Raw genomic sequence first — 72089 nt, 5'->3', positions numbered from 1 at the left:
TCAGTGGTCAAGGACATTCAGCCTCTGATCTTTGGGTAAACATCCTTCAAGGTGGCCCACTGAGCAGAAACTGATAGCCAAGTTTCGTATCTATGAAGATGGCCTCAACTGTGATCTTGAGTTCATGTTGAGCTGCAATGTTCTGTGTTTCTAAAATCTTATGGCCTATTTTGACATTATCACCTTGATAACTTGTTATGATCTTTACACCTTAATTATTTTGTGCAGTTTTGGATTACTGTGAATATTTCAGCTTTACCTTTTGCATTGATTGCTATGCTCCCCATTATTGGGGCTAAAAGTGCTTGTGCAGCCTTTTCCTCCAGTGAATGGTTTAATTGTCTCCCACCAATCACAACTGGATGTGACAGGACTGTAGAAATGAGATCTGATCCATTGATTGTAAAATCATTTTGCACTCTTGTCAACTGCTGCTGTTGCTGTTTGACAGAGAAGTGATCTTGATTTGTAGCTTTATCAAGTTGACACCAGTGCTATTCCTGACATGCCCTCTTGAGATCTTCATTAAACTAGAGTTAACCTTCTGGCTTGGTGATAATCGTGTAGGTCCATGAGGTTGCAGATTGTAACAGATTAAAATTTGGCTGCTGCTGATTGTCTCCAGTGCCCCATAGTCCAGAAGAGGCTCTTCACCCATCAAGTCTGTACCACCAAAAATATATGTTACGCTAGTTCCACTTTTCTACAGTAGACCAATAACCTTGAATGTTATAGCACTTCAAATGTTTATCCAAATACATTTTTAAGTTGCAGTTCTCCCTCTTCAACTAACCTCCCAGACAGTGCATTCTAGATCACCACCCACCTCTGGGAGAAAACAGTTATTTTTCTTTAAATCCCTTCTAAGCCTCCTGCCATTCATTTTAAAATTGTCACCTTGTTATTGGTCCTTCAATGAAGGGGAACAACTACTTTCTATTCACGCTGTCCGTGCCCCTCATAATTTAATGCACCTTCATCAGGACACCCTCAACCTTCCCTGCTCCAATGAAAACAACTCAAATGTATCCAGATTCTTAGCTGAAATGCTCCATCCCATGCATCATCCTGGTGAATCCTCTCTGCACTCTCCAATGCATCACATCCTTCCTATTGTGTGATAGCTAGGACTGCATACAGGGCCCCAGTCATGGCCTAACCAAAGTTCTATACAATTTTAGCATGGTCTCCCTGCTCTTATCATCTATGCCACAATGGTTTGGCGGTGGAGGAGGCCCAGGACCTGCATGGCCTTGACAGAGTGGGAGGGGGAGTTGAAGTGTTCAGTCACGAGGCGGTGGGATTGATGGCCGCGGGTGTCCCTGAGACGATCTCTGAAACGATCCACAAGAAGGCATCCTGTCACCCCGATGCAGAGGAGATCATACTGGGTGGAATGGATGCAGTAGATGACATTGGTAGAGGTACAAATGAATTTTTGATGGATGTGGAAGGATCCCTTGAGGCCTTGGACGGTAGTGTAGGGAGTGGTAAAAATAAGGTGTCCCTAGTCTATAACCTATCCTGCCATCTCCAGGGATCTGTGGATAAGCACCTAGAGATATCTCAACTCCTCTGAACCTCCTAGTGTCTTGGTATTAATTATTCCCTTACCCTTGCTTGTTCTTCCAATGTGGATTACCTCACATTTATCAGAGTTAAATTCCATCTGCCATTGACCTACTTACTTAACCAATCTTTTCATATCTTTCTGTAACATAACACCTTCCTCCTCACTGTCCAATTCCCCACCTGGCCAATTCCTGAGTCACCTATAAATTTACTTGCTAATGAAGACATCAGGAGGCCATGTCAGGAATAACACTAGGCATACCTAAAAATGTGGTATCAACTTGGTGAAGCTACAAATTCTCATTTACATTGTTTATGTGTGTCACAAACAAGAAAGGACCCGGCATTGAACCCAATGGTGCAACACTGCATGGAGGAGAATGTGAGGACTGTACATGCTGCAGATCAGAGTCGAGTGTGTGGTGCTGGAAAAGCACAGCAGGTCAGACAGCATACGAGGAGCAGGAGAATAGAAGTTTTGAGCATAAGCCCTTTATCACTGCATACCACGTTCCAGTCACAATATCAGCCTTCTGCCTTCACTCGCTGTCTCCTATCACTAAGCTGATTTTGAACTCATCTTTTAAATTACCCTCGATCCCATAAGCTTTTACCTTCTTTATCAGTTTCCAGTGTAGGACCATGTCAAAGGCCTTACAGAAATTCATGTAAATTACATCAACTGCCGTCCTCTCATTCTATCCACCAGATTTTCTAGTCATCACCTCCCTCTGTCAAAGCCACATTAACCACCCTAATCGATCTTTGCCACTCTAAATCATAATTCATTTTGTCCTCTATTTTCTCCAATTGCTTCCCTGCCACTGATGTTAGACTCGCTAGTATATACTTCCTTGGCCTTTCTGGGACTCCTTTTGGTGGCATCTGCACCAGTTTTCATCGCTGTCGGTCTGGCTCTCCTTGTGTCAGCTTTTCTTTATTGTACTGTTGTGGGAGGACTGCTATTCTGAACTTTTTAATGTCCTAATTTTTCTAATTTATTATGGGAAAGGTTATTACTTTTGAAGGTCTCTAATACTGGGCATTTTATTTCTTTTAGGGTCATAAAGTCGTTGAGTTGTACAGCCCGGAAACAGACCCTTCAGTCCAACCTGTCCATGCCGACCAGCTATCCCAACCCAATCTAGTCCCACCTGCCAGCACCTGGCCCATATCCCTCCAAAGCATTCCTATTCATATACCCATCCAAAAGCCTCTTAAATGTTGTAATTGTACCAGCCTCCACCACTTCCTCTGGCATTTCATTCCATACACGTACCAGTCTCTGCGTGGAAAATGTTGCCCGTTAGGTCTCCTTTAAATCTTTCCCCTCTCACCCTAAACCTATGCCCTCCAGTTTTGGACTCCGCCTCCCCAGGGAAAAGACTTTATCTATTTATCCTATCCTTGCCCTCATAATTTTGTAAATCTTTATAAGGTCACCCCTCAGGGAATGCTCCAGGGAAAACAGCCCCAGCCTGTTCAGCCTCTCCCTGTAGCTCAAATCCTCCAACCCTGGCAACATCCTTGTAATTCTTTTCTTAACCCTTTCAAATTTCACAACATCTTTCCGATAGGAAGGAGACCAGAATTGCATGCAATCTTCCAACAGTTGCCTAATAAGTGTCTTGTACAACTGCAACATGACCTCCAAACTCCTGTACTCAATACTCTCACCAATAATGGAAAGCATATCAAATGCCTTCTTCACTATCCTATCTACCTGTGACTCCACTTTCAAGGACCTATGAACCTGCACTCCAAGGTCTTTTTGTTCAGCAATACTCCCGAGGACCTTACCATTAAATGTATAAGTCCTGCTAATATTTGCTTTCCCAAAATGCAGCACCTCGCATTTATCAGAATTAAAGTCCATCTGCCACTTCTCAATCCATTGGCCCATCTGATCAAGATCCTGTTGTAATCTGAGGTAACCTTCTTTGCTGTCCATTACACCTCCAATTTTGGTGTCATCTGTAAACTCACTAACTGTACCTCTTATGCTCGCATCCAAATCATTTATATAAATGTTAAAAAATAGTGGACCAGCATCGATCCTTGTGGCACTCCATTGGCCACAGGCCTCCAGTCTGAAAAGCAACCCTCCATCACTACTGCCCTCTGTCTTCTACCTTTGAGCCAGTTCTGTATCCAAATTTTATATTTTTATTTTTCTTCCTAAGAATTTTTATTCAAGAATCTCTACCTAGGTACTTTTGTTGCTCAGATTGGACTATATGTGGCGACTTGTAAGCCTTTTGATGTATTCTTGTGAGTCTATGTAACAACAAAGCTATTCAGTTCATGTAAAATGCAATTACATTAGCTGCCCTCCAGTCCTCTGGCACCTACCCTGTAACCTGATATGATTCTAAAATTTGGGTCCAGGCCCCTGTATTTTGTCATGGCTGCCCAGTCTTGAGTTACTAAACCTGTTCAAAGTATCCCCCATTGAGCATGGTGATGGTGTCACACAACATGAAGAAAGATAATCTCAATGTGAAGATAGGATTTTGGCTCCAAATGTACTCTGCGATAGTCATTCTTACAAGTGCTATAATGGATAGATGTATTTGTGGCCAACAGATTTCTAACTGGAAACAGGTTAATGCTTTTCAATGAACCAAAGATCTGTGAATGTTGAAAATCAGAAATTGCTGGAAAAACTCAGTAGATCTGGCAGCATTTATGGAAAGAAAGCAAAATTAACTTTGTGGGTCCAGTGAACCTTCTTCAGAACTTTTCTGGAGAAGGGTATCTAGACCCAAAATGTTAACTCTGCTTTCTCTCCACAGATACTGTCAGACCTGCTGAGGTTTTCCAGCAATTTCTGGTTTTATACAAATTACTCATCTCCTGACTCCTCAAAACTTGCCCATCATCTACAAGTCACAGATCGGATCTCTATTTGCCCAAGGTGTTGCAGTACCAAAACCATTCAAAATGTTTGACACCATCTGAGACAAAGCAAGTCGCTTGATAACATCATCAATGCACATTTGCAGAAGAATATAAAAGATGCAGTGCAGCAATTTACAAGGCTGTCATGACAGCATCTTCCAAGCCCAAGACCTCCATCACTGAGGAGGACAAGGGCAACAGATTCATGGAAATGCCACCACTTTAAGTTCACCTTACAAGTCACATGTTGTCATGTTTGGAACTAAATCACTGTTCCATCACAGTCACTGGGTTCATGTACTGAAAGACCCTCCCTTACAGTTGGTGTATCCATATTGCATGGACTTCAGTGTTCAAGAAAGCAGCTCAACACCAGTTTCTCAGGGGCAATGGGGCATGAATGAAAAATGCTGGCTACATCTTATTTGCGAATTAACAAAAAATACAAGAAACATCACCCAACAGTCTAACTATGCATTTAAGTAGAGACTGTGTTGCTGGGAAAGCACAGCAGGTCAGACAGCATCCAAGGAGCAGGACATTTGATTTTTCGGGCATAAACTCTTCATCAGGAATGAGGCTTGAGGGCTGGGGACTCAGAGATAAATGGGAGGGGGATAGGTTGGGGGAAGGTAGCTGAGAAAGTGATAGGTGGATCAAGGTGAGGGAGATGGTAATAGGTCAGAGAGGAGAGTGATGGACAGGTCAGGAGGACGGTGCTGAGTTGGAGGCTTGGGACTGGGATACTGTGGAGGTGAGGGGAAATGCAGAAGCTGTTGAAATCCACATTTATCCTGTATGGTTGCAGGATCCCAAGGCAGAATATGAGGCGTTCTTTCTCCGGACATTGGGTGGTAATGGTTTGGAGGGGGAGGAGGCCCAGGACCCACATGGCCTTGACAGAGTGGGAGGGGGAGTTGAAGTGTTCAGCCACGAGGCGGTGGGATTGGCGGCTGCAAGTGTCCCTGAGATGTTCTCTGAAGCGATCCACAAGAAGGCATCCTGTCACCCCATTGTAGAGGAGATCCTACAGGGTGTAACAGATGCAGTAGATGACATTGGTAGAAGTACAGGTGAGTTTTTGATGGATGTGGAAGAATCCCTTGAGGCCTTGGATGGTGGTGAGGGGAGTGGTGTGGGCACAGGTTTTGCACTTCCTGTGGTGGCAGGGAAAGGGACCAAGAATGGGGTGTGGGCTGGTGAGGCTGTGTAGACCTGACGAAGGAGTCGCAGGAGGAATGGCCTTTCTGGAATACTGATGGGGCGGGGAGGGAAATATATCTTTGGGGCCCGTTTGGAAGTGGCGATGTTTACGGAGGTTGGTTGGATGGAAGATGAGGATCGGGGTGGGGAGGGTTCTGTCCTTGTTGTGTTAGGAGTAGTGGGGTTCAAGGACAGTGGTATGTGAATTGGAGGAGATGGACTGGAGAGGGTATCGTCATCCACGTGGGAAGGGAAATTAATAATAAGCACCTGTTAACATCATTCTTTTAAATTTGGTTGAATGCATAGTTAAGAGAAAGAGACCACCCTGTGGTCAGGGTACACTATTCATGTTTGGTATGGGAGTCATCAAGTGGAATTGCGGGAGGACATTTCATCTGAGGCTCAATCAGCTCAAGCACAGAGATGCATCAACCAACGTTTGACAGTTAAGTAGTGAGGGGCAGTTGGATCAGATCTGAACATAGTCACTCTGAGGGCGAGTTCATAGCTGGTTGGGCAGATAGTCAGATGGTTTGAGATAGTAGTTAGATATGGACGGTTGAGGAATTAGCTCTGAGGGTATATAGTTGGATAGTCAGTTTTTAGTTCAGGTAAGGGTTGGTCAAGAGGTGTAATATGGTGTTAACAGTTGAGTTACTCATGTATTTAAGTAGGTTTTAATCTGTCAGATATTTATGGATAAGGATTCAGATAATTACCACAGGAATAGTGAGTGGCACGGTGGCACAGTGGTTAGCACTGCTGCCTCACAGCGCTAGAGACCCGGGTTCAATTCCTGACTCAGGCAACTGACTGTGTGGAGTTTGCACATTCTCCCCGTGTCTGCGTGGGTTTCCTCTGGGTGCTCCGGTTTCCTCCCACAGTCCAAAGATGTGTAGGTCAGGCCATGGTAAATTGTCTGTAGTGTTAGGTAAAGGGGTAAATGTAGGGAAATGGGTGGGTTGCACTTCGGCGGGTTGGTTTGGACTTGTTGGTCCGAAGGACCGTTTCCACACTGTAAGTAATCTTGAATGACCAAAGCTCCAACTCTAGTTCGGCATTACAAACGTTTGTAAAGGTCTGGGATAACAAGGTTATTGCCTGTTGGGAGACCAAATTCCCACATCGGTTTGCACATCTAGAATTCTGCAGGGTTCTGACAAAGGTCTTCAATTTGTCATCCAGTCTTTGAAGACCAGGAGGTCATAAGATTTGGCCCTGTCACCTTGCACAAAATGATATATTTAGGAAATAAATAGCATCAGAGTGCCACCTGTTGGAAGTCTCAAAGAAAATAAATGTTGGATGCGACAAATGATTAATGCAACAATGTGTTTATGTGTACTCAATATACAAAAAAAAACTGATTACTTTCAAATCAAAACTCAATTTGAAATCTTGGATAGTAGATTATTTTACTGATGTGCTGTTGATTTGTCCAGTCTTTTATTGGATGAACAATCATGATCACAATTACTTTCAGATCAAGCAATAATATTAGAGGATGATTATTGATTTGTTTTGACAAAGATGTGCCTACCACACTGCATCATTTAAAGCAATGATAATGAAAGTTCTGCTTTGTTCTAAAGTGAGCAGCAAGATTTGCTGCCCAAGAGTACCCATGAAAGATACAAGAAAAAAAACCTAGCAGGTCATTCAGTCAGATGGAGAATTAGAAATAATGGATATATTGTTCTGAAAAAGGAATCTTGTTCCTCCAGTACTTTTTTTGATACATTAATAGGTACTTCAACTATGAGATATGTTTATTAATTACAGTGGAGATTAAAGTTGGGATGATGTATAATGAATGATTGATACATTGTACCCATTGTACACCACTGGCCCCATTCAAAATTACTCCTTAGCTATGATTAATTCTACCAAGGTATCTTGATGTAGTGTAATCCCATTGTAAGATATTTCAGCATTATTCTACCAGTATGATATTTTGATTAGTTTTCAACATTAAATTAAAACTTCATTAAATCCCCTATACCATTGCATACCTTATATATTGCTTAATCTCTTCGGTATTTTCTGAACTGCCTTATTTGATTTCACTGCACTTCCAGGCTTGGTATCATTTGAAAGTTTAACCAATTTTCACAGCTTTTCCAAATTCAGTTGTTGAAAACAATTCAAAAGAGCAGGTCAAGCATCACAATTTATTCTTTTAATTGAGTACAAAATCTGGGCTGACTCTTCAGTGTATGATTGTTGGAATGCTGAATTTAAGATGAGTTGTTACATAGCTGCATGTGAAAAATCTCACTGCAGTATGCTCAAAAGAGCAAATGAATTCTTTTTAGTGTTGTGGCCAATATTTATTTGGCAATAAATACCACTAAAAGCAGATTTTTTTTGTCATTATCACATTGTAGTTTGGTGATTATTGCATGCAAGTTGATGGTTATGTTTCCTACAGTACAACAATGGATGCATTTTAAAACTAACTAATTCAGTATATCCTTATAAAATCATAGATTAATGCATTACAGGAGACCATTCAACCCATTGAGCTTGTGTTTGCTCTTTCAGAGATCAATTCAATGATCCCCACTCTGTCTCAATTGTTGATTGTCATGGCTCAGATAATACTGTATACTGTTGCCTCCAAAATTCTCAAACGCACAACAAGTTGCAGCAAAAACCTCAAGCTGGAGAACGCAGAGAAAAAAGCAATTTTAAATAATGGAGCCTCCAGGCTTTAGCATATTCCCAAACATTGGGCTTTCCTTTACAAAAGTAGGCAGCGTATTAAATAAGCACTACAGATGCTGGGGATCTGAAATCAAAATAAAAAGTTTTGGAGACACTGAGCAGATTTGGCAGCATCTGTGGAGACAGGGACCCGTTTTGAGTCTGATATGACTTCTTCAGAATACTAGGCAGCTTATACTAAACAATATTAGCAGTTTATTTCTTCCATACAATTAATAATTTTTAAATTTAATTCATAGAAAATGTAATTGTTTTTGACATCTTCTAGTGTTGTTACTTTATTACTATCCTTATTTGCAAAATGCCCCATTCATCCAACAGAGACATCATGGTATTGTGAAAAATGCTATATAATTGCAAGTTCAGTCATTTTCTATTAGTTCTTTTCGTTTTATTCTATTTCAGAAGTAGACCAATTTAGAAATGTGCGTGTGTGTGTATTATTAAGTGTTTGGATGATTATCTGCATGCATCAGTATATGTTTATGTGCACATATGTTTAGCCAAACTGTCACCCAACCTTTCACTTGTTTTATTTTACTTGCTTTTGATGTTTTGGGAGCTATAACAAGAATTTTGAGGGCTAATGGTGTGAGACATTTGAATCAAATGTTTATAAACATTTTAGAGTGAAACGAAAACAAGACTGAAAAGCTGTAGATCTAGCATCCTGTCTAATCCAACAGCACACATAAAATATAAAACAGCTCTAGAAACTATTTGAGAAGCAACAATGAAAGATGATGCAATGAAACAATGGTTGCAAGCACTGTAAATTTGTGAGATGGATGGCATAGAACTTCAGAAGGACATAGACAACAGTGGGTGGATCGGTGGCAGATGAAGATTGATAAAGAGAATGTAATGTAATCTTGGTGGGATGAGCAAGGAAAGTACTACACTGAAGGGAGTGTAGGGGCTGAAGGGTGTGTGTGTGTGTGTGTGTGTGTGTGTGTGTGTGTGTGTGTGTGTGTGTGTGTGTGTGTGTGTGTGTGTGTAAATCATTAAAGTTGGCTGGATCAGTTGCGGGAGCAAGTTTGTTATTCAAAAGGTACTCTTGACTTATTAACAGAGGCATGGAGTACAAAAGAAAGGAAGCCATGTTGAACCTAAACTTCAGCAGCTGAAGTATTGCATGCCTGTTCTGGGGCAGCACAGTGACTTAGTGGTCAGCACTGCTACCTCACAGTGCCAGGAACCTGGATTCAATTTCAGCCTTGGGTGACTGGGTGCTCAGGTTTCCTCCCACAATCCAAAGATATGCAGGTTAGGTGACTTGGCCATGCTAAATTGCCCATAGTATTCAGGAATGTGTAGATTAGATGCATTAGTCAGGGATAAGTATAGGGTAGGGGCAATGGATCTCATTGGGTTACTTTTCAGAGGGTTAGTGTAGATTTGTTGGCCTGAAGGGCCTGTTTCCGCACTGTAGGAATTCAATAATTCACACTTCAGAAATGATGTGGAGGCATTAGACACAATTCAGAAGAGACTCACAAGGTTTATTCTTGGGATAAGAAGTTGGAGTTCTGAAGATAGATTGGAGAAGGTGAGATTGATTTTCTGCGATCTGGTTGAAGTGTTGAAACTTATGAAAGTAATCAGGGTGAAAACATTCCCCCGATGAAAGCATTGAGAATGAGAAGGTACAAATGTAAAATAATGAGTAAAAGAAAGGGCAGAGACATGAAAAAAAAATGTCCTCTGGCATGCTTACATAGATAATAGAACTGTACTGAACAGGAATGTGCCAAACATAACACTAAACTAAACTAATTCCTTTTGCCTGTCCTTGGCCAATATCCCTCATTCCTAGCATATTCATGAGCTTATTTAAAATTCCCTTAAAGACCCCTATCGTATCTGCCTCTACCACCAAATCTGGCAGGGTGTTCCACACTCCTAGCACTCACTGTGTAATAGTCTTGTTCCTCACATCTCTTTTGAACTTGCCCCCTCTCACCTTATATGCTTGCTCCCTATTTTTAGGCATTTCAGCTCTGTGAAAAAGATTCTGGCCATCAATCCTATCTGTGCATCACATAATTTAATAGACTTCAATCAAGTCTCCCTTCAGCCTTTGCTCTTCCAGAGATAACAACCGGAGAATTTCTAGCCTCTCTGTTATAGTTCATACCCTCTAATTCAGGTAGAATCCTGGTAAGCCTCTTCAGGACCCTGTCCAAATCCTTCCTGAAATATGGCAACCAGAAAAGAATGCAGTACTCTAAGTGGAGCTAACCAAAGTTCTATAAAGCTGCAACATGACATCCTGACTCTTGTACACAATTCCGGAACCAACAAAAGTAAGCATACCATACACCTTCTTCACCATCCTATCTATTTGCATGGCCACTTAAGGTCTGGAATGCACTGGGCCTGCGAGTACGTTTGATGCAAATCCAATTGCGCCATTCAAAAGCGATAGTTAATTGAAAAGGAAGCATGTGCAGGGCTGTGCAGAATGGATAATAAAATGAATTTAAGTTAGATGCTCAGTTAGAGAGCTCGCATTGATATGATGGCCCAAATGGCCTCCTTCTGTGTTGTAACAAATCTGAGATTCTGAACAATGAGTCTGTAGAAATCAATGATCAATAACTACCTCCACACAGTGACATCCTAACTATTCAAGGCATTAGAGTCCTCCTGACTTGTGCCTTCCTTGTTTCCATGGCAACCAAACAGTCCTGTGGTGAGTTTCTTGGTATTTATTGTTTTTGTATAAGTTCTCATTCCAGTGAGTGTTAACATAAATGAGGAGATCATTGAAATGAGTTTAACATTCTCATTCAGCAGGTATTCTACTGGAGACTGTATTACAATTCTTAACTGAGAATAAGTATGTTCCTCTTCAAGTGTTTAATTCAATTCAACAATGTTATCTCATCAACTTGCAAAATATATACACAGCCATACTAAAACAAGGTCATTCCACTTTCAGAACTGATAGTAAAAGTGGATGATTTAACAAGTTGATTGTGTACACTCTCACTTACACTGAAGTTTCATAAAACAGTGATAGCAATGGAGAAGTGTCAGAACAATATCAAATTTATTCGAAAATCATCATCTTATAGACATTATGCTGCTGTGCTGCAGGCATGTATATTGCAATTTTAATGAATAATAACTGCTGTCCTTCTGTATCAGGAACGGATGCTAATTTACTACTCTCTTATGAGTTTCGTACATTTAGAATTTCATTGCTGTTTTCTAAGGATCCAGTGACATTTAAAATTCAATAATGTGACCTTTGGCCCTTCTTTATTTGCAGTCAATAAATCCAGCTTATGCATTCAGATTCATCAGACAGCTGAACCTTTGTATCGAGCACATCGGAAAAGGAATAATTTCTTCCAAATAAATTATAAGATGGCCAATGCACCTTATTTTATTTAAAAATAAAAACCCAAGTGAAAGGAATGAATGCATGTTTCCGTTCATTTATAGCTTGCTTTCCTTTTTAATGTTTGATTCATATTGAAACTGAAACGTTAACTCTGCTTCTCTCTCCAAAGATGCTGGCAGACCCATTGAGTTTATCCAGCATATTCTGTGTTTTTTCAGATTCATGTCTGTGGTGGGAAACTATTTGGAGAACTAATCCAGGCCAATTTAAAGAATATTTGGAAAAGTATGCTTGAATGAATGGACATTAGTGCACACATTTTGTTGACTGAATTGGTTGAATGTTCTGATGAAGTGATGGAAAACATTGATAAGGTTATTGCAGTTGCTGTTGCATGACTTCCAAAAGGAATTAAATAACCTATCAACAATTGAAATTTTAGCAAAATTAAAATCAATAATTTTTAAAGAACAGTGAGAGCAAATGGTGAAAAGACAGAAAATGGATGAAAAGGGGAACTGTAGTTTTCCAATTAAGTTGGGAAATTGGAGAAACAGGGTTTACTTTCTTCATGACATAGGACATTAAAAAAGATTCATAGTTTTCAAAATCATGAGTGGTTTTGATGAACTGTTTCCAGTGGCAAAAGAGTTGGCAGCAGTCCTCCCATTCGCCGAGGTGAAGTGGACAGCTTTGTAATGAATGGTAAAGAAACCAAAGGCTGAATGAAAGACTTTCTTCCGAAAAAAAAATATGGAGTAGTTGATATCTGGAAAGCACTACCTGAAAAGCTGTTAAAAACAAATTCAACAATTACATTTTCAAAATTACTTGGCTCAATATTTGAAAGGAAATAATTTGCAGGATTATTGGGCAAGTGCCAGTTTGTGGAAGTCATTGTACACTCTGCCAAGAGATGACAGAGGCACAATGGATTGAAGCATCTCCATCTGTTTTATATCTTTTTATGCCTTTATGCAATCAATTCAATGGATCTATTCTGCACAGTCTCCGGAGCTCAAATGTTTATTCCTGGTTGATTGTAACAAACATAAACTTAACAAGAGTCTGAACTGGACTCTTAGATTTTAGCATATTACCTTTTCACTTTTATTCTCTTGATCTAGAAATGCTTAAACCTTGGTTTTACTGTAAATCCACTAAAACACTTATAGATTCCATTCTAATCGATCTTCAGCAATTCAACACCATTCAATCTTAAGTCAGACTTCATCACAGAACCACCTTCAATGATCTGTGCACATATTACAACCAAGTCCCTCTGCTCCTGCATCCCCTTTGGAATTGTATCCTGGATTTTGTACCTTTTGTTTCCATCAAAATGCATTATCTCAAAATTCTTTGAATTGAAATTCAACCCATTCGACCAACTTGACAATTTCCCTCCAAAGTCACTCACTGTCATTCTCACAGTTCACTATTTTGCATAGCTCAGTATCATCTGCAAATTTAGAGATTTCACCCTCCACACCCATCTCCAAATCGTTTATATAAATTAGTCAAAGAAAAAGTCCCAATTACAATCCCTGGGAAACACTCTTTCAGCGTGTCTCCATATGAGAAATATCCATCTGTGCATGCCCTCTTTTTAAAAAATATTTATTCATTTGTGGGATGTGGGCATCACTGGCTGGACAGTATTTATTGCCCATCCCTAGACTGTTCTTGAGAAGGTAATTGTGTCCTGCCTTCTTGAACCACTAAAGTCCACCTGCTGTGGGTTGACCCATAATGCCATTAGAGAGGGAATTCCAGGACTTTGACCCAGCGACAATGAATGACCGCTGATATATGTCCAAGTCAGGATGGTGAATGGCTTGGAGGGATACATGAAGGTAATGGTATCCCCATATATCTACTGCCCTTGTCCTTCTAGATGGAAGGTCCTGTCTGAGGATCTTTCATAAATTTGTGCAGTGCACCCTGTAGATAGTACACCCTTTTGCTGCTGAGCACTGGTGGTGGAGGGAGTGGGTGCTTGTAGTTGGATTGCCAATCAAGCGGGCTGCTTTGTCCTGGAAGTTGTTGGGTCAGCACTCATCCTGGCAAGTGGGGAATACTCCATCACACTCCTGACGTTTGCCTTGTAGATAGTGGACAGTCCTTGGGGAATCAGGAGATGAGTTATTCACAACAAAATTCCTAGCCTCTGACCTGCTCCTGTAGCCACGTTGTTTGTGATGAGTCCAGTTGAATTTTTGGTCAATGATAACCCCCAGGATGTTGATAGTGGGAGATTCAGTGATGGTAACCACCATTGAATATCTCTCTTAGATTCTCTCTTATTGGTGATAGTCATAGCCTGGCATTTATATGGCATGAATGTTACTTGCCACTTGTCAGCCCATGCCTGGATATTGTCCAGATCTTGTTTTATTTGAACTTGGACTGTACTGTATCTAAGGAACCACAAATGATGCTAAACATTGTGTGATCATTAGCAAACATCCCCACTTCTGACCTTATGATGGAGGGAGGGTCATTGATGAAACAGCTGAAGATGATTGGGCTTAGGACGTTACCCTGAGGAACTCCTGTAGAGATGCCCTGAAGGTGAGATGGCTGACCCTCCAACAACCCCAACCAATTTTCCTATGTAATGACTCCACCATTGGAAAGTTTGCTTCTCCCCCACCCCCGATATCCATTGATTAGTTTTTCTAGCACTTCTGGTTTTCAAGGACTGTCATTCCTACCCCATCTCTGGAATTCAGCTGTTCCATCTATATTTGAACCAAGGTTGTAATGAGGTCAGGAGCTGAGTGGTCCTGGCAGAACCCAAACTTGGTGTCACTGAGCAGCACTGAACAGGTGCTGTTTGATAGCACTGTTGATGACACCTTCCTTCACTATACTGATGATCAAGACTAGACTGATAGGGTAGGAGATTCTGGATTAGTGGCGCTGGAAGAGCACAGCAGTTCAGGCAGCATCCAAGGAGCAGTGAAATCGACGTTTCAGGCAAAAGCCCTTCATCAGGAATAAAGGCAGTGAGCCTGAAGCGTGGAGAGATAAGCTAGGGGAGGGTGGGGGTGGGGAGAGAGTAGCATAGAGTACAATGGGTGAGTGGGAGAGGAGATGAAGGTGATAGGTCAGGGAGGAGAGGGTGGAATGGATAGGTGGAAAAGGAACTAGGCAGGTCAGACAAGTCCGGACAAGTCATGAGGATAGTGCTGAGCTGGAAATTTGAAACTAGGGTGAGGTGGGGGAAGGGGAAATGTGGAAGCTGTTGAAGTCCGCATTGATGCCTTAGCCAGGTTGGATTTGTCCTGCTTTTTATGTACAGGACATACCTGGGTAATTTTCGACATTGTTGAGTAGAAGCCATTGTTGCAACTGTACTGGAATAGCTTGGATAGGGGAGTGGCGAGTTCTGGAGCAGAAGTCTTCAGTACTATCGTTGGAATGTTGTCAGGATGCATAGCCTTTGTAATATCCAGTATCTCCAACCATTTCTTGATATTGCACGGAATGAATCAAATTGGTATCTGTAACGTTGGGGACCATTGGAGGAGGCTCACATGGATTATCCATTCAACACTTCTGTCCTAAAATTACTGTAAAAGCTTCAGCCTTATTTTTGCACTGATTTGCTGGCTCTCCCATCATTGAGGATGAGCCTCCTCTTCCAGTGAATTGGTTACTTATCTAGCATCATTCACCACTGTAAACGGGAGGGCTGCAGAGCTTTGATTTGATCCTTTCATTGTGGTATTACTTAGCTCTGCCTATCACCTGTTGCTTCTGCTGTTCAGTATTCAAGTATTCCTGCTTGGTTGTTTCACCAGATTGACACCACATCTTCTGTACACACCATTGAACCAGGTTTGATCTTCTGGCTTGATGGTAATGGTTAAGTGAGTGATATGCCAGGCCATGAGGTTACAAATTATGACGGAGTACAATTCTGCTACAGTTGATGGCCCACAGCACTTCATGGATACCCAGTCTTGGATTGCTCAATTTGTTCGAAGTCTGTTCCATTTAGCACGGTCATCATGCCACACAACTCAATGGAGGTTATTCTCTATGTGAAGACGGGAAATCGGTAAGGATGAGGTCAAGTATGTTTTTCGTGGTTCTCTCACCAATTGCTGCAGACCCAGCCCAGCAGCTGTGTCCTTTAACATCAGACCAGCTAGATCAGTAGCATTGCTGCCAAGCCACTCTTGGGGGTGGACATTGAAATGTCCAACTCATAGTACATTTCATGCCCTTGCTGTCCTCAGTGCTTCCTTGATCAACATGAACTTGATCAACCAATTCATCAACTGAGGGAGGATGGTAAGTCGTAATCAACTGGAGGTTTCTTTGCCCATGTTTAACTTGAAGCCACGAGATTTATCCAGAGTCAATGTTGAGGTCTCCCAGGGCAACTCCTTCCCAACTGTATGCCACTGTGCCTCCACCTCTACCAGGACTATTTCCTGTCATTTAGCCAATTTCTAATCCATGCTGCCAAGAACCCATCTTTCTAAAATATTTCTAAGTTACTCAGCAATCTGCCATTTGCCACCATAGGAAATGCCTTCTAAAAGTCCAAATATACAACATCTACAAACCTACTCTCAGTCACTGCCTGTACAATCTAGTCAAAGAACTTAATCAAAGTTGTCAGACATGACTAATCCTTGACAAAAGCATGTCAACAACTACTATCAACTTATTTTTCTTGAAGTGCATATTTGTTTTACCCCTTATTATGCCCTTCATCAGTTTTCAGATTATTGTCATCGCGCTGACAGGTCTGTAATTTCCTGAGTTATTCTTTGACCATTTCTTAAACAAATGAGTCACATTTAAAACCCCCCAGGCCAGAGGAGTAATTTTGTATTCAGAAAGGCCTGGAAAATTTCTGTCAAAAGCTCTGCAATTTGCTCCTTTATCTCTTTCAGCAATGTAAGTCATCTGGGCCTAGTGATTTTACTATGTGGAGTACTGACAGCCTTTATAGCATCTAATCTTTATCTATCACTATATTGCTCATTTATGCCATACCCATGTTTTCAAACTAGACCATTGCCACCATTTTCTAGTCTGGTAAAGACAGAGCAAAGAACAAATTTAGTTCCTCTACCATATCAATTGCTTCAGTGAGCAGCTTAATCTTTTTGTTCCTTACAGGCCTTACTCTAATCTTTTAGTATTAATAATGCTATTAATGAAGAACATTTCACTGTTTGTTTTAGCACAGCTTGTTTTTTTTCCCTCATGAGTCCTCTTAGCCTTCCTTATTCTAGCCTTAACCTCTTTCCTGCATTAAAGTTACTTTTTCTGATTTCTATTGCTTTTGTTACTCTGGTATGTATCATGTGCTTTCTTTTTCCAACTTATTTCTTTATTACCAATATCCTTAGTCATCCAGGTAACTCTAGCTTTGAATACCTTGTATTCAATTCTCATTGGAATGTACTTACCTTGCACCCTATTCATCTCCTCTTTGAAATTATCCCATTTCTCATCCTCTGTCTTATCCACCAGAATGCATTTCTAGTCAACCTGCTCCAGTTCAACATTTAAACACTCAAAATCTGCCCTTTTCCAGTATGGAATCTTAATTATTGATTTTTTTATTCTTTGCTAACTTAGCAATCTAAATATAATAATTTTCAATATTATTTGCAAAATTCTTCCACACTCTGTTCTCCACTTGACTTGCTTCATTTCTCAGGTCCAGAGCCAGCATTACTCCCTCCCTAGTAAGACTAGAACTATTCCAGAAAGTTCTCCTGGAAACGTAGCAGAATTTCTCCCCTTCCATGCCCCTCGCTTTATCTATTTCACCATTTACTTCAGGGTAATTAAAATAACCAACTATCACAAACCTATATTTCTATCATCTGCCCACAAATGCTCTCTTCTCCTTCCTCTCAATTATTTGGAGATCTAATATAAATACCCAGCAGGGTCACTACTCCTTTCCTGCTTCTTACCTCCAGCTGTATAGATTCTAATTCAGGAACTGCATCTCATTCAAGGGCAATAATACCATCTCATTTAATGACCTTGATCAAGATGGCACAGTGGCTCAGTAGTTAGGACTGCCAGGGACCCAGTTTTGATTTATCTCCTGAGGCAATTGTGCGCAGTTTGCATGTTCTCTGTATCTGTGTGTGTTTCATCTGGATGCTCCAGTTTCCTCCCACAGTCCAAAGATGTGCAGGTTAGGTGGATTGGCTATGCTAAATTGTACATAGTATTCAGGGATGTGAGGGGATGGTGGATTAGCCCTGGGAAAATGCAGAGATATAGGGATGGGCTTGGCCTGGGTGGGGGTCAGTTGGATCTGATGAGTCAAGTGGCCTGCTTCCACACTGTAGAGATTCAATGGCTGCTCAATCTTCTCCCTTTGTACTCACCCTGTTTCTACTAGAAGATGTTAAGTATTCAATCCTGTTCCGGCTTGAGCCACATTTCTATCAATGTACTCTGTTGTCTCCCCCAGTGTTGTTTCCAGTTCCCCGATTATGTTTATCATACTCCATGCAGTTACATCCATACAATTTAAATCAGCCCTTATTGCTTTCTTGCCTACTGGAAGGTGACTTTTTTTTGGATCTAAATTTTCCCAAATTTTGGCTGCTATTTTTTACAGCAGTATCAGAAAGAATTTCCCTCGATGACCATTTGCTTTGTGCAATCTTCTGCTATTCACCTCATTATTTATGCATCTGTGCTCCCTGGGGCATTTCTTATTCAGTCCTGTTGTAGCACAGGCAGAAGTGCATACTGCTGTCAGGACTAATCGGTATTTACACTGTGGATGCCATATTTAAACTTAGGATGTACTTCAAATTAACACTGCAAGCCATTACATTATTATGCTCAGCAATCATTGTTAGCAATGAATTCCAGAAAGGAAAGCTGGACTCCCCTGCCACCCCCTCCCCCCTCCCTCCACCCCCATTTCTTTGTTAGTGACTGGAATGTCGTATTAGATGAGGCAGTCTTGCTCTGGATGGCCAAAGAATATTGTGCCATTAAATAGAGCCAACATAGACAGAAATAGCCAGCTGGGTGAAAAGAAATGCTAAGCAATGGCAAATGATTCTCCTTCCATGAGGGCATTTTCTCTCTGTTACCTCACACTCACTCCAACTCTGTCACTGCACTCACCTCCCACTAAGGCTTTCAGTCTACCATGGTCACGATTACATGCAGCATCTCCACTCAATCACTTCCCTCCACGTCATCCATCTAAACTACCAGCCCTCTTGTCCTCTGCACTTCTTAGCACCATCACTAAATATCATCCTTCAGCACAACCCACACTGTACCAACTTTAACATCGTCTGCAAATTTATTAACTCATCTTTCTATGTACTCCTCCAGGTTATTAATAAAAATGACAAACAGCAGTGGACCCAAAACAGATCCCTGCAGTACACCACTGTTAAGAAGGCATACTGTGCGCTCATTTTTATTAGTAGAGGGATTGAGTTTTGGAACCATGAGGTTATGCTGCAGCTGGTGCAGCCGCACTTGAGTATTGTGTGCAGTTCTGGTCACCTCATTATAGGAAGGATGTGAAAGCTTTGAAAAGGGTTCAGAGGAGATTTACCAGGATGTTGTCTGGTATGGAGGGAAGGTCTTACGAAAACAGGTTGAGAGACTTGAGGCTGTTTTTGTTGGAGAGAAGAAGGTTGAGAGTGACTTAATTGAGCCATTTAAGATAATCAGAGGGTAAGATTGGGTGTACAGTGAGAGCCTTTTTCCTCAGATGATGATGGCCAGCATGAGGGGGCATAGCTTCATCTTGAGGGGTAATAGATATAGGACAGATGTCAGAAGTAGTTTCTTTACTCAGAGTAGTCGGCGTGTGGAACGCACTGCTCGCAACAGTTACAGACTCGTAAGTTTACGCGCATTTAAATGGTCATTGGACATACATATGGATAAGAATGGAACAGTGTAGGTTAGATGGGCTTCAGGTTGTTTTCACAGGTCTGTGCAACATCGAAGTCTGAAAGGCCTATATTGTGCTGTAATGATCTAAGTTCTCTGTAGAAAGCATTGTCCTTCAATGCATCATGGCTTGGCATGGCAACTGCTCTGCCCAGCACCATAAAAAACTAGAGAGAGTTACAAACACAGTCAAGAATGGGGTGCCGGAAAATGGCTTATTCCTGATGAACAGCTTATGCCCAAAATGCCATTCTTCTGTTCCTTGGATGCTGCCTGACCAGCTGTGTTTTTCCAGCACCACGCTCGTGACTCTCACCTCCAGCATTGGCAGTGCTCTCTTTCTCTGAGAGTTATAAGCACAGCTCAGTCTATCACACAAGCCAACATTCTGTCCTTGACTCAATCTAAACTTCTTGCTGCCTTGGAAAGGCAGTCAACTTAATCAAAAACCCTTCCAACGCAGATTATAATCTCTTCCAATCTCTTCCATCAGGCAGAAGATACAAAAGCTTAAATGCATGAACCAAAGATTCAAGAACAGCTTCTTTCCTGCTTTTAGTAGACTTCTGAATGGACCCTTCAAATTTTAAATTTAATATTGATCTCGCTGTTTGTGCACCTTTTTTTGCAACTGTAGCACTCCGCAGTTCACTCTGTTCTATTACCCCATGCAGTTTGTATGCTATCATTTACTCAAAACAAAACATTTCATTGTACCTCGGTACATGTGACAATAGTAAATCATGCCAAATCAAATATCTAGGCCACTAATTTTACTTCACTGTGCTGTGTACTGCTGTTCTCCCATTACCACCACTGTGAACATGTTATCAAACTGCTCAAGTTTTGACCTCGATTGCACAATTAGTGTCCTTTGTTTTGTTATTCAGGCATCAAATCAGACTTTCACCTTGGTAGGATATCTGTCAAGATTAGACTCAGGAGCACAATCTGGTGAGCACATCCCACACATGTACATGGTTTGTCCGTCCTTCACAGTCATTATTCCCTCTGCATCGTAGCACAATGGCTCCACACTTCAGTTTCCCACTTTGTCCAACACAGCATCACCCTCCCTGATATACAATGCCCAAATTCCTTGACTTGACTGTGGCCCACCAACTGGACTGATTTCAGGACAGTCAAGCTGAGTATGGTCAGATCGTGACTGATGTTTTCATTTCCTCCAACTGACTTACCTGCAATCCCTAGACTGAATGAACTTGAGCTGCAGGACAAACTAGGGCCCAATACCAGACTAAAATAAAATGGATCACTAGTCAAGAATAGCACAATGGCAGTTCATACTTATTTGCCTGTGGTTGGAATTTACTTATTTGACAGAATGTTCTTCCAGAGTACAGAGGCTTTGTCTTCTGTTAACCAGAATCCGCCAGACAGGTAAATAAGGGACTTGAGTACTTTAACTAAAACATTCCTCATATGGTCACCCTGTGGGTAGAGTGGCTCGAAAATTAGCACATGTTCCCAAGTGGATTATAACAAGAAAATCACTCTCAATACATGTGACATTTTCCCTCCATCATTCTCACCCATCGCAGACCTGCAGACTACTAAACCTGTATGCTCTCTGCACTACCTACTCACTTAGTTAGGAACCTCATCACCTTTCCCAACTTACTCCAGCATTGATAGCTGTGCCAAACATATTCATCTCACTCAGTTGTCTCATTCAATTAATATTCTGGATTAGTGATGCTGGAAGAGCACAGCAGTTCAGGCAGCATCCCACGAGCAGAGAAATCGATGTTTCGGGCAAAAGCCTTTCATGAGGAATAAAGGCAGAGAGCCTGAAGCGTGGAGAGATAAGCTAGAGGAGGGTGGGGGGGTGGGGAGAAAGTAGCATAGAGTACAATAGGTGAGTAGGTGAGGGGATGAAGGTGATAGGTCAGGGAGGAGAGGGTGGAGTGGATAGGTGGAAAAGGAGATAGGTAGGTAGGACAAGTCTGGACAAGTCATGGGGACAGTGCTCAGCTGGAAGTTTGAAACTAGGGTGAGGTGGGGGAAGGGGAAATGAGGAAACTGTTGAAGTCCACATTGATGCCCTGGGATTGAAGTGTTCCGAGGCGGAAGATGAGGCATTCTTTCTCCAGGCGTCTGGTGGTGAGGGAGCGGTGGTGAAGGAGGCCCAGGACCTCCATGTCCTCAGCAGACTGGGAGGGGGAGTTGAAATGTTGGGCCACAGGGCAGTATGGTTGATTGGTGCAGGTGTCCCGGAGATGTTCCCTAAAGCGCTCTGCTAGGAGGTATCCAGTCTCCCCAGTGTAGAGGAGACCGCATCGGGAGCAATGGATACAATAAATGATATTAGTGGTTGTGCAGGTAAAACTTTGTTGGATGTGGATGGCTCCTTTAGGGCCTTGGATAGAGTTGAGGGAGGAGGTGTGGGCGCAAGATTTACAGTTCCTGCAGTGGCAGGGTAAGGTGCCAGGATGGGAGGGTGGATTGTAGGGGGGCATGGACCTGACCAGGTAGTCACGGAGGGAACAGTCTTTGCGGAAGGCGGAAAGGGGTGGGGAGGGAAATATATCCCTGGTGGTGGGGTCTTTTTGGACATGGCAGAAATGTCGGCGGATGATTTGATTTATGCGAAGGTTGGTAGGGTGGAAGGTGAGCACCAGGGGCGTTCTGTCCTTGTTACGGTTGGAGGGGTGTGGTCTGAGGGCAGAGGTGTGGGATGTGGACGAGATGCGTTGGAGGGCATCTTTTACCACATGGGAAGGGAAATTGCGGTCTCTAAAGAAGGAGGCCAGCTGGTGTGTTTTGTGGTGGAACTGGTCCTCCTGGGAGCAGATATGGTGGAGGTGAAGGAATTGGGAATACGGGATGGCATTTTTGCAAAAGGTAGGGTGGGAAGAGATGTAATCCAGGTAGCTGTGGGAGTTGGTGGGTTTGTAAAAAATGACAGTGTCAAGTCGGTCGTCATTAATGGAGATGGAGAGGTCCAGGAAGAGCAGGGAGGTGTCGGAGATGGTCCAGGTAAATTTGAGGTCAGGGTGGAATGTGTTGGTGAAGTTGATGAATTGCTCAACCTCCTCGCGGGAGCACGAGGTGGTGCCGATGCAGTCATCAATGTAGCGGAGGAAGAGGTGGGGAGTGGTGCCGGTGCAATTATGGAAGATCAACAGTTCTACGTAGCCAACAAAGAGACAGGCATAGCTAGGGCCCATGCATGTGCCCATGGCTACCCCTTTGGTCTGGAGGAAGTGGGAGGATTCGAAGGAGAAATTGTTAAGGGTGAGGACCAATTCGACCAAACGAATGAGAGTGTTGGTGGAAGGGTACTTTTGGTGACGTCTGGAGAGGAAAAAACGGAGGCCTTGGAGGCCCTGGTCATGGCAGATGGAGGTGTAGAGGGATTGGGTATCCATGGTGAAGATAAGACGTTGGGAGCCGGGGAAACGGAAGTCTTGGAGGAGGTGGAGTGTGTGGGTGGTGGTTCGAACATATGTGGGGAGTTCCTGGACTCGGGGGGATAGGACAGTGTCGAAGTAGGTAGAGATGAGTTCAGTGGTGCAGGAGCATGCTGAGACAATGGGTCAGCCAGGGTGGTCAGACTTGTGGATCTTGGGATGGAGGTAGAACCGGGAAGTGCGGGGTTCCCGGACTATGAGGTTGGAAGCTGTGGGTGGGAGATCTCCTGAGGCGATGAGGTTCTGTATAGTCTGGGAGATGATGGTTTGGTGATGGAGGGTGGGGTCATGGTCGAGGGGGCAGCAGGAAGAGGTGTCCTTGAGTTGGTGTTTGGCTTCAGCAGTGTAGATGTCAGTGCGCCAGACTACCACTGCGCCCCCTTTATCCGCTGGCTTAATGGTGAGGTTGGGATTAAATCATTCAATTAATAACTGGCCCACAATAAGGTTGACAGAACCAAGACTCATGCTGGGGACCCAACATTCATCTCCATCCCCTCCATGGAGAGGATCCTGGCCTTGCTCCAGAGAGGTCCAGGACCAACCTTATGGTAATGACAAAACATCCATTCTGGTAACCAATTAACAAGAGTTGGTCTATTGTTATGCTACTCTTCCACTGCCACCACTGGGAATATATTCATGTGCAAAACTCCTATCCCTTGCTCTCAATGCAATTTCTCTACTGCCTCCTCTTGGCGGCACCTACATGGTCTCAGCAGTCAAGAGGGCATCTCCACAGCACATCTTCTTGTCCACCCCTGAGAATCTGACACAGATCCTTCAGAGAAGGCACCAATAAGGCTGCCTCCTGATCTCTCCACCAGCTTGGGTATGTTACTCATTGGGTATGTTAGTCAGACTTCAGAGCTGGGGTGAACTGTTAAGTCTGAGGAAAACGTATCCACCTCAGTCCATTAGCAGTTGGAGGCCTGCTGGAGACTATTCAGCCACAGGCAAAAAAGGATGCCATCATGTTGCCAATTAATTTCTTCATAGAAATGTACAAGCTTACACAGGAACAGCAGGCAAGTTTGTGCTCTACAACACTCACATGCCACACCTTCCCTCAGTTACTCTCACCCACTGGGCTAACTGTCAAAGAAGTTGCAGAGCTGCACTAACATTGTTTGCATCATGCTGTCTCTGACTATGGTTGTCTCTATGGACAGGTTATTATTTATAATGGAGAGCCAGGTTCAGCACTCAAAGTTTGCCGGATCAACAAGTGAACCTACACTCCATTGCCCCAGCCACAAGTGCTTAATGCCAAGGTGACAGGGTGTCAAGGAAATCTGACATCATGCCAGGTGATCCTTTCTTACAATAGGGCCTTGGAGCTTTGTTCCAGCAACTCCAGGGCATTCATGGCAAGAAGGCTCTGAGACATGTGTACTTTCCTTTGCTTGAACTTCCACTAAGTTGAGGGACATGATGTGGAGGTGACAGTATTAGACTGGTGTCAATATAGTCAGAAGTCATACAACACCAGATTATAGACCAACAGGTTTTTTTGACATCATAAGCTTGTAGATGATGGGGCTACAGTACAAAAGCTTGTTATTTCAAATGTTGGACTATAACCTGGTGTTGTGTGACCTCAGACTACGGTGAGGATGACAGGCAGTTTGAAGGTGGGAGAATGCACCCACATCTGGAATGCTATGAGAGGAGACTTCGTCACAGACCAGGTTAATAGCTATTCACACCAACCCCTTTCCCCGAATACATTGTCTCTGGGAGTTCACGCTGAGGAGAGTACACCGGTCTCTGAGAATTCATGCTGAGGACAGTACACCTGTCTCTGGGAGGTCAAGCTGAGGAGAATACACCTGCCTCTGGGAGTTCACGCCAAGCAGAGTACACCTGTCTCTGGGAATTCATGCTGAGGAGAGTACACCTGCCTCTGGGAGTTTATGCTGAGGAGAGTACACTTGCCTCTGGGAGTTCAAGCTGAGGAGAGTACACCTGTCTCTGGGAGTTCACGCTGAGGAGAATACACCTGCCTCTGGGAGTTCAAGCTGAGGAGAGTACATCTATCTCTGAGAGATCACGCTGAGGAGAGTACACCTGTCTCTGGGAGTTCAAGCTGAGGAGAGTACACTTGTCTCTGGGAATTCATGCTGAGGAGAGTACACCTGTCTCTGGAAATTCAAGCTGAGGAGAGTACATCTATCTCTGAGAGGGCACGCTGAGGAGAGTACACCTGTCTCTGGGAATTCATGCTGAGGAGAGTACATCTATCTCTGAGAGGGCACGCTGAGGAGAATACACCTGTCTCTGGAGTTCAAGCTGAGGAGAGTACACTTGTCTCTGGGAATTCATGCTGAGGAGAGTACACCTGTCTCTGGGAGTTCAAGCTGAGGAGAGTACACTTGCCTCTGGGAGTTCAAGCTGAGGAGAGTACACCTGTCTCTGGGAATTCACGCTGAGGAGAATACACCTGTCTCTGGAAATTCATGCTGAGGAGAGTACACCTGTCTCTGGGAGTTCAAGCTGAGGAGAGTACACTTGCCTCTGGGAGTTCAAGCTGAGGAGAGTTCACCTATCTCTGGGAGTTCAAGCTGAGGAGAGTACACCTGCCTCTGGGAGTTCAAGCTGAGGAGAGTACACCAGTCTCTGGGAGTTCATGCTGAGGAGAGTACATCTATCTCTGAGAGGTCACGCTGAGGAGAGTACACCTGTCTCTGGGAGTTAACACTGAGGAGAGTACACCTGCCTCTGTGGTTGCTGGAGCAAAATTCAAAGGCCAACTGACCCCTTTGTAAGATATGTTCATTCCACCAGAGCTACAGACCTTTGGACTTGTTCGAGATATAGTTTGCGGGAATGGAACATATTGATTTTCTGAAGTCACGAATTGTAAATACATTCTCTCGTTTGTAAATATATGTTCATTTTTCGTCATCAGCTGTAAAGATGAATGTCTGTCTAGGTACAACTGCAAGACTGAAGAATCAGAGTCAAGTCATCCTTTATGCTTCATGATGCAGAATGAGCATCTCCTGCAACTTATGCAGGATATGAAAACTTGGAAAGTGATCGCTACTCAGGCAACCAGTCTGAATATTTCTAGACCCCAGCATCTTACCTGTGCACTTCAGCCATTAACTGTTGTGCATTATAATTGGTGTATGTTATGTTGGAGCAGTGTCGCTTTTGATTAGATTAGATTACTTACAGTGTGGAAACAGGCCCTTCGGCCCAACAAGTCCTCACCGACCCGCCGAAGCGCAACCAACCCAGACCCATTCCCCTACATTTGTCCCTTCACCTAACACTACAGACAATTTAGCATGGCCAATTCACCTAACCTGCACATTTTTGGACAGTGGGAGGAAACTGGAGTACCCGGAGGAAACCCACGCAGACACGGGGAGAATTTGCAAACTCCATACAGTCAGTCGCCTGAGGCAGGAATTGAACCCGGGTCTCTGGCGCTATGAGGCAGCAGTGCCACCGTGCCGCCAGCAGGTTCACAGACTTTTATGGTGTGCACAGTCTACCTGATGGGTTGCAGCAAACAACAAGCTCTGTATTTATCACTGAAGTCTAATAATTGCCTAGAATGGAAAAAAAACATGTAATCAGCCCGATGAATAGGCATCTTGCTGCTCCTTCGTGAGAATCTCGGATTCCAGAAACTGTGTTTGAAAATGCAGTGAGTTCCTTCTGATGTCAAGAAAGGCCTCACTAGAGCCCTCTGCATTTCTTTCCTTAGACCACCTTGTTCAGGATCCAATAAAGTTCCATGTTAGGTATCTTTCTGGTGAATCTATGCTGCACTCTCTCTAAGTCCATTATATCCTGGTAAGAGTGCGATACCTAGACTACACTAGATCCCAATAAAGTTCAAAACAGGACCTCCTGTTGGTAGACAACAATTTCTGTGTTTTTAAGACTTCAACTTGTAATAATATAAGGCTGGGTACCAACAATGCACAGAGTCATCCATCTATTATTCATTTTGCTGTAACCTTTGAAAAATCTAGAACCATTCTGATAAATAAACACAGGTATATTATATGGTTGTGAGTCTTTTTATTAAAGTTACAAATAATTGCAATATTACAATTGCTAAATGGAATTATTTTCACTTGAAATCATTCATACATAATGAGATTTATGACATTATTTCATCTGAGTTAAAATTGTTTTAAAAAATCTGTTTTGAGCTGTGATATGATTTATGAAGCTTGGCTCCATTTTGAATCATACCTGAATGTTTTAAATTTCAAACAAGATTCTGCCGGAAATGTTATTACCAATTAGGAAAGGTTACAGCTCAAGATCAATTAATAAGGTGTCAGCTGAAGATCCATTTTAGTCCAAATGATAAGTAGAAACTCTGCCCAATGTTCCTAATCATAGCCTCAGGATAACTAAGCTGTGCAGAGATGGACAGAAACTCAAAGTCACTTCCTCACTAAAATTAAACACACTATGAAATCAAAATCAGGCCTTTTGATTAAAAGTAATGACAGTCACTTGTTTTTTAAGATTGTAAACTTAACCAAAAATACCTGGACAATCAACAGATATAAGTCAGAGTAGAAATCTAGGTAGAATGCAATTCATTAAATATTCAGTGGTGTCTTTATTTTTAACAGGTGAGGTTGTTACCTTAATAACATATTCAATCAACATGAACTGAAAATTAGGGGAGGCTGAGGGGTGACCTTATAGACGTTTACAAAAATTATGAGGGGCATGGATAGGATAAATAGAGAAAGTATTTTCCCTGGGGTTGGGGAGTCCAGAACTAGAGGGCATAAGTTTAGGATGAGTGGGGAAAGATATAAAAGAGACATAAGGGGCAACTTTTTCACACAGAGGGTGGTACGGGTATGGAATGAGCTGCCAGAGGAAGTGGTGGAGGCTGGTACAATTGCAACATTTAAGAGGCATTTGGATGGTTATATGAATAGGAAGGGTTTGGAGGGATATTGGCCGGGTGCTGGCAGGTGGGGCTAGATTGGGTAGGGATATCTGGTCGGCATGGACGGGTTGGACCGAAGGGTTTGTTTCCATGCTGTACATCTCCATGACTCTATAACTCAATCCATATACCTAATTTAACCTAGGTAATGATCTCAAATACTCCCAGCACAGAAAAGAACAATCACAAGTGTTGGCCTGAGTTCTGCATTCTACAGATATGACCACAGACAGAACAAGGGTATGGAAAATCAGATTGCCATCTATTTTTGGAGAAAGAAATCTTCATGATAGAGCAAAAAACTCATGCAGCAATTTGACTAATGCTAGAAAAGTAGCAAAATCAGGGAAAGGGAAGCATAGGCATTTCAACTGTCCACCCACACAGTTTCTGTCAGCCAGCTAGGGATTGCATCAACTTTCAGAATGCAAATGATTAGTAAATCACTAACAATTAAGGACAAAATTAACAGTACTTTATTCTGGAAAATAGGTACTCTGAACATAATATCCATGCTTAATATGATAATTTATGTCAAATATCCTTTACATGATAACCCAAAATGAAAATGACATAGTCTGTCTTTTGCAGATATTTATTAAATCTGTTGAACCATTTAAACTAAATAACAACATACAACTGATTCTACGTAAACACCCCATCCACCCTTATCTTGAGAAAATACATGAAACTAATGCATTGTTAACATGAATAGGTATCTATTTCAGTGATTTTCTGTGTTATCGTACTATTACTTGCAGATTGCAAATTGGGTGTGAAGCAGCTTTGCAAGATTATCTGGATTGCCTTTGAAGGACTTTACTCTGACTGACAAATACTTTTTGATATCATAGATCTTGGATAAGTTGAGAGCAGCCGTAGCTTTAGTTTTACAATATTCAATTTCTTGAAAGCCTCAAAACAGTTTATACAACAACTCTTTACCCAGGACAATTGAAAGCAACCTCAAGTCTGTTTTTAATTTATGAACTAAAGAGTGCACTCAGACAACACCTGCAAAGAAAGATACAGGTAAGGTGGTGGTTAATAAGACCCTAAGACCTTAAGACATATAAGTAGAAATTAGGCCATTCAGCCTAATTGAGTTTGCTCCACCATTCAATCATAACTGATAAGTTTTTCAACCCCATTATCCTTCTTTCTTCCTGTAACCCTTGATCCCCTGACATCAAGAATCTATCTATCTCAGTCTTAAATATTTTCAATGATTTGGTCTCCACAGCCTTCTGCAGCAGTGAATTCCATAGATTCATCACTCTCTGGCTGACGGAGTTTCTCCTTATCTCCGTTATATAAGGTCTTCCCTTTATTCTAAAGCTGTGCCCTTGGGTCCTAGTCTCTCCTACCAAGGGAAACATCTTCTCAACCACCCACTCTGTCAAGGACATTCAGTATTCTGTAAGATTTAATTAGATCCCCCCTCATTCTTCTAAATGCCATTGATTATAGATCCAGAGTCTCAAATGTTCCTCATACGTTAAGTTTTTCATCCCTGATTCCATTCACATGAACCTCCTCTGAATCTGCTCCAGGTCCAATACATCCTTCCTGAGATATGATGCCCAAAACTGCACACAATACTCCAAATGTGGTCTGAAGTACATCCCTTCCTTTATATTCAAATCCTCTCAAAATAAATGCCAACATTGCATTTGCCTTCCTAACTACTGACTCCAGCTGCAAGTTTACCTTGAGAGGTTTTTGGACTAGAACTCTCAAGTCTCTTTGCACTTCAGACTTCAGAATTTTCTCCCCATTTAGAAAGTAGTCCATGCCTCTATTCTTCCAACCAAGGTAAATGATCTCACACTTTCCTACGTTGTACTCCATCTGCCATTTCTTTGTCCACTCTCTTCACTGGTCCAAATCCTTCTGTAGCCTCCCCACCTCCTCAAAGCTCCTTCTCCCTCTACTTTTCTTCCTATCATCTGCAAACTTAGCCAGAATGCCCTCAATTCCTTTATCTAGATCATTACTGTATAAAGTGAAAAGTTGTGCTGCCGACACTGAGCCTTGCGAAATACCACTTATCACCACCTGCCACCACAAGAAAAATCCTTTTATCCCCACTCTCTGCTATCTGCCAAACAGCAAAAATTCTCCCATGCCTTGCCTCTGACTCCATGGACCCTTATCTTACTCAGTAGCCTCCTGTGTGGCATCTTGTCAAAAGCCTTCCTGAACTTCACGTGCAAATTGGCTTAGGGATAAGAAAATTAGGGAAGTAAACATGTGGCTGAAGGAGTGGTGGAGGAGAGAGGGATTCCGTTTCATGGAGCATTGGCATCAGTTTCGGAACAGGAGGGATCTGTACTGATGGGATGGTCTCCACTTCAAATGATTTGGAACCAGTACTCCAACGAAAAGGATAAATAAGGTGATCACTAGGACATTTAAACTAGTGAGGTGAGAGGAAGAGAAAGGGAAAATGACAAGAAGTATGATAGCAAATAAAAAAGTAAGCAGCAGGTTAGCTTGTGTGCAGGAGGGTTTATCAACTTGGCAGACTATGAAAGAAGTAAAAAGGAAGGATAACTCAGGAGATGTTAGTATTAGTGATGTTGGAAATTATGAGGATATGAAAACTAGCATAAGGGCACTTTACCTGAATGTTCGCAGCATTCATAACAAGTATGATGAGTTAACGGCACAAATCTTCATGAATGGATATGATTTACTAGTCATTACAGAGACATGGTTACAGGATGGTCACAACTGGGAATTAAATATCCAGGGATAAAGACTATTGGGCAGCACAGTAGCTCAGTGGTTAGCACTGCTGTCTCACAGAGCCAGGGACCTGGGTTTGATTCCTGCCTCAGGTGTCTGTCTGTGTGGAGTTTGCACACTCTACCCATTCTTTGTGGGTTTGCTCCGGTTTCCTCCCACAATCCAAAGATGTGCAGGTCAGGTGAATTGGCCATGCTAAATTGCCCAGAGTAATAGGTGCGTAAGTCAGGAGTAAATATAGGGTAAGAGAACGGGTTTGGCTGGGTTACCTTTCTGATGGTCGGTGTGGACTTGTAGGGCTGAAGGACTTGTTTCCATACTGTAGGGAATCAAATCTATTTGGAAGGACAGATAGGAAGGTAAGGGAGGTGGTGTAGCTCCGATATTCAAGGACAACTTCAGGGCTGTGCTGAAGTATGATAGATTCTGTGGAGAATAAGGTTGAATCAATTTGGGTGGAAATTTGAAATTCTAAGAAGAAAATGTCACTGATAGGCAGTCTCTAAGCCCTCACATGACAAGATCACATTGGGGTGGGCAATAAGCAAATAAATAATTCATGCCTGGAAAAATGGTATGGCAATTATCATGGGGGATTTTAATCTACAGGTCGGTTGGTCGAACCGGCTCAGTCAGGGTAGTCTTGAGGAAGAGTTTGTTGAGTGTATCCGCAATATTTTGTTGAACAGTATGTAATGGAACCAATGAGGGAGTAAGCTATCCCAGATTTGGTCCTGTGTAATGAGACAGGAATAATAATTACCTCATAGTTGGGGAACCCCTTGGAAGGAACAATCATAGTATGGTTGAATTTAGAATAAAGATGGAGAGTGTGAAGATAAAATCCAATGACGGGGTCCTTTTCTTAAACAAGGGAGACTTCAACAGGATGAGAGAGGACATGGCTAAAGTAGACTGGAAAAAAAAATTATGGTGGGACAATTGACGAGCAGTGGAGGATTTTCAAAGCAAATTTTCAAAGTGCTCAGCAAAAGTGTATTCCAGTGAAAAGGAAGGACTGGAAGAAAAGGGGTAATTTGCTAACGGTGTCTAAGAATATAGAGAGGCTATCAAATTGAAAGAGAAGCTATACAAAGTGGCCAAGATAAGTGGGAAACTGGAAGATTGGAAAATCTATAAAGATCAACAGAAGACCACAAAAAGAGCTATAAAGCAAATTAAGATAGAACATGAGAGAAGATTGACACAGAATATAAAGTTAAAAATCACACAACACGAGATTACAGTCCAACAGGTTTATTCAGAAATATTAGCTTTCAAGGAGCTGCCTCTTCTTAATAGGTGGTTGAACACTGGCACCACCAAATTATGAAAGAATATAAAGATGGATAGTAAAAGTTTCTATAAATATATGGAATGAAAAAGAGTGGCTAAAGTAAACGTTGGTCCTTTAGAGGATGAGAAGAGGCATTTTGTTATGGGATATGATGAAATGGCCGAGGCATTGAATAAGTATTTTGTGTCAGTCTTCACAATGGAAGATATTAATAACTTGCCAGTAAATGACAAAGAGACAAAGGTAGGTCAGGTGCACTTGTGGTAATTTTCCAAAATTTGCTGTTCCAACAGATTGGAAAACAGCAAATGTGACGTCACTGTTTTAAAGGGGCGGTAGACAAAGGATGGGGAATTATAAACCGGTTAGCTTAATTCCTGTCGTGGGGAAGGTGCTTGAGTCAATTATCAAGAAAGAAATAACAAGGCATTTAGAGAGAAATTATTCAATTGAAAAGGCGCAGTATGGGTTCATGAAGGACAGGTCATGTTTCTCTATTCTTTTGGAATTCTATGAAGACATTTCGAGAAAGGTGGACACAGGGACCAGTAGATGTGGTATACCTAGACTTCCAAAAGGGCTTTGACATGATGATGCACAAGAGGCTGCTGTATAAGATAAGGATGCGTGGCATTATGGATAAAGTATTAGCCTGGATAGAGGATTGATTGATTAATAGGAAGCAAAGAGGGAATAAATGAGGGCTATTTTGGTTGGCAATCAGTAACTTGTGGCATGCTTCAGGGGCCAGTGTTGAGACTGCAATTATTCACAAGTTATATAGATGATTTGGAGTTGGGGACCACATGCAGAGTGCCAAATGTTTGCAGATGATACAAAGATGAGTTGCAGGGCAAATTGTGCAAAAGACTGTGAAATTTTGCAGAGGAACACAGATACATTGAGTGAGTGGGCAAAGCTCTAGCAGATGAAATACAATGCCAATACATGTGAAGTCATCCATTTTGGTAGGAGTATCAGTCAAAAGGATTATTACTTGTATGGTAAAAAGTTGCAGCATGCTGCTATGCAGAGGGACCTGGGTGTTCATATGCATGAATCACAGAAGGTTGGTCTGCAGGTAAAACATGTAAATAGGAAGGCAAATGGAATTTTGTTCTTCATTGCTACAGGGGTTGAGTTTAAAAGCAGGGAGGCTATGTTGCAGCTGTACAGGGTGCTAATGAGGGCACACCTGGAACACTGTTTTCATCTCCTTTCTTGAGAAAGGATGTCCTGGCACTGAAGAGGGTGCAGAGGACGTTCATTTGGTTGATTCCAGGGTTGAGGGGGTTGGCTTTTGAGGAGAGACTGAATTGGTTGGGATTATATTCATTGGAATTTAGAAGAATGAGGGGGGATCTTAGAGAAACATATAAAATTATGAAATGAATAGATTTCCTCGGATGGTGATGGTTAGCATGAGGTAGCATAACTTTAAATTGAAGGGTGATAGTTATAGGACAGATGTCAGAAGTAGGTTCTTTCCTCAGAGAGTACTACAACAGTAGTAGACTTCTCTGCAACAGTAGTAGACTCACCAACTTTAAGGACATTTAAATGATCATTGGATAGACATATGGGTGAAAAAGGAATAGTGCAGGTTAGGTGGGCTTCAGATTGGCTTCACAGGTTGATGCAACATCGAGGGCCGAAAAGCCTGTACTGTGCTGTAATGTTCTATGTTCTATATTCTATAAGATTGAAGTAGAAAAGATATTTCCACTGGTAGCTGAAGTGAGGACAAAATGGCATAGCCTCAAAATTAGGGGGAGCAGGACTGAATTGGGAAAGAACTTGTTGTAAGTCTATGGAATTCCTTGTCAAGTGAAGTAGTTGATGTTACTTCAGTCAACATTTTTAAAGCTAAGATTGATATTGTTTGAACAATAAAGGAATTTTAGGATACCGTGAGAGGGCAGGTAAGTGGAGCTGAGTCTACAAAAAGATCAGCCACAATCTTATTGAATGGCAGAGCAGGCTCAAAGGGTAAGATGGCCTACTCCTGCTCCTAGCTCTTATGTTCTTATTATATCCATTGGCTCTCCTTGGTCTAACCTGTTCATTACTTCCTCAAATAATTCTAGTAAATTTGTTAGGCATGACTTCCCCTTGATGAAACCGTACTGACTTTGCCCTGTTTTACCATGAACTTCCAAGTATTCAGAAATCTCAGTCTTTACAATAGACTCCAAACTCTTAGCTACAACTGAGGTTAGACTAATTGGTCTGTAATTTTCCGTCTTTTGCCTTACTCTCTTTTTAAACAGAGGTGTTGTGTTTGCAATTTTTCAGTCCTGTAAGATTTTCCCTGATTCTAGTGATTCCTGAAAGATCATCATTAACATCTCCACTATCTCTTCAGCTATCTCCCTTAGAACTCTGGGATGTAGTCCATCTAATCCAGGTAATTTAGCCACTTACAGACCTTTCAGTTTTTCTAGCACTTTCTCCTTGGTGATGGCCATCACACTTAGCTCTGTCCCCTCACTCTCCTTTTTTTGGAGGATATTACTTGTGTCTTCCAAATGTAAACTAATTGTTCAGTTCCTCAGCCATTACCTTGTTCCCCACTATTATCTCTTTAGCGTTATTTTCCAGCAATCCAATGTTTCCTTTTGCCTCTTTTTTGCCAGTTATATATAGAAATAAACGTTTACAGCCTTCCTTTATATTACTGGCTAGCTTACCCTCATATTTAATCATCTCTCTCCTTATATTTTTTAGTTTCCCTCTGTTGGTCTTTATAACCTTCCCAATCCTCTCATTTCCCACTGCCCTTCACTACATTATATGCTTTTTTTTTGTTTTTATGCTATCCCTGACTTTTCTAGTCAGCTGTGGTTGCTCATCCTCCCTTATCATGCTTCTTTATCCTAGAGATGAATTTTTACTATATCTCCAGAATTACTCCCTGAAACTCCTGCCATTGCTTTTCCACTGTCTTTCCTGCTTGGCTCCTCGCCTAGTCAATTCTACTCAGCTCCTCCATCATGTCTGTAGTTGCCTTTATTCAGCTGTAATACCATTACCTCTGATTCTACCTTCTCCTCTCAAATTGCAGGGTAAATTTTATCATATTATGATCAGTGTCTCCTCAGGGATCCTTCACCTTAAGCTCCCTTCTCAGGTCTGCCTCATTGGACAACACTAATTCCAGTATTGCCTGGTCCCTCGTGGTCTCCACCACAAGCTGCTCCAAAAAGCCATCTCGTAGACATTCCACAAATTGATTTTCTTGCAATCCACTACCTGCCTGATTTTCCCAGTCCACCTGCATGTTAAAATCCTTGGTGATCACTTTGACTTTGCCTGTCTTACACACCCGTTCTGTTTCCCAGTGTATCTTGTGCCCCAGCTCCTCACTACTGTTTGGAGGCCTGTGCATAACTCCAGCTATTTTTTTTTTACCTTTGTGGTTCTTTTCTGCATTGTAAGTGAAAGTGGGTACTACAGATGCTGGAAATTAGAGTCAAGATCAGAGTGGTGCTGGAAAAGCACAGCAGGTCAGGCAGCATCTGAGGAGCAGGAGAATCAACGTTTCGGCAAAAAGCCCTTCATCAGGAATGAGGCTGGGAGCCTCAGAGAGTGGAGAGATAAATGGAAGGGGGTGGGTGGGGCTGGGGAGAAGGTAGCTGAGAGCACAATAGGTGAATGGAGGTGGGGGTAAAGGTGATAGGTCAAAGACGAGGGTGGAGCGGATTGGTGGGAAGGAAGATTGACAGGTGGGACAGGTCATGAGGACGGTGCTGAGCTGGAAGTTTGGACCTAGGGTAAGGTGGGGGGGGGTAGAAATGAGGAAAATGGTGAAGTCCACATTGATGCCATGGCATTGAAGGGTCCTGAGGTGGAAGACGAGGCATTCTTTCTCCAGGTGTCAGGTGTGCGGGAGTGGCGATGGAGGAGGCCCAGGACCTGCGTGTCCTTGGCAGAGTGGGAGGGGGAATTGAAATGTTCAGCCATGGGACAGTGGGGTTGATTGGTGAGGGTATCCTGGAGATGTTCTCTGAAGCATTCTGCTAGAAGGCATCCAGTCACCCCAATGTAGAGAAGGCTGCATTGGGAGCAATGGATACATTAATTGACATGTGTGGAAGTGCAAGTAAAATGTTGATGGATGTGGAAGGCTCCGTTGGGGCCTTGGATGGAGGTGAGGGGGAAGGTTGGGCACAGGTTTTGCAATTCCTGCCATGCCAGGAGGGAAGGGTGGGTTTGTGGGGGGAAATGGACTTGACCAGGTAGTCACAGAGGGAACGGATTTTACAGAAAGCTGATAGGAGTAGAGAGGGAAATATATCCCTAGTGGTGGGGTCTGTTTGGATATTGTGGAAATGTTAGCAGATGATGCGATTTATGCAAAGGTTGGTGGCGTGGAAGGTGAGGACCAGGGATTTCTGTCCTTGTTGCGGTTGGAGGAGTGGGGCTCAAGGGCGAAGGTACGGGACGTGGATGAAATGCGTTGGAGGGCATCTTCAACCACGTGGGAAGGGAAATTACAGTCTTTAAAGAAGTAGGTCATCTGGTGTATTCTGTTGGAACTGATCCTCCTGGGAGCAGATATGGTGGAGGCGGAGGAATTGAGAATACGGGGAGCATTTTTGCAGGAGGTAGGGTGGGAGGAAGTGCAATCCAGGTAACTGTGAGAGTCGGTGGGTTTGAAAAAAATGTCAGTGTTGCATCGGTCATCATTGTTGGAGATGGAGAAGTCCAGGAAGGGGAGGAAGGTGCCAGGTGACTTTAAAGTCAGAGTAGAATGTGTTGGTGAAGTTGAAGAACTGTTCAATCTCCTCGCGGGATCATGAGATGGCACCGATGCAGTCATTAATGTAGCGGAGGAAAATGTGGGAGTGATTGTGTAACTCCAGAAGATGGACTGTTCTATGTAGCCCCACAGAGACAGGCATAACTGAGGCTCATATGGATAACCACAGCTTCCCCTTTCGTCTGGAGAAGGTGGGAGGATTTGAAGGAGAAATTGTTGAGAGTGAAGACCTGTTCAGCAAACGAATAAGAGTTTCAGTAGAAGGGCACTGCTGTGGACGTCAGGAGAGGAAGAAATGAAGGGCTTAGAGGCCCTGGTTATGGAGGATGTAGAGGGATTGGATGTCCATGGTGAAGATGTGGCATTGAGGGCCAGGGAAACCGAAGTCTTCGAGGAAGTGGTGGGCATGGATGTTGTCCTGAACCTATGTGGGGAGTTCCTGAACCGAGGGGATAAGACAGTATCGAGATGGGTGAAGATGGATTCAGTGGGGCAGGAGCAGGCTGAGATGGTGGGTTGGTTGGGGTGGTCAGGCTTGTATCCACATAGGTAGGAGGTATAATCAGTCAGTGTGGGGTTCCTGAACTATGAGGTTAGAAACTCTGGGTGGGAGATCCCCTGAGGTGATGAGATTGTGTATGGTCTAGGAGATGATGGTTTGGTGATGGGGGTGGGGTCATGGTCGAGGGGTGGTAGGAGGAGGTGTCTTCGAGTTGGCTCCTAGCTTCAGTGGTGTAGAGGTCATTTTGCCAAACTACCACTGCACCCCCTTTATCCGCTGGTTTGATGGTGAGGGTGGGATCGGAGCAGAGGGAGTGGAGGGCTGGGCATTGTGAGGGTGAGAGGTTGGAGTGGGGGAGGAGGTGGACAGGTTGAGGCTGTTAATGTCTCAGCGGCAGTTGGAAATAAAAAGGTTGAGGGTGGATAACAGTCTGGCACAGGGTGTCCAGGTGGATGGGTTGTGTTGGATGTGGGCAAAGGGGTCCTCGGATGGGCAGGAGTCTTGATGAAAAATGTAAGTGGAGACAGCTGAAGAAGTGTTTGATGTCACAACATGTATTGAATTCATTGATGGGTGTGAAGATTTCGACCCCTGGGAGGGGTCTCTCGGTTCCGCGATCGGTCAAATAAACACTAGGAGTTCAGTCTGCTTCAACAAGATTTCACACCTTAACCAGTAACAGCTGGGCGCAGGTTGTCCAGCAACACAGAGGTTAAAAGCTTCTGTGTTCCTTGGAGAAACTGCGCAAATAGCTTGAAACAAAGACAATTTTTATATGGTTCTTAAGAAATAGCATTTCAGCCTTAATCACCGAGTAAATCCAATAAAGTGTAATACAATGACATTATGGACAGTAGGTTAACCCAACAGTATTTCTGGGAACCAATGCTGTTTTGCACATGTTATCTCTCTGCACCTGCGTCTCCAAGGTTAGCTAGGATGGTTAGTAATGTCCGATCTAGCTTGGTTAATTCCATACTGTGAAGGGACCATGGTCTGCTAATTTTTGATTCAGTTAGCTAAGGAATCCAGCTTAGGGTGAAAAGCCATTTTAAACACAGTGTTAATTCGCAGCCTAAAAATCTGTTTTATTATGTTACTTTATGTTACTTTCATTAAGAAGCCATTTGGTAGTTAATGAAAGCATGTGATAAAATGGTTGCTCCTGACAACAACTTAATTCCAGATTTTAGATCCTCACGTGGATGAAGGGAGATGAAGGTAAAGCCTTTGCTGAGGACTGATCGATTATCCTCAGTGAGGGGGAGGTCTGGGGGGATAGTGACAACTCGGTAGGACTGGAAGCTCGGAGCTGGGAGTGGGGGCGGAGACTGTAACTGGAGCTGGTGTGACAAAAATCTGTTGACCTGGTTTCTCGTTCTCTCAATTCTAAATGGTTGGCCTCTTGCCATGAGACTGTGCCCTATATTCCAGGTTCCCTAGATACAGGAAACAGCCCTCAGTGTATACCATATCGTGCCCCTTTAGCATTTTGTATGTTTTAGTGAGATGGGTGGGGCTCTGCTACCTTCCCATCTCTGCCCTAATTAAGTTCATGGCAGGATGACAAATCTAGAGATGACAAATCAAAATTAGATAAGATCTTTCAAAGGTTGTAAAATGCATTAGCTCAGAGCAGGTTATGCCAATGTGATGCCAGTAATTCCTCTCAATGAAAATAATGCATAATGGGATGTTGTGTGAATGGGAGAAAGAATTACAGGGAAAATCAGCAAACTGAGCACAGCCCATTGATTTGGGATATTCCAGTTCTTGTGGTCCGTATGAGTATGAACAACATAGGGAGATCAGAAAAAGACATCCTGCTAAAGAAAAATGAGCAAGTAAGGGCTTAATTAAAAAGCGGAACCACAAAAAAGTATTATCTCATAAGGAAGTTGATATAAGGTAAATAATATCAGAGAGTTGACTGAAGAGTTAAAAGGAGAAATGTAGGGTTTAGGGAAATGTGCTTTGATTCATTATGAACTAGGAACATTATGTGGAAGAATGAACCAGAACTTTAAGATAGAATTCATTTGGAGCAGGGAGGGACCAGTGAATTGGATAACTACATCTGCAGAGAGTGCTGATATAAATATCTAGGTCATGGTACATATGTTTTTCTTTTTAACTTTAGTTTCAGAAAATAAAGTTTAACTGCAGGAAAAGGGACAAATGCATTTGAATTCTTGTGACCATATTACTTTAAATGGTTAACAGCTAGGAAAGTAAGGTAATCAAAATGCAGGATTTTAGTTATCACCAAAACACCTACAACAAATGATGGTTAAGAAGATTACCCAAGTTTGTTTTGTTGAATCTGAATTGAAAAATTAGAATAATAAAATAGCAGATGGCTTTACTTAACTAAAGATATGTCTACATTATTCTCGGTAATGACAGTTCAGAGACATTGTTTGTTTTTGGAGTTAAATCTAAATTAGTTTAGATCATTCAATGAACTCAAAGATTTTAAAATGCATTAGTTCAGAGCAGGTTATGCTGTCATGGAAATTGGTGGAGATTAAGAAGGTTCTCTGGTTCCAATTTAACATGTGTTTTCTGGTGGCAGTTGATTGCAGTTTGGAATTGGAAGAGTGCTGAAGCAGCAAGTTCCGGTGTCAACAGACTCCAGGCAGTTAGCGCAGGAGAAATCCTTTGAAAATATAGATAGCTCAGTGCAACTGAGCAAGAGGTGAAGGAAGCACGCAAGAAACAAGTGTTTGTTTGATACAGTTAAGAAAGTTTGGAACTTAGTGAAATTCAACAGCAGCTCGCTGGAGAGATATGATAAAAGCTGAAAACATTCTAGTAAACAGATACTTGGGAGAAGTCTCATGAAGGAGAAAGTGAGGACTGCAGATGCTGGAGATCAGAGCTGAAAAATGTGTTGCTGGAAAAGCACAGCAGGTCAGGCAGCATCCAAAGAGCAGGAGAATTTACGTTTCGGGCATGAGCCCTTCTTCTACACATTCCTGAAGAAAGGCTCATGCCCGAAACATCAATTCTCCTGATCTTTGGATGCTGCCTGACCTGCTGCGCTTTTCCAGCAATACATTTTTCAGTAGTCTCATGAACCCTAAGGAAACTAATCTTAAGAAAAGGTTTGACGTGTATGAGCATTCCTTGAGGACATCCATGTCAGAGAGGTTTGTGAGGGACACCTGGGTGAAGGCTGAACATTCTAAACTGAAGAATTGAAACATTTTCCAAAGGAGGCAAAGTTTTACAGGGATTTGGTGAGCTGTCTTGACTGCTGTTGGTCTTTAAAGCCTTTTTGCTGGTTTTGTCTATTACCATGAATCCTGGGGTTTAATTCTCCCCATAAGGAAGTCTCAACTCTGACTACTTTAAACAAAAAAGCTATTGATCTCTCTACAGATTGCAGGATAAGTTTGTTCCCATACAGCTTTACACTAAGTAGCTGGCTAGGAAAGTTCAGAAATTTAATGAGAAAAGACAAGGCAAACAATGCAGTGCAACAATACAGATCACAACAGCTGAAGTATGACACTGCACACAAAGATAATAATGCAGCAGAAAATTCAATCAGAGAAGTGAAGAATGATAAACTAAAGGTAGAATTAAAGGCTCTTTACCTGAATTCACAGATTGTACATATCAAACTGGATAAATTAAAAGCATAAATTAAAATACGTTATTATGATATGATAGCCATTACCAAAACACTGTTGCAAATTAACTAGGACTAGGAACTGGATATTTCATATTTGATTTTTCAGAAGGTTATTGAGTAATGGAAAAATGTGAGCAATGTTACAAAGAAATTATCATTGTTCAGATGATCAAGATGTAGAATCAGTTTGAGTTGATAGGAGAAATAACAAGGAAAATAAGGAACGTGTTGGAATAGTTTAATGTTGATTTGAGGGGCTTGTATTCACAGTTCCCTAATACAGTCAGTTGATAACATATAGTAATTTCCTGATAATTTATTGAGCTTGCTAAGCAACTGCAGTTTAGATATCATTAGGCAAAGAAAGTATGCGATTGTAATAGATGAGAATGCTTTACCAATGCTTTACCACTGTCCAGAAGAATTTAGGAGCAGGGCAAAGATTTTGGAGTTTTGTCTTTGGATTTGACTTTCTTCTTCCTTTGAGCTGATGTTGGGGTTTTCTGGTGTTCCCCCAGATTCTTATCTCTACCCACCTTATTCCTGTTGATATACTTTATTTTAAGTGCTGGTTGGAGTGAGGTGGGGAGGGCATGCTGAGCATGGGGTTTGTGGGTGGAGAGATCAGAGTGGAGGGATCACCAGGGTGGTGTGAGTGGAGTGTCGGGTGGTGAGTCCTGTGGGTGATCAGGAGTGTCAGACAGTGAGGGTGGGATGTTGGCGACTGGGTAGCAAGTGAAGGGATGGTCTATAATCCAATTAAGGCAGAGAGATAATTGCATGAAATTAGAAGTGAGTGATGCTGAAGAAAAAAATCAGAATTAATGTTTCGGGTCCAGTGACCCTTCCTCTGGTTTTCTTCACTGATGCTGCTAGACCTTCTAGGCTTTTCCAGCAGCTTCTGTTTCTGTTCCATGATTATTCCAGTCACTTGGTTTATCTCCAGCACCACCTTATTTTCTATTTTTTTGTGGTTGTCTCATGCCTCATTTATACCTCATTTCTTCCCTTATTGTTCAGATGTTGGTGCTTTACTCCCGCCATCTGGCACACTTGGTCACCTGCTGCTCGCTACCGGTAAGTAATTTTATTAAAACCTGCCTTACCTTTTCTCACTCTTCCGAGTTCGTCCTACCTCCGCTGCTGCTCGCAATTAAAATGCTTGTCAAAGTCTCCTGAGTTAAAGCCTCATTCTTCACTCCACAGGAACTTCCTTGGACCCTCTTTTTGGGGCAAGTCTATGGACTTTTAATTTAGGGTAGAGGAGGAGGGTGGGAGGGAGGCCCTACTTTGTAGGACCTGGGTACTAGAACACACCCACTCAAATAACAATCACTTACCTTCCCAATCGGCTTTGCGCTCCAACGTCACTTCCCCCCAGTATCTGCCGCTCTCTGGTGCAAAAAGACAGTTGGCGTCGAGGTAAGTTCTTAAATAACAATCACTTATCTTCCCGACTGTCTTTGCGATCCAATGTCGCTTCCATCCAGCACCCGCCACTCTCTGCTGCAAAAAAGAGCGTCGCAAATTTACCTGCACCTCCACACAGATCATTTACTATATCCGCTGCACCTGATGTGGTCTCCTCTACATTGGGGAGACAGGCCGCCTATTTGCGGAATGTTTCAGGGAACACCTCTGGGACACCCACAACAACCAACCCAACCATCACATGGCTGAACACTTTAATTCCCCCTCCCACTCTGCCAAGGACAAGCAGGTCCTTGGCCTCCTCCATCACCAGACCCTGGCCACACGAAGCCTGGAGGAAGAGCGCCTCATCTTCTGCCTTGGAACCCTCCAACCACACGGGGTGTGAATGTAGATTTCTCCAGCTTCCTCATTTCCCCTCCCCCAACCTTATCTCAGTCCCAACCTCCGGATTCAGCACCGCACTCTTGACCTGTATTCTTCTTCCCGACCTCTCCACCCCATCCCCTCTCTGGCCTATCACCCTCACCCTCACCTCCTTCCACCTATCGTATTCTCAGCACCCGTCCCCCAAATTCCACACCCCCCCACCACCTTTTATCTCAGCCCACTTGGTACACCAGCCTCATTCCTGAAGTAGGGCTTATGTCTGAAACATCGATTCTCCTGCTCCTCAGATGCTGCCTGACCTCTTGCGCTTTTCCAGCACCACACTTTTCAACTCTGGTCTCCAGCATCTGCAGTCCTCACTTTCTCCTATTTTCTAAATAGAGAAGGGGTTTGGAAATCTGAAGTGCAAAAGGAGTTGGGGGTCCTAGCTCAAGATTCTCTTAAGGTTAGCATGCAGGTTCAGCTTGTAGTTAGCAAGGCAAATGCAATGTTAGCATTCATTTCAGGAGAGCTAGAAGAGCAGAGAGGTAATGCTGAGACAGCATTAGGCCCTGGTCAGACCACATTTGGAATATTGTGAGCAGTTTTGGGGTCTCATCTAAGGAAGAATGCATTGGAGGGGCTCTCGAGAAGGTTTGCAAGGATGATTCTGTGAATGAACGATTTGTCATCTGAGGAGTGGTTGAGGACTCTGTGCCTGTACTCAATGGAGATCAGAAGGGCGAGGGATGATCTAATTGATACTCACAGAATACCGAGAGGCCTGGATAGAGTGAACAGTGCGACGATGTTTTCAATTGTAGAAGCAATCAGGACCCAAGGACACAGCCTTAGAATGAAGGGACATCCCTTGAGAACTAAGATGAGGAAGAATTTCTTCAGCTAGAGGTGGTGACTCTGTGAGATTCATTACCTTTGAAGGCTGTGGATGCAAGTCATTGAGTGTATGTAAGACAGAGGTAACTTCTTGATTAGTAAGACAATCAAGGGTTACAGGAAGAAGGCATGAGGATGCAGTTAAGAAACATATCAGCAATGATTGAATGGTGGAGAATGGGCTGAATGGCCTAATTCTGCTCCTATATCTTATGGTCTTATGATCGTCGAGTTATCTTCCAAAGAGTAAGCAGATCATTCTGATCCACAGTCCTTCAGTTTGGATTCATTGATAGTACAATCAATTCCAATCACTTCAGTTGAGCTTTAATGCCTGACTTCAACTTTTAATCCCATTGGACTCTCCAGTGCTACAATGAGTGGAAACAACATTACAGTTGTCAACCATTAAATGTTCAGACTTAGTCATATTGTTCCATCAAGTTTGGGTATATTTTAAAAGATTAAACTCTGCTATTCAAACATCATTACTGTTCTTGAGTCAGCACCCACAAGAAAAAGAAAACTTATCATTGAATAATTTTTTTTGTACCGGCAAACAGGACTAGATTAATTTAGGATATTTCGTCGGCATGGACGTGGATGAAATAGCCTGTTTCCGTGCTGTACAGCTCTATGACTATCCACTTTGACTACCTGCCTCAATCCACTTGGCCAAAGAGCAACTATTCATAAAGCCCAGATGACCATTGCCCCTTGTTCACTTCCATTTGAAGGTTAGTTCTTATTTCTTCCAAGAACAAAATGTTCTTATTTTTGAAATCATTGCAGTCATAATAAGGTAGGGTGGGCCTGATCACAATGTTTTGTTCATGCCAGTGGAAGGCTAGTTACTGATATGACAGTCAATTTCAGGCTTCATTCTACACAGGAAAAATCAAAAATGGAATGTTGAATAAACAGGGTTTAAAGGGAACCTCAAATTAAAACATAGGCCCCTAGCAGTACCCATACTGTGGGACAAATCAATGATACTGAATGTTGACAGTTTATTATAATAATATGTCCTGGCACAAATCGAGGAATGTATTGTACTGCTAATGTAGAATGAGATAGGATGAATTAATTATTTCATAGCAAAGGATCCATTGGGCATGAGTGATCACAAAATGATAGCATTCCATATTCAAATGAACAGTATAAAACTGGGTTTAAAACACTCTCTCGAGCATTCCCATTAAACGAGAATGACATATGACCTGAGCAAGATACTGCACAGGGAGTCTTTTATTATTGGGACATTATAGCATTTTAGCAAATCAACTGTCCCACAGTCATTTAAGCATATGAGAGTGACTTCCAGATTGATAACCAACCTTTGGTCATGTTTTGACTCACCTTCTGTAGCATTCAACTGCTGATGTAATATCAAAGATATCTGTAGTCTGAAACTTGTGTATTCCACCTAACCAGGACAATTAAAATGGTATGAAGATACACATGGATAAAGTAAACTAGGAACGTAGTGATAGTGGAGAATTAGTGCTAGGCATTTCTGCATGAGGCTTCATTTGGCTGAACGTTGATCACAAATCTTTGGGCACATGAGACAGAGCGCCTTGTGTTAGTGGGACCTAAAGTGCAGGATTTGATTACTGTCTTTTTTCAATGAATTATACTTCATTATCAGCTTCCAAGGGGCAGAGTGAGGACTGCAAATTCTGGACATCAGAGTCTAAAAGTGTGGTACTGGAAAAGCACAGCTGGTCAGGCAGCATCCAAGGAGCAGGAGAGTCGATGTTTCGAGCATAAGCCTTTCATCAGGAATGAAGAGCTCATGCTTGAAACGTTGACTCGCTTGCTTCTCGGATGCTGCCTGACCAGCTGTGCTTTTCCACCGGCACACTTTTGGACTCAGCTTCCAAGGATGGAGTGAGCAGTAGAGGTGCAGAATATTCAATGAGAGCGAAGCAGAATGGTTTCTGTCTTTCTCATGTTAAACTCAAGAAAATTCTGGCTCAACCAGAAATTGATATCCAACAGATTGTCAAAACACAGTCTTAGAGATGGAATTAGACAAATTCATGGAGATGTAAAGTTAGGTATCATTTTTACCCAATAGGAGCAGCACAATGTTGACAGATGATCATACTGAAGAATATTGGTAGAGGCTGATATTGGAGCCTCACTTGTGTCAAAATAAAATTCCATTTGAGATGATGGACTTGTAACACGGGGCTGGCATAAAATTTGGATAAAATGCAAAAACATTTAAAGTCACAGAAATGGAATGAAGCATGGAAGAAACAATACTTTGTAATTACAATCACATCAGATGTTACTGATATGATTAAGCAAGGTTCCTGATTGGTGCTAAAAGATGAGTGAGACTTTAAAAGGGAATGGGGGAAAGATGACTGTTGAAGTGGGTAACAATTACATGTTCAAGAACTTGAAGTTGGGGAAGTTAGAAATTATTGATAAGGAAAGTGCGAATGGGCTTTTTGAACAGGAAGGAAGGTGAACCAGTTTTCAAGTGAGAGGAAATGTAAATGAGGAAAGGACCAAGTTGAGAATATCAACAAACATTGTGATGGTTTCCATAGAAAATAGAATCTTCGGAAGTTCTAAGATATACAGATGAAGGAGACTAAATAAAATCGACCTTAAATGGATTTTTCCTTCCTGGAGTTAGCAAGGCCTGTGATGAGAAGGGGAAATAATAGAAAAAGTTGGTCCTTGAAAGATAGTTCTGTGCTTCTCGCCACTTCAGTAATTGCATGATGGGCCAAATGGTCAATTGGGAATTTTTTCAACTCATTGCCAATCAAGGCCCTTAAGCAGTTAATTAACAATTATTTCAGTGCCTCAACTTACCCTCTCTCTGCTTGCCTTCCTGAGGCTGTCGTGGTGCAGTGGTAGTGTTCCTAGCTTTGAACTAAAAGATTCATGTTCAGGTTCCACTTGCCCTAGATGTGAGTCACAACATGTCCAAAGAGTTTGACTAAAAGTAACTCCCTTTATTGTGCTAGGCAAGAGCTGTTACTGACAGGGAAACCATATGGGGATCTGGGAGCCTTTGAAATGCATTTGAGAAAGGGAATAGCTCCAAATATGCACTTCCCTGGTCTTGCTTCTGCCTACCCCCACACACACTTCCTAAGACCTGACCACATGACAAGGTAAATTAATTTAATTACTTGTGACTAGATGCTCCGAGAAATAGGCCTTGCCAGGCAGACTTTTGGTTTCAGAAATTGTTGGCTGTTGATTGACCCAAGATGCCAGCATTGAGAGGTGGGGGGAGACAAACAAGTGAGTTATGTTGGCAATTGCCATCTGGCATTCTTGTGCCACCTTAGGAAAAAAATTGTGAAGTCACTGCCTTTGTGTCATACTTTGATTTCAATATTTCCTGAAAATGATAACTTAATGAACTAAGCCCAGGAGAAAAACATGATCGGAAAACACAGAAGTCAAATAAAACAGATACATGGAGACAGATTACATTGATTTGAAAAGCAATATATAGAAGAAGGAACTATTTAAAATGTTTCACACATCCTTACATCTAAACTGCATTCACTGAAAGGTCCCCAAGGCATGCTGGTAAAACTGTGATGCTTCATATATTTTGGCATTGCTGCGGATAATACAGTCTCTGAGATTCAATCAGGTTTGAAATTAAATAATTGTCAACATAGATGTGCCAGATGACCGAAGTATTTGTGTGCTAACACTCCAAAAAACGAAATTGATTAACTTTGCTGAGGTGGAAATCATGTGATGATGCACAAATCATCCAGAGAAAGTCAGTGGTTTCTATTCCCAATGGTGTTACTCTTTTACAGAATGTATGTTCTATCTGCCTTAAATAGGCAAAAAAAAATGCACATCAGATGGAGAACAGAGTTACACATCCCTATTAAAGAATATCGTTTCTCTGTTCTATCTGCTTCTCTACCTTGTGAAATGTAAAGGATAAAATACAGTTACAATTGTCAAATTGATCATTGATTCATCAACTTAGTTGAGTAAAATTAAAAAATAAAACCTGCTGCTCCCTCTTTACGTCCTTGCCCTCATCAACCTTCCAGATAAGTGGTGGCATCCTATTTGGAGTGAGACCTCGATGTGAGTCTCTGCATGAAGGCCCACCTCTTTAGCAACAGAGATTTGGCACAGAGTATGTTGTATACAGCAGTCATGTACATATGGTTAAGTACATTCATAAACTGACAAACCAATATAATTTCTGCAAGCTTGAGGAGCCAGTGTTCTTTCTAGACACAGGCTGTGTCAGGTCTTTTGTTCTGATTGCACTTCAGCCCCATGCTCCTGATCTGTAGCTAGCAGCTGTTGAAGGGAGATGGTCAGATCAGAGGACCTCCTTGTGTGTCTGCGCCTAGGAGTGCCTGACTTAGCTAAAACGGGGCCAGGCAGCAAGCTGTTGAAAGAGTCATTGGATCCAATTGCTTGCCTTTCTTCTGTGGTTATGTCCATGCTTGGGTGGCTCTGGAGAAGCAGTAAGAAATGTCAACTGGTATATTTTAGGCTTTATGATTGATGGACTTCACTGCGATTGCAATGTATCAGCCCTGGGAATTACATTTTAATTTAATTGCAGTTTCCTCTGAAAATTAACTTTTGTTTGAAAGTACTCTTCCAAGGTTGGTTCTGCAGGTTAACAACTTAATTTGCTCATTTGAACTCATAAAAGAATATAAAATAAAAACAGAATATTTGTGGGAACTCCCAGCAGGTCAGACATCTGTAGAGAAAGAAACACAGGAAGAATCCAAGCAACAACTAAATTTTACAGTATCTTAATTCTTATACTTGGTGCAGTATGAAGTTACAAAACTTTTATTCATGCTGAAATGTACAAAATGAGAGCAGAAAACAAACAATCATGTCAGTGACAAAAATTGAAACTGTTGGCAAATATGGTAATCTGATTAGCAAATGAAAATGAACGATATTCCAAATATCATGAAAACCCAAGCTGTTCAATTGATAGCCTTCCAGTAATGTATGTTAAGAATATTCATTTGCACAGTTTCAGGAAGCAGAAGTCATGCAGCTGCTTGATGATTGATGTGCAAATGATGAGAGAACGTGAGTGGATGGTGAGAACTGTCAGAGATTTCATAAGTTAGTTGTTAATCACAATCTTCGTGTTGGACATGATGGCTGCTGTCCTACTACTCCACTGGTCAACGAATATTATTAAACATTTATTTACTATATTATGAATGCTTTAGTATAAGAAAGATCTATCAAGAAGTGCTCTTTGATAAGAAAGCACAATTTTCAAATTTTCCAGAAGAAACAAGACTGATCTGACAAGGATGCAACGTTGATTAACACACCGTTTTAGTTATGAAAGGAAGAATATCTACCTTTCTAAATAATGTTACATATACAAACATTCATCAAAGAATTACAGATGTTGGAAGTCTGAAACAAGAACATAAATTGCTGGAGAAACTCAGCAGGTCATGTATCACCGGACATCGGAGTGCATCTGGGAAAATTAACAAACAGTGACATTCACAACTGATCTTGGAGGAACTGCTGGGAGAAGTTAATCAGGTAAGTTAATCATTGTTTTAATCGTGGCCTACAGAGAATCGGTAGTAGTGAGTAGAGTGAGTTCTTTCTTGATTATATGTTTTTGGAGATATGTCTCTTGATTAAACTTAAAATATAAGCCATAACTATTAGTTTAACCTGGGCTGTGTTTGTAGAAGAATAAGACGGTGTTATTTTCTGGGTCTGTAGATTGTGAAGGAGCAAAAATGGCCTTTGCAGTGATATATACTTCTTGTCAAATGTGGGAGTTTCAAGAGAGTTCAAGGGTTACTGTGGATTATATCTGCCATAAATATTGTTGGCTGCAAACCTTATCAGATTGAGTGGATCAGTTGGTGAGACACTTAGAAGCAATGAGGAATTTGCAACAGCAACAGTACGTGATGGATGGCAGTTATAGAAAGGGGGGCTGGTACTCAGGGAGATAGTGAGGAAAGAGATCAATCTGAGACTGGTACAGTTGAGAACAGAAGCGAGTCAAACAGTGAGGGCAGGCAGGGACAAGGTAGGACTAATAAATTAAACTGCATTTATTTCAATGCAAGGGGACTACAGGGAAGGCAGACGAACTCACGGCATGGTTAGGAACATGGGACTGGGATATCATAGCAGTTACAGAAACATGGCTCAGGGATGGGCAGGACTGGCAGCTTAATGGTCCAGGATACAAATGCTACAGGAAGGATAGAAAGGGAGGCAAGAGATGAGGGGGAGTGGCATTTTTGATAAGGGATAGCATTACAGCTGTGCTGAGGGAGGATATTCCCGGAAGTACATCCAGGAAAGTTATTTGGGTGGAACTGAGAAATAAGAAAGGGATGATCACCTTATTGGGATTGTATTATAGAACCCCTAATATTCAGAGGGAAATTGAGAAACAAACTTGTAAGGAGATCTCAGCTATCTGTAAGAATAATAGGGTAGTTACGGTAGGGAATTTTAACTCTTCAAACAAAGACTGAGCCTGCCATAGTGTTAAATGTTTAGATGCAGAGGAATTAATTAAGTGTGTATGAGACACTGATTTTCTGATTCAGTATGTGGATGTACCAACGAGAGAAGGTGTAAAACTTGACCTACTGTTGGGAAATAAGGCAGGGCAGGTGACTGAGTTGTCAGTGGGGGAGCTCTTTGGGACTAGCGACCATAATTCTATTAAATTTAAAATAATGATGGAAAAGGATAGACCATATCTAACAGGTGAAGTTCGAAATTGGAGAAAGGCCAATTTTGATGGTATTAGGCAAGAACTTTCGAAAGCTGATTGGGGGCAAATGTTCGCAGATAAATGGACGGCTAGAAAATGGGAAACCTTCAGAAGTGGGATAATGAGAATCCAGAGAAAATATATTCCTGTCAGGGTGAAAGGAAAGGCTGATAAGCACAGGGAATGCTGGATGATTAAAGAAATTGAGGGTTTGGTAAAGAAAAATAAGGAAGTATGTGTAAGGTATATACAGGATAGGTTGAGTGAATCCTTAGAAGAGTATAAAGGCATTAGGAGTATACTTAAGAGAGAAATCAGGAGAACAAAAAGGGGGCATGAGATAGCTTTGGCAAATAGAATTAAGGAGGATCCAAAGAGATTTTACAAATATACTAAGGACAAAACGATAATTAGAAAAAGAATAGGGCCCCTTAAAGATCAGCAAGGTGACCTTTGTGTGGAGCCGCAGAAAATGGAGGAGATACTAAATGACTAATTTGCATCAGTGTTTACTGTGGAAAAAGATATGGAAGATATAGAATGAAGAGAAATAGATGGTGACACCTTGCAAAATGTCCAAATTGCAGAGGAGTAAGTGCTGCATAAAGGTGGATAAATCTCTAGGACCTGATCAGGTGTACCCGAGAACTCTGTGGTAAGCTAGAGAAGTGATTGCTGGGCCTCTTGCTGAGATATTTGTATCATTGATAGTGCCGGAAGTCTGGAGGTTGGCTAACATGGTGCCACTGTTTAAGAAGGGTGGTAAGGGCAACCAGGTAACTATAGACCAGTGAGCCTGACATCAGTGGTGGGCAAGTTGTTGAAGGGAATCCTGAGGGACAGGATGTACATGTATTTGGAAAGGCAAAGACTGATTAGGGATAGTCAACATGGCTTTGTGCATGGGAAATCATGTCTCACAAACTTGACTGAGTTTTTTGAGGAAGTAACAAAGAGGATTGATGAGGGCAGAGTGGTAGATGTGATCTATATGGACTTCGGTAAGGCGTTCGACAAGGTTCCCCATGGAGGCTGGTTAGCAAGGTTAGATCTCATGGAATACAGGGAGAACTAGCCATTTGGATACAGAACTGGCTCAAAGATGGAAGACAGAGGGTGGTGGTGGAGGTTGTTATTCAGACTGGAGGCCTGTGACCAGTGGAGTGCCACAAGGATTGATGATATGTCCTCTACTTTTTGTCATTTACATAAATGATTTGGATAGGAGCATATGAGGTACGGTTAGTAAGTTTACAGATGACACCAAAATTGGAGGTGTAGTGGACAGTGAAGTGGACCTCAGATTACAACAGGATGGGCCAATGGGCTGACAAGCGGCAGATGGAGTTTAATTCTGACAAATGCAAGGTGCTGCATTTTGGGAAAGCAAACCTTAGCAGGACTTATGCACTTAATGGTAAGGTGCGAGGGAGTGTTGCTGAACAAAGAGACCTTGGAGTGCAGGTTCATATTTCCTTGAAAGTGGAGTCACAGGTAGATAGGATAGTGAAGAAGGCTTGTGGTATACTCTCCTTTATTGGTCAGAGTATTGAGTACAGGAGTTGGGAAGTCATGTTGCAACTATACAGGACATTGGTTAGGCCACTGTTGGAATATTGTGTGCAATTCTGGTCTCCTTCTTGTCGGAAAGATGTTGTGAAACTTGAAAGGGTTCAGAAAAGCTCTATAAGGTTGTTGCCAGGGTTGGAGGATGTAAGCTATAGGGAGAGGCTGAACAGGCTGGGGCTGTTTTCCTGGAGTGTCGGAGGCTGAGGGGTGACCTCATAGAGGGGCATGGATTGGATAAATAAACAAATTCTTTTCCCTGGGGTGGGGTATTCCAGAAATAGAGGACATAGGTTTAAGGTGGGAGTGGAAAGATATAAAAGAGTCCATGGGGCAATCTTTTCACACAGAAAGTGGTCTGTGTATGGAATGAGCTGCCAGAGGAAGTGGTGGAGGTTGGTAAAATTGCAACAATTAAGAGGCATTTGGATGGGTATATGAAAAGGAAGTGTTTGGAGGGATATGACCAGGTGCTGGCAGGTAGGACTAGATTGGGTTGGGATATCTGATCGGCACGGACGGGTTGAACCGAAGGGTCTGTTTCCATGCTGTACATCTCTGTGATTCTATGACACTATGAGATCTGGTGGCATTCTGTATAAAGGAAACACAGTTAACATTTTGAGTCCTGTGATCAATCTTCAGTTCTGAGGGAGAGAGAATTCCTGCTTTTATTGCTACAAATTTGTTTCTCCTTCTCTCAGCTTCATTGCATAAATGCATCTGTTGAAATATAGTTCTACGTGCATCCTGAAGTCCAACATTACAGTCTTTGCAAGTTCAATAATTAACATTCAAACCTTTCATCTCCTAATATGTGAAATTATCCTACATACATGAATTAACAGTAGAGGCACATTTCTTGCTGCTGACCCTGTGACTGGTTTCAGTGTCTATATAAAATGCTAATCTTGGTGAAGATGGTTTTCATTTGGATTCTGGGTAATCCAAGATGGAGGATGGGAAAAATTTCTGGCTGTAAGAGATGGTCCTTTTTTTGAGATATTTTAGGTGCTGGAGGTGGTTTCCTCGAATTCCAGGAGCAGCAATTACTGTTTTATATGCTGTTGTATTGTTGTGGAACTTTGGAAAAAAAAGTCAAAACAACAGCAGTTTTAAAAGGGAGAAGAACAGACAAAAGAAGCACATGGTGAGGACAGTGCAGGAGAGAGAGAGACAGAGACAGAGAGAGAACCTGCATAGTTACTGCCTTTGCTATTTTTTAATTCATGTGTCACTGGAAATCGGAGTGCATCTGGGAAAATTAGCAAACAGTGATTTTCACATGTATGGAATGAGCTGCCAGAGGATGTGGTGGAGGCTGATACAATTGCAACATTTAAGAGGCATTTGGATGGGTATATGAATAGGAAGGATTTGGAGGGATATGGGCCGGGTGCTGGCAGGTGGGACTAGATTGGGTTGGGATATCTGGTCAGCATGGACAGGTTGGACCGAAGAGTCTGTTTCCATGCTATGACTCTATGACTCTATTTGATCCCATGAAGATTGCATTAATTTGTTGGCTGATGTCCATTGCAGACATTTTAGATCCCTATCTCTTCCTTTTTCCTTAAATAAAATACAAATTTTAACTCCATGCATAGCCTCTGATAATAATGGTTACATTTGATGGCCCATATTTGTTACTATTATACCTAGTGTTACAACACAGGGTAAACCCCTTTGCTAATTTAAACCCCACATACAGCGAACCGCACCTCATGCCATAATCTGTTAAATTTCAAGAGGCAAAGAACCATCCCAGAGGTCACTATTTAAAGTAAAAATTAACAATTTTATTCTTTCTGTTAAACAGAGAATATTAAAACCAATAACTATTTACAACTCCTTTCTCTTAAACCTATCTTTTACCTCCCCACTGCACAATACTGGTCCGATAAAAATTCTGATTAAGAGTTACAAAAAAATTCAAATTTCAAAACCAACCACTGTTGAGTCTTCTGTTTGTACTTTCCTCTGTAGATTTTCCTCAATTGTCTTTTCTTCAGAAATCTGCTTCACAGTTCTTTCATATGAACAGGTACCTCTTCCTCTAACGGTCTATACTAGTTGGTTTGCTTAACAGTTCTCCCTCTAACTGTTCGAAATGTCCAGTTTTATAACCCAAAACATTGGATCATTTCAATGGTTTGAGGTTGTCAGAATACTAAATTCAAAGTGGAAGTTGGTAGCTGGGGCATAATTTTAACTGATTGGCTGAATGTGAATTTGTTTTTATAGCATGATAACTCAGCTGCACTACTGGTTTCATAGTTAAATGTTACATTTTAAATTCTTTCAGTACACTCTGTGCCTCTCCAAGTCCATGCCAGCTTCCAGTCTCTCTTCAAGGTACAGTACATACCCACTCCTTCATAACACCTAGTATAATGTGATTGGTACAAATGGACTTCCAAAGGACTTTGATATATCACCATTTTCTTGGCAAGTTTGAAGCTCTGAAATAAAAAGGGTCAGAGTCAGCTAACTTGTATGACAGTGTGTGAAGTGGAGAAATTTACCAAGTTAGGTCGAGTCGAAAAGTGTCATGCTGGAAAAGCATAGCAGGTCAGGTAGCATCTGACAAGCAAGACAATCGACGTTTTGGGCATAAGCCCTTCATCAGAAAAGTTAGATAACCCAGGAGTCAGAGTTAGGACCTGTTCAATATTGGGAAATGTAGACCTGGGTGTATTTCAGAATTTGCAAGTGACACAAAGTTCAGACATATCTCGAACTGTGAAGTGAATAATAATCGATTTCAAGTGGATTGGTGGAATGATGACAAAGTGATAGGTGAAATTTTATTCAGAGAATTTTGAGGTGCAAGTTAGACCAAGGAGAGGGTATAAAATATTAGTTGGTGTAACAACAGAAGAACCTGGTAGTGTCTGTATATAAATTACTGAAGTTGATAGAATAGGTTGAAAGTGTGGTCAATGAAGCATATGAAACACAAGGTATTAGAAGTAATAAAGGGTAGACCAAGGAAATTCTGATAAACCTGGACAAAACACTGGTTCAATTTCATTGGAGTATTGGCCCAGTTCTGGGTATCATATTTTTAAAAGGTTGTGAAGGCAATAGAGAGATATATGAACATATGGTACATTTATGAGCACTTTTCATTTTCTGCCATCCAGACAAATCTTTATCCCTGCTAACACCTTACTCCTTTCACTGTAAGCTCCTATTTTGTGAATAACATTTTGTCTGGCCCCTAGTCAAATGCCTGCAGGAAATCCATGTACAGTGCAAGTATAGGGTACTTTTTATCAATGATGCATATTACTTCTTCAAAGTATTTCAATTGATTGGTTAATCATGATTTCCCTTTCACAAAACCAGGCTGATTCTCCCTAATTTGGGACCATTTCTGAATGCTCAGCTGTAACCTCTTGAATAGTGGTTAACGATGTTGTAGAAAAGATTAATGAGAATGGTTCGAGGGATGAGGAACGTCAGTAACATAGATAGATTAAAGAAGTTGACTTTGTTCTCTTTGAAGAAAAGGAGATTTGCAAGAGATTTGATCGAGGTATTCAAAATCATGAAATGCCTGACCAGAGTTGATGTGCAGAAACTGTTTCTATTTGTAGAAGGAATAAAGATCCGAGGGCATCAATATAAGGTGATAGACAAATCAATTGCAACATGAGGATTTTTTTATGCAGTGAGTGATTAATTTCTGAAATGTGCTGCCTGAAAGTGTGATGAAGGATGATTCAGCTGTGACATTCAAAAGAGATTTGGATAATTATTTGAAAATAAAAGACCTGCAGCAATAAAGGGAATAAACAGATGAGAGGGACTCTGTAAGTTGCTCTTCTATGCTGTAACTAGTTTATGATTTAGTCTAGGCTGAACTAAACAAATTCCGACATACAGCTTTGACACAGCAATTATGCTTGGCTGACCTATTCCCTTTCTTTACCATCTCTCTCACCTGTCTTACTATCCTGAAACATAGCTCATTAATGTCTGCATTCCCTCAGCCCACCAACGTCATCCCACAATAACACAGTGACATTTTTTTGTTATTGCTGATGATACAATGCATGCAGACTTATTTATAAGCCAAATAGTGTCTTTTTACAAAAATCAGCAAAGCATAAAATGGGTTGCCAATATATTGATTGCTTTGTCATTCAGTTGTACATTTTTAAATGGCCTAAAGTATCTTTCCCCTGTGTCTCCCATTGGTTCTAACCAATTTTCCCTCTGCATACTCAGCTGTTCAAAATGTTTGAATTAATTCAAGTTAGGCCTATTATCATCAATGATTTCAATCCTAGCTGGACATATTGAATATAACAAAAACAGCCTCTTTAACTGTAAAATTTCCTCCCTCACAAAACCTGATCTCATGTTCACTATACAAATGCAAAACACTGCTGATGCTGGTGATCAAAATCAAAAACAGAAAATGTTGGATTTGACCTGGTACAGTAGAAACTGTGGGAGGGTATAACAAATTTGACATTTCATTAGAACTGAGAAAGTTAGAAATGTTTGTTTTGTGAGTAAGTGAAGGAGAGAAAATGAAATGGGAAACAAAAGGAAAATATGTAGGTGAGTGAAAGACAGGATAGAATAAGCAACGAAATTTCCATGGAACCAAAGCCAAAGGAATGGTGAAGCGGCAAGTAAAGGGACCAATAAAAGCTGTTTGAAATGAGATGATTTGTTGGATAATAGTTCTCTCGTGACAAAATAAAGAAATTGAGAAAAAAAGACATTTTTTAAAAATAAATCCTCAATAAAAATGGAGAAAAAATTGCAATCTAAAACTGCTAAAATCAATGTTGAGACCACAAGTCTGTTATGTGCCCAGTCAATGATAAGGCGCTGTTTTTCAAGTTTGTGTTGAGCTTCATTATAAGGGTAGAAGGGTCAGTCAAAGGGCAATGGTGGATTTCAGGTTGCCATCAGATCAGCCATGGTCTAATTGAATGATGCAGCAGGTTTAAAATACTGATTTATCTACTGCTCTTGATTCTGTTTATATATTGTGTGAACTGAAAAGAAATGTAGGAAGCTGTAGAAGTACATTTTTGACTTTGGAAATTTGCTCTTAATGTCCACATAATCACCATATCTTATGTGTATCGACACCTTGTTAACATACTGGGTAACATTCTAGCACACCCTCCCTAATGGTAATGTGTATCCACCTACAGTGGATGGACTGCAGCAGTTCAAGAAGGCAGCTCACTACCATCTTCTCAAGGGCAATTAGGAGTGGACAATAAATGCTGGCCCTACCAGCAATACTGAGATCCTATGACTGAATAAAAAAGTCTCCCAGGTCTAATAAATCATTTAATATGCTCATCCATTGAGTATTGTAAATGCTTTTCTCTCATGCAAGTATTTTGCTTTCAGTGTCTGCTCTGGGCTATTTGGTATATAATGGATCCTAACTGAACTAGACACTGGGAAATTATTGAAACAAATGGAAACTTTACTCGGCCTGATAGAAAATTGTTGTTGACAATTTAATTTACCTTTATTTGTCATTTTTAAATATTTGATTGACACTTAAAAAAAAAACAAATTTGCTGGATAGGTACTGGGACCAGGAAATTCAAATTTTAAGGCAGCATTGAACAGTTTTCAATTTTGCTGAGAGTATTGCGAAATTGAAGTATTACTACAAGAACTTAATGTACAAAATTTAATGTTTGTTCTTTGTTTCTGTACTATAATGATGGTTGCTGAAATAGTGAATAGTAAAATAAACTATGAGGGTGGAATAGCAAGTAACATGAAAAATGGACTGTAAGAGAACCTTAAATAAATGAAAAGAAGAAGAGGATCTAAACTGAACATAGGCACTTTGGAGAACAAGGCTAAAGAAATAATCGCTTCAAGAATTTTTCAGAAAAATACTCCTGAGGATTTGGTTTAGCAAAGCAGGGTAGATAAAAGGGAAACATTAGATCCAGTATATTTGGATTTCCAAAATGAATTTGACAAGGTACTCCATATAAAGCTACTCGCTTAATAAGATGAGCCATTGTGTAGCATTATGTATTAGCATGGAGAGAGGACAATTTAATGAATAGAGTGCCACAAGAGTCTATGCTGGGGCCACAATTATCTTCAATATTTATGGTTTAGATGGCAGAAGTAAAATGTACTAATGCCAAATTTGCGAATGAAACAAAAATACATGGGAGACAGGTAGTAAGGATACAAAAAGTGTTTGAAGAGATATGAACGGTTTCAATGAGTAGATAGAAACTTAGATAGATGAAATGTCATGTGGGAGAATGCAGGTTTATGCACTTTGGCAGGAAGAATAGATAAGCTGAGTATGCTTTAAATAGGTGAAGATTACAGAAAGCTACAGTCAGAGGGAGTTTGACATCCACACACGTAATTCATCTGAGTACAGTGAGTAATAGGAAAGGCAAATGGAATGTTGGTCTTCATTTCAAAAGGTACAGAGTATAAAAATAATGGGAACTAAAACAAAGAACTGCAGATGCTGGAGATCTGAAACAGAAATAGAAATTGCTGGGAAAATTTAGCAGGTCTGGCAGCATTTGTTGGGAGGAAGCAAAGTTAATATTTCAAGTCTGGTACGTTCTCATTTCGAACTCAAGTTGGTAACTCAATTTTCTCCCCACAGATGCTGCCAAACCTCCTGAGTTTTCTCTGTGTGTGATGAAATTAAGGAGGTCTTACTAAACTCTATAAGGCTCTAGCCAGACAACACCTAGAATACTGTGAGCAGTCTTGGTTTCCCTAACAAAGGAAATAAATACTGGCAATGGACGCAGACCAGAGAAGTTTCACTAGGTTGATTCAGGATATTCAGAGGTTTTCTTAAAAGAAAAGAATCATAGAGTCAGAAAAATGTACAGCACAGAAACAGACCCTTCGGTCCAACCCATCCATGCTGACCAGATATCCTAAATTAATCTAGTCCCATTTACCAGAACTTGGACCATATCCCTCTAAATCTTTCCTGGAACTAGTAAGGGTAGGGATAGCAGGATAGAGCAAATGAATGTATAGCTGAGGAACTGGTGTATGAGAGAAGGATTCACATTTTTTGATCATTGAAATCTCTTCTGGAGTAGAAGTGACCTGTACAAGAAGGACGGATTGCACCTAAACTGGAAGGAACTAATATACTAGCAAGGTTTGCTGGAGTTGCTCAGGAGGATTTAAACTAGTAAGGTGGGGTTTGGCACCCAGGGAAATAGTGAGGAAAGAGATCAACCTGAGAATGGTGCAGCTGAGAAAAGAAGTGAGTCAAACAGTCAGGGCAGGCAGGAACAAGGTAGGACTAATAAATTAAACCGCATTTACTTCAAATACAAGAGGTCCAACAGGGAAAGCAGATGAACTCAGGGCATGGTGAGGAACATTCGAATGGGATATCATAACAATTACAGAAACATGGCTCAGGAATGGGCAGGACTGGCTGCGTAATGTTCCAAAATACAAATGCTACAGGAAGGACAGAAAGCGAGGTAGGAGAGGAGGGGAAGTGGCGTTTTTTATAATGGAGAGCATTACAGCTATACTGAGAGAGGATATTTCTGCAAATACATCCAGGCAAGTTATTTGTGTTGAATGGAGAAATAAGAAATGGATGATCCCCTTATTGGGATTATATTATAGACCCCCTAAATTTAGAGGGAAATTAAGAATCAAATTTGTAAGGAGATCTAAGTTATCTGTAAGAATAAAAGGGTGGTTATGGTCGGGGATTTTAACTTTCCAAACATAGACTGGGACTGACATAGTGTTAATGGTGTGGATGGAGAGGAATTTGTTAAGTGTATACAAGAAAATTCTCTGATTGAATATGTGGATGCACCTACTAGAGAAAGTGCAAAACCTGACCTAATCTTCGGAAATAAAGCAAGGCAGGTGATTGAGGTGTCAGTGGGGAAGCTCTTTGGGGCCAGGACTATAATTCTATTAGATTTAAAATAATGATGGAAAAGGAGAGACCAGATTTAAAAGTTAAAGTTCTAAATTAGAGAAAAGTCAAATTTGACGGTATTAGGCAAGAACATTCAAAAGTAGATAGGAGGCAGATGTTCGCAGGTAAAGGGACGGCTGGAAGATGGGAAGCCTTCAGAAATGAGCTAACAAAAATCCAGAGAAAGTATATTCCTGTCAAGGTGAGAGGAAAGGCTGGTAGGTATAGGGAATGATGGATGACTAAAGAAATTGAGGGTTTGGTTAAGAATAAGAAGGAAGCATATGTCAGGTATAGACAGGATCAATCAAGTGGATTGTTAGAAGAGTATAAAGTCAGTAGGAATATACTTAGGAACGAAATCAGGAGGACAAAAAGGGGACATGAGATAGCTTTAGCAGATAGAGTTAAGGAGAACTAAAAGAGTTTTTACAAATACATTAAGGACAAAAGGGTAACTAGAGAAAGATAGGGCCCCTCAAAGATCAGCAAGGCGGCCTTTGTGTGGAGCCACAGAAGATGGGGGAGATATTAAACACGTATTTTGCATCAGTATTTACTGTGGAAAAGGACATGCAAGATATAGAATGTAGGGAAATAGATGGTAACACCTTGAAAAATGTCCATTTTATGGAGGAGGAAATGCTGGATGTCTTGAAACGTGGAAAGGTGAATAAATCCCCCAGGACCTGATCAGGTGTACCCTAGAACTTGGTGGGAAGCTAGAGAAGTGATTGCTGGGCCTCTTGCTGAGATATTTGTATCATCGATAGACACAGGTGAGTTGCCAGAAGACTGGTGGTTGGCTAACGTGGTGCCACTGTTTAAGAAGGGTGGTAAGGACAAACTAGGGAACTATGGATCAGTGAGCCTGATGTCGGTGGTGGGCAAGTTGTTGGAGGGTAGCCTGAGGGACAGGATGTACATGTACTTGGAAAAGCAAGGACTGATTAGGGATAGTCAACATGGCTTTGTGTGTGGGAACGCATGTCTCACAAACTTGATTGATTTTTTTGCAAATGTAACAAAGAGGGCAGAGTGGTAGACGTGATCTATGGACTTCAGTAAGGCATTCAACAAGGTTCCCCATGAGAGACTCATTAGCAAGGTTAGGTCTCATGGAATACAGGGAGAACTCGCCATTTGGATGCAGAACTGGCTCAAAGGTAGAAAACAGAGGGTGGTGATGGAGGGTTGTTTTTCCGACTGGAGGCCTGTAACTAATGGAGTGTCTCAAGGATTGGTGCTGGGTCCACTACTTTTTGTCATTTATATAAATGATTTGGATGTGAGCTTAAGATGTATAGTTAGTACATTTGCGGATGACATCAAAATTGGAGGTGTAGCGGACAGCGAAGAAAGTGACCTTGGCTTGCACCGGGATCTTGATCAGATGAGCCAATAGGCTGAGGAGTGGCAGATCAAGTTTAATTTAGATAAATGTGAGGTGCTGCATTTTGTGAATGTAAATCTTGGTAAGACATATACACTTAATGGTAAGGTCTTAGGAAATGTTGCTGAACAAAGAGACCTTGGATAAAGGCTTATAGCTCCTTGAAAGTAGAGCTGCAGGTATATAGGATAGTGAAGGAAGTGTTAGGTATGCTTTCTTTTATTGGTCAGAGCATTGAGTATAGGAGTTGGGAAATCATGTTGCGGCTGTACAGGACATTGGTTAGGCCACTTTTGGAATATTGCGTGCAATTCTGTTCTCCTTCTAAATGGATGGATGTTATGAAACTTGAAAAGATTTACAAGGATGTTGCCAGGGTTGGAGGATTTGAGCTATAAGGAGAGATTGAATAGGCTGGGGTTATTTTCCCTGGAGCATTGAAGGCTGAAGTGTGACCTTATCAAGGTTTATAAAATCATGAGGGACATGGATAGGATAAATCAACAAAGTATTTTCATTGGGGTGGGCGAGTCCAGAACTTTGAGGGCATAGGTTTAGGGTGAGAGGGGAAAGATATAGAAGAAACCTAAGGAGCAACATTTTCACACAGAGGTTGATGCATGTGTGGAATTGGTTGTCAGAGGAAGTGATGGAGGCTATTATGAATACAAGTTTTAAAATGCATCTGGACATGTAGATGAATAAGAAGGGCTTAGAGGAAATTAAGCCAGGTGCTGGCAGGTGAGACTAGATCGGGTTGGGATATCTGGTAGGCATGGATGGGTTGGATCGAAGTGTCTGTTTCACTGCTGCATAGTTCTACGATTGTATGACTCTATAACTCTATAACATCTAGATGCCTTTTAAATGTGGTCATTGTATCAGCTTCCACCATTTCCTCTGGCATCTCATTCCATACGTGCACCACCTTCTTTGTGAAAAAATTGCACCTTTGATTCCTTTTAAACTTTTCCCCTCTCACCCTGAACCTATGCTCTCTAGTTCTGGACTCCCCGATCCCAGGGAAAAGACCTTGTCTACTTACCCTATCCATGCCCTTAATGATTTTATAAAACTCCATAAGGTCACCCCCCAATCTCCAACATTCCGGGGAAAACAACCCCAGCTTATTCAGCCTCTCCCAATAGCTCAAACTCTCCAACCCTCCAACATCCTTGTAAGTCTTTTCTGAACCCTTTCAAGTTTCACAACATTCTTCTGATAGAAGGGAGACCAGAATTGCACATCCCATTCCAAAAATAGCCTAACCAATGTCCTGTATAGCCACAAGATGACCTCCCGACTCCTATACTCAATGCACTGACAAATAAAGGCAAGCATACCAAATATCTTCATCACCATCCAATCTATCTGTGATTCCACTTTCAAGAAATTATGAACCTGCACTCCAAGAGCTCTTTGTTCAGTAACACTCACCAGGACCTTACCATTAACAGGATAAGTCCATCTCTGATTTTCCTTTCCAATACACAGTCCCTCAAATTTATCTAAATTAAACTCCATCTGCCACTCCTCAACCCATTGTCCCATCTGATCAAGATCCCGTTATACTCTGAGGTAACCTACTTTGTTGTCCACCACACCTCCAGTTTTGGTGTCATCTGCAAACTTACTAATTATACCTCCTGTTCACATCCAAATCATTTATATAAATGACATAAAGCAGTGGACCCAGCACCAATCCTTGTGGCACACCACACGTCTCCAGTCTGAAAGGGCTTCACCATCACCCTCAATCTTCTATCTTTGAGCCAGGTCTGTATCCAAATGGCTAGTTAAAGGTTTAGTAAGTTGGAATTAGTCATTGAAATTTAGAAAACTAGAGAAGACCTTTTTGTCACACGTAAGATTCTTCGAAGATTTGACAAGGTAGATATGGAGAGGTTGTGTTCCCTTGAGGGCAAGTTCAAGAGCAGAGGATGAAGGGTCAGATGTGCAGATAAAGAAAGAAGGGTCAGATGTGTAGTTAAACATATCAAAGCTGCTGAACTCCACTCTTCAGTGTTAACATTGTCAAGAAAACATTCCTCCATTCTTTGTCATGAATTGCATGGTATGAGCTTGCTGTATTTGTGCAGTTGGTATGAGCTAATTTGCCACAGAAAGGTGTGTTTTATTGTTCCAAATGAAGTTTCTTCAAATTATGCAATAGCTAAAAATTACTGCAATTCACCCTTACTGACACCAGAAATTAACAAGTAACTGTATCGTGTCTCACTCCTCAGGTTGCAATTGACATTGGAGATTTTAAACATGCTAATTTTAAAATTTAGGAATTCTTCCTGATATCTCACCTCTCTTTTTCATTCAAACCAATCTTTCTTTTCTTTTCTGTCTTTACTTATTCCTGATCTGACATGTAATTCATCCTCCTTCAATCTGATTGGGTGAGGCAATACACTATTGTTTGCCCAGTTAACTCAGCTTTCCCTTGTTGTACAGTCATCAATTCGCAATTTCAGCAGCATACCATGCAAAAAACTGAAAAGCCTAGACATGTAAGGGCACGTGTACCTAAAGACAGACACCACTCAATGCCCTGCTTCAGCAAATTGTGGCCCATCACATGTGAAAATTGGCATTGTGAAGTGTTTGTGCCTGATCAAAAGGCAATGTAATTAACATTAGCAGAAGCACACTCATTAACTCATCTTACTTCATTTTATAGCTTCTGACATTAATTCTGTTCTTCATTGTGTCAGCCTGAGGAGCATCTCTAAAGCATCTCTTCTAATGATATTATTATCAAGTGTTTAAAAATACTCCCCCAAATGTGAAGGACAGTATTGCACATAATATTAATAACAATTCTTTGCTTGTTAAAAAGGCACAGTGATTATACTCTTTCTTTTAATGTTACATTTTTCAGTCAGTAATTAACATTAAAAGTGAAGCTTTACTTCAAAACTCCATCTAAACTAATAAGCTAACTTACAGTGGGCTACAAATACTTCAACTGAACATAACCTTGTTTTTTTAACTATTCTGTTCAAGGTGACACACTGCACATTAACTGCTAGGACACAAGTATGTACTTGCAATTTCCATCTGAATGAGTTTGCAATTATCCATCATCCATCTGGGAGCGTGCCTGGCTGGAAGCAAGGTGCTACACTGGAGTGTAGTGGGGAGTTGGAGGGGGGTGGTGGTGTTGGTTGGGATGGAGGAGAGTCTGATACATCATGCTGCACTGTTAAGTAAGATGACAAGGTTAGGTATTATTCTTTCTCCAACAGCAATGTGCCTTTGAATTTATGCCTGAGGTTCAAAAGATTTAACAGGCTGCCAGTTTGAAGGTTAATATTTCAGGGTTTCAATGCTTAATTCTTTAGTGTGCTTCCACAACCAATACATGAAATTAATAATCAGTGCACTTATAGTCTTTAGATCGCATGGTGTTCCTGTTTATTATTCTTAAAGGAACGACCCAAATGGGCAGATTTTAAAGCAAGGGATGATCTTTCTGTCCTGCCTTGATTCTGCAGAACAGTTTGCATTTTAATCACCTAAATCACTGTAACAGGCAAAGGCAATGACCCCAAAACTGGGCTATATAGACTCACTGATGCTGTTGTTAATGAATCCCTGGATTGAAGAAAATGATGTGTGCTGCATTTTGGGCTAATTCTACCATGACCCCTTGGCACACCTTTGTGGGAAAAATCCTACTGTGTGATTGCATGCCATTTCTGGAAGGTTTTGCTTCCAGCATATTATGTCATAAAATAGCCATTCCGATTAATCCAATTAATGTTCTGCAACTTTAAATAATGCAAATCCAGTAAACACCTGTGCTGAACATGAATTCAGTTGTAATGAGAATTAGGCTATGATGCTCTTTAAAGGGCTTGACATCTAACACACAATCAGATAGTTTTGACTAATTTCTGCATCTGCAAAGTTTGTGGAACTTCTGTGGTTTATTTGTCTGTCAAAAATTAGTGGATTTGTTTTATTGTTAGCTGCCAGTGTCCTGTTGTGTTTGCCAGTGGCCTCCCTTATTTTCTCTTGCACTTGCTTTTGACTGTTTTATCCATCAATTGCATGATCAACCCTACATCTGTCATGTGCTCTCTTCTTCTGCTTCATTTGACCCTTTTTATTCTCCATAAATAAGCTGAATCTTGTGATAACATGATCACAGATCCCTCGAAGTTTCTTTCCTGATATGCAGATGACTCATCTCAATTGCAAGAATAAAATGCATCAGTGCTTCTTTCCTCAGCAGAACAGAAATATATTCAATCAATAAAATTCTCCTGAATGCACATCAGAAGCTCTTGTCTATCTGGCCTTTACATTATTAGTATCCCAATCTACATTAAGGTCAGTAGTCTCCCGTTCTTGCTTAATCTGTCACTTTTGCAAAACTAATTTTTTTTAAAAATGTACATCTTCATATTTTCCCAATATTTGACACTATATTGAATATACCTATTGGTTAGAGTATTGCTTAGCACAAAGGAAGATGTTGGTTGTTTCTGGAGGCCCGTCATTTCAGTACAAGGGGTTCTTCAGGGTAGCATCCTGGGTCTAACCAACTTCAGCTGTTTCAACAATAACCTTCTTTCCAGCATAAAGGATGTTCTCTGATGAATGCACAATATTCAGCACTTTTTGTGACTCCTCAGAAACTGAATCATCCATGTTCAAATGCAGCCAGACCTCGACAAGGTCCAGACTTGGGTTGAGAAGTAGCAAGTGACAATGGCACCACAGAACTGCTAGGCAATGAGCATTTCCAACAAGAGAGAATTTACCTATTGTCACTTGAGATTAAATGACCTTGCCATCACTGAATTCCCCACAGTCAATGCCCTGAGGGTTACCATTGATCTTATAAATCTTGTGGCTAACAAATCAGATATTTGGAATTGTGCAGTAACTCAAGCCCTGACTTCCTGAAACCTGCTGTCTACCCACTCGGAGAAAAGTGAGGACTGCACATGCTGGAGATCAGAGTTGAAAGTGGTGTACTGGAAAAGCACAGCAGGTGAGGCAGCAACCAAGGAGCAGGAGTAATTCCTGATGAAGGGCTTAAGCCCAAAACATCGATTCTCCTGCTTCTCAGATGCTGCCTCATCTGCTGTGCTTTTCCAGCACCCCACTCTCGACTCTACCTACAAGATATAAGTCAGGAGTACGATAGAATATTTCCCATTTGACTTGACAAGTCTAGCTCCAAACAGATTCAAGAAACTTGACACCATCCAGTACAAAGCAGTCCAGTTAATTGACATCACAACCCAAAACATTCACTTCCTTCATAATTGATGCTAGTTACTCTCCAAAAAGGTCTCCAGATGTACATAGGAATACCTCGGAATCCCTTTTCTTCCCTGTTACTCCAGCTGGAATGTTTCTTCTTCCATCAAATTCTTGCAAAGTCTATTTGTAGCAGCTTCTCTCTAAAGAGTGTGATTCCCTTTCAAGAGCCACAGGCTGCTGTTAAGACAAGCAAGTTTGCAGGAACTAGTTTTACACAGTGCTGGGACTCATGATGTACATTTAATCAAACACATTGTGGGTCACATTCAGATGAGCACTACAAACATGGAAATGAGGAAACATCATAACATTTGCACAGTGCTTGTCTCAATAGGACCATGCACTGACCAATTTTGAGCAGCAAAGCCTGTGCCAATAACAGGAGCAAAACAATGCTTAATTCAGAGGATCATTTGGATTGTGATCCTTGGAATGACATGGTGCACCAATATTTTATATTTTTAAGAATCCATTGTTGTAGGCAAAATTAGTTTCCTTTGGAGCTTCATTTATGTGCGCTGGAAAGTTATGTTCATTGATTAAGAATGTATGAATTAATTCTTTGACAAATGGCAAACAACTGAAAATGAGTTTTAAAACCTACAGATTATTATTCATAAAGTCTCACATTTTGTGTAAAACAGTGAAACTATTTTCAATCACTTTGTTGTTGCCTGCTGCTTTTGCGGTTGTGTGGTTCTAAAGTTTTTTTCTCATTTTGATTCTTTAGCTTTCATCATTTCGGTCCACATCTGTTCTGAGAGGCTCAAATGCAATTACTGGGATGGGATTGGACCTTAGACCAGAAGTACCATGCATGTTGAAGTAAGTAGTCTTCCTTGTGAGAAAGGTTGCAGTTCAGGGCAGCAGGGGACTCATTGGTTAGCACTGCTGCCTCACAGAGTCATGGACCTGGGTTTGATTCCAGCCTTAGGTGACTGTCTTTGAAGAAGTTGTATGCTCTTCCTGTGTCCATGTAAATTTCTGCTGGGTCCTCCAGTTTCCTTCCACAGTCCAAAAATGTGCAAGTTAAGTGGATTGACCATGAGAATTTATCTGTAGTGTTCAGGGATGCACAGGCTGAATGGATTAGCAATGAAGAGTGAGGGGTAATGGGAGTATTGTGGGTTAGGGTGGAGTAGTCTTTGGAGGATCAGTGCCGTCTCGATGTGATTTTGCAGAATGGTCTCTTTCTGCACTGTAGTGATGCTATAATTAAAACTTAGCTGTGGTTAATCAGGACACTGAATCTGCCTCTTAATTGATTTAAGTTAAAAGGACTGAATAAGGGTCCAAAGCAATGCAATGATTTTGAACATTACAGAGATCCAAAGGATTTTTGGCTCATGATTAAGTTAATACAACTTTTAATAAAGTATGAACTCACATTGTTTATTTATTTTTATGGTATTGTCTAACTCCAATGCAAATTAATCTCAGGAGTAATGATTAAAGATTAATTAACTTAAACCAGACTTCTGAAATCAAACCTCTGATAACAAACCCAGAGCATTTCTATTCAATCCCTTCTCCACCATATGACATCATTTGTTTGCTGTCTGTTGCTTTTTCTCACACTTGAACCATTTTTTAAAATTTTCAGGTATTATGCTGAAGGTTTGCCATTTTTAACATATCACGTGGAACTTTATTCATGGGCTTCAACTGGTAAAGCTTTCAAAATCCAGTTGAGATTACTTTTCCTCAGAAAAAAGAACTGAGGTTTATCACATAGGAAATCTCTCTTCTCAATATAAATGTGCTATCGTGTGGACATTTCTTAAAGTAACTTCAGGTAATTGATCCAAAGGTCAGTAACTACCTGTCTCTTGTATTTCAACTTAATGAGGTTTCTCTAGCATACATTAACTCTTTGATAACAATTGACAGCAGTACACATATATAATGTGGAATCATTGAAGTGTTGGAGGTCAAGTCAGCTGTTTGGAGAGCTGTTGAGAGACCCGGGATGTATTTTTTTAGAAGGCATTTGAATCCCATGTGAATCAGGCAGTGGCTTAACAAGCAAAGGGACTTCCCCTCGAACAGAAGCATAGAAATATAGAAGATAGGAGCAGGAATACACCACTCAATCGTGCTCCGCCATTCATTATGATCATAGCTGATCATTGTGTTCAATACCCTACTCCCAACATTCCCCCACATCTTTTGATCCCTTTAGCTATAAAAACTATATCTATCTCCTTCTTGAAAACACATACAGCTTTGGCTTCAACCACTTTCTGTGGAAATAAAGTGCACAAGCTCACCACTCTCTGGGAGATGAAATTTCTCCTCATCCGTCCTAAAACGTTTACCCTTACATTTTGACTATGACTCCTAGCTCTGAATTCCGGCACCATCAGAAACACCTTTCCTGCCAGCCTGTCCAGTCCAGTTAAAATTATACAGGTTTCTTTTGCATTCTGCTTATTCTTCTAAAACTCCAGTGAACACAATCCTAACTGACAGAATCTCTCCTCATCAGAAACATCAGTCCAGCCATCCCAGGAGTCAATTTGCTAAACCTTTGCTGTACTCCCTCTATAGCAGGAACATCTTTCCTCAGATAAGGAGACCAAAACTGTCCATATTCTTCCAGGTGCAGCTTCACTAATGCCTGCATACTTGTCACAAAACATCCCTGTTTCTGTCCTCAAATCCTCTCACTATCAAGGCCACCATACAGTTTGTCTTTTTTTCTGATTGTTGCACCTGCTTACTTACATTCAGCAATTGGTGTGCGATGATACCCAGGTCTCTGAGCATTCTTCTCTCTCGCAACTTATGGCTATTCAAATAATAATCTGCCTTCCTATTTTTGTTACCAAGTGGATGATTTCACATGTATCCACATTATATTGCATTTACTAAGTATTTGTCTGCTCACTCGGCCTGTCCAAATCACATTGCAACATCTCTGCATCCTCCTCACAGCTCATCCTTCTCAACAGCTTAATCTCACCTGTAAATTTTGTGATACTACATTTAGTTCTCTTATCTAAATCATTAACATATTTTATGTGTAGTTGGGGTCCGAGAACAGTCTTTGCAGTACCCCACTAATTGCTGCCAACCATTCAGAAAAAGAGCAACTTATTCCTATTCTTTGTCCCGGGTCTGCAAACCAATTTTTTGTCCATCTCAATATGCTAATTCCAATTCCATGTGTTTAAATTTTGCATATTAATCTCTTATATGAGATTTTATAGAAAGCTAAATAAACCACATTCACTGTCCTCTCCCACCTCCCAGACCAACTCCACTAGTTACATCTCAAAGAATTCCAGTACATTTGTCAAGGATGGTTTTCCCTTTGTAAATCATGCTGATTTGTATCTAATCTGATTACTGTTAAGTGCTCTGCTAAGAAACCCTCAATAAGGGACTCAAACATCTTTCCCACTACCAATGCCAGACTCACTGGTCTATAATTTTTCTCTGTACTTTCTTTTTAAACAGCAGAATTACTGTCAGAAAAAATCAGCCCAACGGGATCACAAATGAGAAGTGTAGTGAAATTGACACGCATTTTATTAAACAAAGCAATATCGCGGAAAAGAAATTGACCAGGCTGACACAGAACTGATTCTCTGCACAGATGGCCAGAATGCTCTTCCCAGAACAGAAGGTGCAGGCATGCTTATTGGAGTACAACACAAAGATGATAATTGTAAAGCAGTTACCGTCCAATGGTGACAATTGTAAAGCGATTAAAACAAGAATAAACTGAATGGAAATTAACCAAGCGTCCAGCATTAGCAATTCTTTTGTAATTGACACAGGAGATTCCAACTATCTCAATGAGTGGGTGAGAATGTCTTCTAGCAGATTCTTCATTGTATTTCTCATCTGCGCGAATATGTGTAGATGTCCCTTCTCCTGGCATCCAGATCTGTCCATTGTGTTCCTCCTGCGAGCAAAATCTTCCAGGGTCTCTTGGTCTGCCTCTTGGTTTATACGGTATTGGTTTCAATGGGAAATGAGCCTGCCTTAAGGGAATTGGAACCACAGTGCTCATCGGAGCTGGGAACGACGGAAGATTGTTTCAGATGTGTATTCTCTGGTCTGGGAATAGCTTGCCTATTTGCTTTGTTAACCTGTTTGGCCAAGACTAAGGCTTTGTGGGTGTGTTCTATATGTGTTGGCAGGCTTGATTTCTGTATTTTGCAGTCCAGCTTCTATGGTTTTTATGTGGCCATGCTGTGGGTGGGCAGGGGAGCAGATCTCTTCCCCACAATTACATTAGCTATCCTTGAGCACATAGGAACTATTTCCAAAAACCATTTCTCGACCAAACAGGTTTGCTTCAGTTCCTCCCTCTCACTAAACTTTATGTTCGCCATCATTTCTGGTATGTTATTCATTTTCTCTTTTCTGAAGACAGAAGCAAAATATGAATTTAGTTTGTCAGTTTTTCTTCATTCCCCATTATAAATTCCTTCATTTCTGACTGTAAGGGACCTGCATTAGTTTTAACCAATCTTTTATCTTAATATTTTAATGACCACAGAAACATTTTAATCCGTTCCTGTATTCCTTGCAAGCTAATTCCTGGTCTAAACTTTTCTCTTCTTAATCAACTCATTGGCCTTCCTTTGCTGACTTCCAAACTGTTCCCAATCCTCAGTTCTTTTGTTTATTTTTTGCCAATTTGGACACTTTTTTTTTGCATCAAATACTGGCTCTAACTTCCTTTCTAAGCCATGATTTGGCTTGTCTTGTACCAGATATGAATAAACAATTTCTGTAATTCAACCATTCATCCTTTGAATGTTTGTCATTGCTGTTCCATTGTCATTCCTTTCAGCAATGTTTCCTAATCCATCCGAGCCAGCTCACAACTCATACCATCACAATTTCCCTTATTAAGATTAAGGATCCTATTCTCAGAATGAACTGCCTCACTCTCCATCTCGATGAAGAAATTTATCATACTATGGTAGTCCATTCCCAAGGAGTATCTCCATGGTATAGGGAGCCATTCAATAGTGGTGAGAAAAGAGAAATGTAGTTGTAATCCAGAATAGTATAGTCAAGGGAAGAGACACCATTCTTTGTGGTCAGAATCAAAAGTCCTGAAGGCTGTGTTGCCTGCCTGGTGCCCAGGTTCAGGATATCTCATCTGAACTGCAAATGAGATTGTAGTGTCAGTGGAAATAAAGTTCATGTAGGTACCAACAACATAGCTAGCAAAAGAAAGAGGTTCTGCTGAAGGAATATGACCAGCCAGGTTCAGCTGCATGAAAACTTATGGAAAATGTTAAAGGTGGGAATGCTCATCACAGGTTATGAAAGTTTCTACAACAAGTAATAGGACAGAGAGAGTGAAAACAGTCAGGACTCTAACTACAGGCACAGCAGATCAGGGGACAACAATGAGAAGGGATGCTGTCAATGCAGCACTGAGGGTTTTGTACTTAA

This window comes from Hemiscyllium ocellatum, chromosome 7 (genome assembly GCF_020745735.1).
Source record: "Hemiscyllium ocellatum isolate sHemOce1 chromosome 7, sHemOce1.pat.X.cur, whole genome shotgun sequence".
In the NCBI taxonomy this organism is placed as follows: domain Eukaryota; kingdom Metazoa; phylum Chordata; class Chondrichthyes; order Orectolobiformes; family Hemiscylliidae; genus Hemiscyllium; species Hemiscyllium ocellatum.
This window is presented reverse-complemented; position numbering follows the sequence as displayed.